The 72089-nt window shown below is 41.4% G+C and overlaps 1 protein-coding gene across 1 annotated transcript; it reads right to left on the reverse strand.

Annotated features, from left to right (window-relative positions):
- Positions 1-11410: 11410 nt before the first annotated feature.
- On the reverse strand, positions 11411-52098 carry pard6ga (par-6 family cell polarity regulator gamma a). The gene is made up of 3 exons (XM_063069368.1): positions 51826-52098; positions 36021-36243; positions 11411-14656 (listed from the first exon to the last, which is right to left on the reverse strand). Exons 1-3 carry the CDS (start codon positions 51895-51897, stop codon positions 13806-13808), a joined length of 1146 nt encoding a protein of 381 aa, XP_062925438.1. The 5' UTR covers positions 51898-52098; the 3' UTR covers positions 11411-13805.
- Positions 52099-72089: the final 19991 nt, after the last annotated feature.

Below are 72089 nucleotides of genomic sequence, written 5' to 3' on the forward strand. Positions count from 1 at the left end.
AGTACTTATAATAGCTTAATTGGGTAAATAGTTCACGCTTGATATCCAGAACTTTTGATATTTTATGTTGGATGGTTTGATATTTCATGCATAAAATTAGTCATTAACACAGTCCGTTTTTCTTTGTCTTTGAATATCCAAATATGACAATATAAATGGACCATACCTTCACTTCATGCATTTCAAGTGTCCTTGATGGTACATTCAAAGATGGGAACTGTTTTTCAGAGAACAGAGTACAAATTTATGTTGAGATAGTACAGCATGTTTATTTTGGCATGAATTTGAAGGAAGTCAGTGGGAGTCTGTGGTATTTTGATAAGGATTCTCTTCAGGATAATGGCATTCCTTTCACCAAGCGGCAGACTGCTAACAAACAGTGTTGTCGAAGGACTGAAAAGCTACTTTAGAAAGCAGAAGTATGCAATAAACCACCTGGGCAATGGTAGGAAGAGAAATCCATGTTATACAATTACAGTGATTCTTTAACTTCCTCCTTTTAGGTAGATGATAAATACCAACATACCTGCAGTTTAAGGAAACGGCATTGCCCACAGTAAACATTGCAGAGAAAGCATTTCTTCTGTAAACAGACTATTTGGCAGGTCAGAGAACTTCAGTGGGGGAGCAAATAGTGTAAATGTTTCAGGACGATGACCCGTCATCAGTCAGGAAAGTTTAGAAATAAAATGAGCTTTAAGTTGTAAAGGAAGAGGGAGGGGGTAAAAAGAACAAAAAGAAAGATCTGTGATGGAATGGAAACCAGGAGAATGGAATAACACACGCGATAATGGTGAAAGCTAATGGAATATCAAGTGGGGTGCCTGGTGCATCAATACAGGCGGCAGGAGCAAATAAAATTTTAAATTACTAGATGAGAAAAAAAATTTCAAGTGTCCTTGATGGTCTGTAACTCTTTTGGTAGTGAGTCCAGAAAACTGATGTAGGTAGTCAGATGTGGTGCTGAAACTTGGGCTTAGGCTAAGCTATGTTGCAAGAGTGCACAGGGCCAAAAACACAGAGGGTGTGGATAAAAGGAACATAAGTGAGAGGGAACTACTTTACAGAAGTTAGATGTGTGTAGAAGACCTTGAGGGTTCGAAGGTGCAGCCTCAGAATAGAAGGACATCCTTTTAGAAGAGGTGGTGAACCTGTGGAACTCATTACTGTTAAAGCTGAGTCATTGGGTATACTTAAAGTGGAGTTTGATAGGTTATTGATAGTAAGGGTGTCAAAGGCTATGGGAATAAGGCAGAGCAGGAGCAGAATTATGGTATTCAGGCAATGTCTTATGGTCCAAGGGTCACTTTCAACAGTATACTCAGGCTGATTTTCTGTTGTAATCACAGTATTTATGTGGCCAGTCTAGCTGAGTTTTTAAGTCAATGGTAAACTCTAAGATGCTGACAGTGAGGGAGTTAGCAAAGGTAATGACAATAATTTCCAGACCTAGCAATTGAACACTATTGTGGGAGATAGTAATTGCCTTGTGCTTCTGTGGTATGAATGTCATCTGCACTTGTAAGCTTATGCCTGAATATTGTCGAGCTCTTTCTGTCTGTAATTACTGAAGAACGTCATATAGAATTGAACATTATCGGTGAACATCTGACTTCTGATCATCCGTGTATGGTTAATGGAGAAACAATTGAAGATGGTCAGTCAGGCCTAGGAACTGATTGATCTCCTTCAACTGGATGCTTTACCTTTGATGACCATTGTGTCTACTTTTACCAGAGCTGCTTGATACCAGAATCTTTTTTTTTGTTTTCTAGTATGTTCCCTCTAGCATTTAGCTTTTTGGTTCATGAAGAAAGGTCTGGAGCTAGAGGGCTCCAGCAAAATCCAAACTGGCACCTGCAAAGTTTATTGGTGTGTGTTGATGGTGCTTTCCAACACTTTGTTGATAACTGAGAAATGGCTGATCAGGACTGATTTAACTTGTCATGCTTTTCCAGCTCAGAATGTCCTTAGACAATTTTCCACACTAACTATCAGTCAGACTGATGCAAGTCTTATGACTGATTGAAGTGATACAGCTAGTGGTACGTCTAGAGATACAGCTAGTTTATTTAGAGGTACAGCAGGGTATTAGGTCCTTTTGGCCTGAGCCCAGACCACTCATTAATACCCATGTGAACAATTAACCTACCAATCTGTGTTTTCGGAATGTGGGAGGAGACTGGATCACCCACAGGAAACCCACGTGGTCATGGGGAAAACATAGTGACTTTTTACAGGGGGCGGCAGGAATTGAATATCACAGATAGGATAAAATCTGGTCCCACTGCCTTTGCTGTATCCAGTGCTAATCATTTCTTGATATCACAAGATTGTAGGGCTATTAGGAGGAAGCCAGAATCAATCATCCATTGGCACTTCTGTCTGAATGTAGTTGCACAGTGGGCCCTGCCCCACTGTAGGTTGAGATAGGTTGAACTTCATGCTGAGTTACCAGTTAATTGTTCTCCACCATTCATGATCAGGTATGACAGGATTGATAGCTATATGACACAACCTCAGTTGTGGGATCACTTAGCCTCATTATTCTCAGTTGTTTTTGTTGCTTAGCATCCAGATTGTGTTATTGTCTTGCAGGCTGGGACCGTACACATAACTCATTGGACATGTATTGACACTCTGACAAGATTAAAATGAAAGAGCATAATATGCCAGATCATGAGTGTACTGGTCATAGAAAGGGATATTTCTGCAGCTTCCAGTGGTCATGGATGCTCAAGTTTGAGTTTCCAGCTGTACTCCTTTCCATCCAGGATAATAATCCCACAAAATACAAGGCAGGGAGCATTCATGAATGACTACTACCGAAGGAATTAAAGTATATTTCATAACGGCTGAAATTAGGAATCCAAAGCTACAAATGGGTTTAAACATGTAGAAACATCAAAGACAAGTGGATACTCAGCCCCACAAAGTTGCTCTGTTATTGAATTAATTCATGGGGAAAGTTGCTGCTTAACTTTAATTGTTATTGTTCTACAACCTTAGCAATAAGTCTTGGAATCATAGCTGAAAGAAGATTATATCTGGGAGCTTAATGTCCAAGGATCCACATTGTATTGACAGGAGAGGCAGGAAAAGCAGTAGTCTGACTCCGTTGGTAAAAAAATGGAAATCAAATCATTAGAAGGAGGTGACATAGGATCGGAAGGTGTTGAATTGTTGTTGGTAGAGCTAAGGAATTGCAAGAGTAAGACGACGCTGATGGGGGGTTACCAGAGTTGATTGATAAGTTTGCGGCCTAAGGCAGGCGGAGTCAATTTTAGAAAACCTAGCACATTTATTTTTCCTACATTTACACACTTAGTCCAGCAGTTCTGGAGCATACTGATCCCTTCTTTGTGGAAGTCGGCGTCTTGGACCTTCAGAAATGGTCCACAGCAACGGTGATTGATAAGTTTGTGGCCTAAAATAGCCGATGAGGAGAAACTTCAAACTTTCTGCATTTTCACTCAAAGAGTTGAACTGCACATGCATGTAACGAGAGCTGTATAACTCATCTCCTTCTACCCTAGGCCACGAACTTATTAATCACCCCTGCTGTGAACCACCTGGGGGTCCAAGGCACTCTTGTTACATGCACGTGCAGTTCAACTCTTTGAGTGATAATGCAGTAAGTTTTAAGTTAACAACTCATCAACTTCTACCTTAGGCCATGAACTTATCAATCACCACTGCTGTGGACCACTTCTACAAAGAAGGGATCCGTATGCTCCACGACTGCTGGACTAAGTGTGTACATGTAGGAGGGGACTATGTTGAAAAATAAATGTGCTAGGTTTTCTAGAATTGACGCCTTCTAACTTAAGCTATGAACTTATCAATCACCCTTTGTATATACAGATCCCTAAACAGCAGTAAAAAACATGGTCTACAAATTACAACAGGAGATAGAAAATGCATGTCAAAAGAGAAATGTTACAATATTCATGGGGGAATTTCAAAATGCAGGTAGATTGGGAAAATCAGAAGGTCTAAAAAGATGGCATTTTAGAGCAGCTCATGGTTGAGCCCACAAAGGGATCAGCTATTCTGAATTGGATGTTTGCAATGAACCAGAATTGATTGCAGAGCTTAAGAAAAGGAACCCTTAAAGGCAAGTGATCACAATATAATAGATTTCACCCTACAATTTGAGGAGGAACTAAAGTCAATATATCAGTATGTACCTGCCTCTCGGTTTTTTTGTATTACCTTACTTTCCCCTTTCTATTTTCTATTTATGATTCATAATTTAAATTTTTAATATTTACTATCGATTTGTACCCCAGGGAACGCGAAGCACAGAATCAAATATCGCTGTGATGATTGTACGCTCTAGTATCAATTGTTTGGCAACAATAAAGTATAAAGTGTTACAGTGGAGTAAAGGGAATTACAAAGGCATGAGAGAAGAGCTGGCTGAAATTGATTGGAAAAGGAAACTGGAATGGATGATCATAGAGCAGCAATGGCTCGAATTTATGGGAGCAATTTGGAAGGTGCAGGATATATAGGTTTCAATAGGTACGTTTAATGTCAAGAGAAATGTATACAATATAACCCTGAAGTTCTTTTTTTTCGCAAACATCCACGAAAAGAGGAGTGCCCCAAAGAATGAACGACAGTTAAACATTAGAACCCTAGAGCCCCCCCCAGCTCTCCTCCCACGCACAAGCAGCAGCAACGATCCCCTCCCCACCACCACGAGCAAAAAAGCATCAGTGCCCTCCACTGAGCACTCAAGCATGCAGTAAGCCTCAATAAAGACAGACTTGCAGTACCCCAAATACTACTCGTTCACACTATACATCCCAAAGAGGGAGTAGTATTCTAAAGGCAGGATGACAGACCGTGGCTGCCAAGAGAAATCAAAGCCAACACAAAAGCCAAAGTGAGGGCATATAATAAAGCAAAAATCAGTGGGAAGTTAGAAAATTGGGAAGCTTTTAAAAACCAACAGAAGGCAACTAAAAAGTCATAAAGAATGAAAAGATGGAATATGAAGGTAATCTAGCAACAATATTAGAGAGGATACCAAAAGATTCCTCGCATATATAAAGTGTAAAAGAGGCAAGAGTAGATATCAGACCACTGGAAAATGATGCTGGAGAGGTAGTAATGAGGGAGAAGGAAATGGAGATCAAACTGAATAAGTATTTTGTACCAGTTTTCACGGTGGAAGAGATGAGCAGTATGCCAGAAATCTGAGAATGTCGGGGGGCAGAAGTGTGTAAAGTTGTCTTTAGGTTTTTGGGAATCTGAAAAGTCTGAAGGTAGATAAGTCACCTGGACCAGATGGTATACACCCAAGGGTTCTGAAAGTAGTAGCTGAAGACATTGTGCAGGCATTACTAATGATCTTTCAAGAACCAATTGATTGTGGCATGGTGGAAAATTGCAAATGACCCACCACTCTTCAAGAAGGGAGAGGCAGAAGGAAGGAAATTACAGGCCAGTTACCCTGATCTCAGTGGTTGAGAAGATGTTGGAGTCAATTTTTAAGGATGTGGTTTGGGGGTACATGGAGGCACATGATAAAATAGGCTGTAGCCAGCATAGTTTCCTTAAGGGAAAATCTTGCCTGACAACTGTAGGAATTTTTCAAAGAAATAACAAGCAGGATAGACAGAGGAGGATTGGTGAATCCTTTGGCCCTTGACAAGGTGTCACACGAGGCTGCTTAACATGGTATTACAGGAAAGATACTAGCAAGGAAAGAGCATTGGCCATTTGTCAAGAGCCAAAGAGTGCAAATAAAGGGAGCCATTTCTGGTTGGCCTCTGGTGACTAGAGGGTTGTGTTGGGGCCAATCCTTTTTACGCTATATATAAAATGACTTGGACAACAGAATTAATAGCTTTGTGGCCAAGTTTGCAGACGATATGAAGACGGGTGGAGGGGCAGGTAGTTTTGAGGAAGTAGAGAGGTTACAGAAGGACTCAGACAGGTTACAAGTGTATGGTCATGCACTCTGGCAGAAGAAGAAATAAAAGCTTAGATTATTTTCTAAATGGAGAGAAAATTCAAAAATCTGAGGTGCAAAGGGACTTAGGAGTCCTTGTGGAGGATTCCCTAAAGGTTAATTTGCAAAGGAGAGGAAGGCAAATGTGATGTTATTATTCATTCTGAGAGGATTAGAATATAAAAGCAAGAACATAATGTTATGGCTTATTACAGCACTGAGGCTTCATTTGGAGTATCATGAGCAGTTTCAGGCCCCTTATCTAAGAAAGAATGTGCTCACATTGGAGAGGGTTGAAATGAGATTCATGAAAATGATGCCAGGCTTGTCATTTGAAGAGCATTTGATGGCTCTGGGCCTGTACTGACTGTAATTCTGAAGAATGATGGGTGACCTCACTGAAACCTATTGAATGTTGAAAGGCTTAGAGAGTGTGGATGTGGACAGGATGTTTCCTATGGTGTGGGAATCTAAGACCAGAGGACACAGTTCAGAGGGCATCCTCTCAGAATGGAGATGAAGAGGAATTTCTTTAACCAGAGAGTGGTGAATCTGTGGAATTCATTGCCACAGGCAGCTGTGGAGGTTGAGTATTTTTAAAGCAGAAGTTGATAGGCCTGTGGAAAGCCGCCAGTGAGTGAGTGGGCCAGTGAAGGAGTGGAGCTTTGAGGCTTTGACTCGAGAGATTCTGGCAGTTTTGGCAGCTGGTCTGTGCAATCAAGTCAATCAAGATTTGAATAGATCAGCAGAAAGCCATTAATTAGACAATCAAGATTTGAATAGCTCAGACTCAGCAGAAAATGGCTGATTGGGCAATTGAGGTCAGGTGACCAAGCATTTTGAAAAGCTCAAACAGATAATAGAGGGGTAGCTCAAGCAAAGCAGCCTGTGGAAAGTGGCCAGTGAAGGAGTGGAACTTTGAGGCTTTGACTCAATAGGCGGAGGACAAGCTAGCTCGCAGTTAGTTTTTACAATGTCTCCTGAGACGGTGATGTGCCTCTCATATGAGATGTGGCAGTCTTGGGGGAATGCCCCTCTCCCGCAGAGTCACAGCTGCCAGAAGTGCATATGGCTGGGCTATCTGGAAGACTGTGTAAGGAATATGGAGCAGGAGCTGGATGACCTTCGACTCATAAGGGAGAATGAGGGAGACATAGATGAGAGCTACAGGGAGGTAGTCACACCTAGGCTGTTGGAAGCAGGTTGTTGGGTGACAGTCAGAAGGGGGGAAAGTGAAGGTGAGCAGACAGGTAGTGCAGAGCACCCCTGTAGCCATTCCCCTGAATAATAAGTTTACCGTCCTGGATACTGTTGGCGGGGATGACCGACCAGGTGTGAGTCACGGTGGCAGGGCCTCCGGCACTGAGGCTGACCCGGTGGTGCAGGAGGGTGGGACGGAGAAGAGGAGAGCTGTCGTCATTGGAGACTATAGTCAGGGGAGCAGACAGGAGTTTGTGAGGATGTGAGAAGGACACCCCCATGGTTTGTTGCCTCCTGGATGCCAGGGTCTGGGATGTCTCTGACCGGGAGCACGACATCCTGGTACAAGAGGGAAAGCAACCAGAAGTCGTGATACATATAGGGACCAACGACACAGGCAGGAAAAGGGATGAGGTCCTGAAGTGTGAGTTTCGGGAACTAGGCAGAAGGCTGAAGAACAGGACCTCAAGGGTGGCTTTCAAGGATTGCTGCCAGTGCTACGTGACAGTGATGGTAAGAATTGGAGGAGATGGCAGTTGAATGTGTGGCAGGGTTTTAGATTTTTGGATCATTGGGATCTCTTCTGGGGAAGGTGGGACCTGTACAGATTGGATGGGTTGCACCTGAACTCGAGGGGGAGCAATATCTTTGCAGGTAGGTTTGCTAGCATGGTTCGGGAGGGTTTAAACTAATTTGCAAGGGGGATGGGACCCAGAGCGATACAGCAGTGAAAGAAATGCATGGAGTAAAGCCAGATCTAACATATAGAGAGGCTTTGAGGAAAGAGAAGTAGAATAAACTGTGTAAAGACGGTAAGGTAGAAGGGCTGAAGTGTGTGTACCTCAATGCAAGAAGCATCAGAAACAAAGGTGATGAACTGAGATCTTGGATACATACATGGAATTATGATGTAGTGGCCATTACAGAGACTTGGCTGGCACCAGGGCAGGAATGGATTCTCAATATTCCTGGATTTCAGTGCTTTAAGAAGGATAGAGAGGGCGGAAAACGGGGAGGAGGGGTGGCATTACTGGTCAGGGATACTATTACAGCTACAGAAAGGGTGGGTAATGTAGCAGGATCCTCTTTTGAGTCAGTATGGGTGGAAGTCAGGAACAGGAAGGGAGCAGTTACTCTATTGGGGGTATTCTATAGGCCCCCTGGTAGCAGCAGAGATACAGAGGAGCAGATTGGGAGGCAGATTTTGGAAGGGTGCAAAAATAACAGGGTTGTTATCCTGGGTGACTTTAACTTCCCTAATATTGATTGGCACCTGATTAGTTCCAAGGGTTTAGATGGGGCAGAGTTTGTTAAGTGTGTCCAGGATGGATTCCTGTCACAGTATGTGGACAGGCTGACCAGGGGGAATGCCAGACTAGATCTAGTACTAGGTAATGAACTGGGTCAGGTCACAGATCTCTCAGTGGGTGAGCATCTGGGGTCAGTGACCACCACTCCCTGGCCTTTAGCATTATCATGGAAAAGGATAGAATCAGAGAGGACAGGAAAATTTTTAATTGGGGAAGGGCAAATTATGAGGCTATAGGCTAGAAATTGTGGGTGTGAATTGGGATGATGTTTTTGCAGGGAAATGTACTATGGACATGTGGTCGATGTTTAGAGATCTCTTGCAGGATGTTAGGGATAAATTTGTCCCGGTGAGGAAGATAAAGAATGGTAGGGTGAAGGAACCATGGGTGACAAGTGAGGTGGAAAATCTAGTCAGGTGGAAGAAGGCAGCATACATGAGGTTTAGGAAGCGAGGATCAGATGGGTCCTATTGAGGAATATAGGGAAGCAAGAAAGCTTAAGAAGGGGCTGAGAAGCAAGAAGGGGGCATGAGAAGGCCTTGGCAAGTAGGGTGAAGGAAAACGCCAAGGCATTCTTCAATTATGTGAAGAAAAAAAGGATGACAGGAGTGAAGGTAGGACCGATTAGAGATAAAGGTGGGAAGATGTGCCTGGAGGCTGTGGAAGTGAGCGAGGTCCTCAATGAATACTTCTCTTCGGTATTCACCAATGAGAGGGAACTTCATGATGGTGAGGACAATATGAGTGAGGTTGATGTTCTGGAGCATGTTGATATTAAGGGAGAGAAGGTGTTGGAGTTGTTAAAATACATTAGGACAGATAAGTCCCCGGGACCTGACGGAATATTCCCCAGGCTGCTCCACAAGGCGAGGGAAGAGATTGCTGAGCCTCTGGCTAGGATCTTTATGTCCTTGTTGTCCACTGGAATGGTACCGGAGGACTGGAGGGAGGTGAATGTTGTCCCCTTATTCAAAAAAGGTAGTAGGGCTAGTCCGGGTAATTATAGACCAGTGAGCCTTACAACTGTGGTGGGAAAGCTGTTGGAAAAGTTTCTTAAAGATAGGATCTATGGGCATTTAGAGAATCATGGTCTGATCAGGGACAGTCGGCATGGCTTTGTGAAGGGCAGATCGTGTCGAACAAGCCTGATAGCATTCTTTAAGGAGGTGATCAGGCATATAGATGAGGGTAGTGCAGTGGATGTGATCTATATGGATTTTAGTAAGGCATTTGACAAGGTTCCACATGGTAGGCTTATTCAGAAAGTCAGAAGGCATGGGATCCAGGGAAGTTTGGCCAGGTGGATTCAGAATTGGCTTGCCTGCAGAAGGCAGAGGGTCGTGGTGGAGGGAGTACATTCAGATTGGAGGATTGTGACTAGTGGTGTCCCACAAGGATCTGTTCTGGGACCTCTAATTTTCGTGATTTTTATTAACGACCTGGATGTGGGGGTAGAAGGGTGCGTTGGCAAGTTTGCAGATGACACAAAGGTTGGTGGTGTTGTAGATAGTGTAGAGGATTGTCAAAGATTGCAGAGAGACATTGATAGGATGCAGAAGTGGGCTGAGAAGTGGCAGATGGAGTTCAACCGGAGAAGTGTGAGGTGGTACACTTTGGAAGGACAAACTCCAAGGCAAAGTACAAAGTAAATGGCAGGATACTTGGTAGTGTGGAGGAGCAGAGGGATCTGGGGGTACATGTCCACAGATCCCTGATAGTTGCCTCACAGGTGGATAGGGTAGCTAAGAAAGCTTATGGGGTGTTAGCTTTCATAAGTTGAGGGGTAGAGTTTAAGATTTGCGATGTAATAATGCAGCTCTATGAAACTCTGGTTAGGCCACACTTGGAGTACTGTGTCCAGTTCTGGTCGCCTCACTATAGGAAGGATGTGGAAGTATTGGAAAGGGTACAGAGGAGATTTACCAGAATGCTGCCTGGTTTAGAGAGTATGCATTATGATCAGAGATTAAGGGAGCTAGGGCTGTACTCTTTGGAGAGAAGGAGGGTGAGAGGAGATGTGATAGAGGTGTACAAGATAATAAGAGGAATAGATAGAGTGGATAGCCAGCACCTCTTCCCCGGGGCACCACTGCTCAATACAAGAGGACATGACTTTAAGGTAAGGGGTGGGAAGTTCAAGGGGGATGTTAGAGGAAGGTTTTTTTTACTCAGAGAGTGGTTGGTGCGTGGAATGCACTGCCTGAGTCAGTGGTGGAGGCAGACACACTAGTGAAGTTTAAGAGACTACTAGACAGGTATATGGAGGAATTTAAGGTGGGGGCGTATATGGGAGGCAGGGTTTGAGGGTTGGCACAACATTGTGGACCAAAGGGCCTGTACTATTCTATGCTCTATAGATTCTTAATTAGTTAGGGCATTAAGTACTACGGGGAGAAGGCATGAAATTGGGGCTGAGAGGGAAATGGATCAGACATGATGAAATGGTGGAGCAGACTTGATGGGCCAAGTGGCCTAATTCTGCCCCTATATCTTATTTGAAAGTTATGGTTTTCTGAGCATTTTTTATGGACAAAGAGCCTTTTATGGAAAGCTGTAGATTTCAAGAAATCGGTCTCCATTTCATTACTGAATTTGTTCTAATATTGTAATGTTGGTCTTTGGGTTTTTATTGCCCATGAGAAATAATTACTCTGTATAAAAGCTATCAAATCCTTTCACTATTTGAAATAATTTGAACAAATAATTTTCAGTTGCTGCATATAATGTCATTAATGCCATGTTGTATCAATTTAGTTCTTAAAATCACTGGAGTTTTTTGAAGAGTCAGATCATGCATTACAAAACCAACGGATGCATCTTTTATTGCAGTTTTCTGGAATAAAGGCTGATACTTTATTAGCTTTCAACTTCTGGCCATTAATTTTGAATGAGTGGAGCACTTAGAATTTCAAGTTCCTAGTTCCTCTTCATTTTAAAAGTACTATAATTCATCTTCCTTGGGTCCAAAGTGGATCAGATTCATTTGCCATTATTTTCCCACATTTAATTTACTTCCCTTTAAAAATTCCTCCACCTGCTCTTTGCTGTCTTATTAATATGGCACCTGAAAACTTGTATTGACAACTCTCCAGTCATTAATAATTTAAATGAACAAAATGGTGAAAGTTGATACTCCAAACCACAGTAGTGTCACATATCCACCAGGGGTTTAAGATTTATTCTCAACATCTCCAAATTCTAACTGGTTTCCAGAAATTGAAGATATCTCAGATTCTGTTACAAGAAGTACTTAAACAGGAATGGGGGATAGGTGATAACGAAGATCAATATAAATAGCTTCACTGCACAACCCGGTGGTGTATCACACAGATCCTGCTTGGCCAGGACCCAGAAAGACAAGGGAATCCATGCAATACGGGCACATGTATATCAGTCCAGTTTTAAATATACCTTCCAACATACATCTACAAATACTCAAACATTTGGAACTCAAAAATAAAGACATTTCTCCTCATTTTATACCAAGGGCCAATCCTTTATCCTAGAACTGTGCTGTCTTGACTTATAAATGTTCCAACCAGAATAAACAATCTCTTTAGATCCATGCTGCCATTTCTCAGAATTCTAAGAAGTTCACCTTCCGCGTTCTAAATTTCATGCTGGGCTCCACATACTCATGTTACAAGATTGTCAATCAGGGAAACAGGAGAAATTAACAAAAGAAACAACTGGGAATTTGATGATGCAAATCAACAGGAAAAGACAAATAAGAAAGGATAATATTAGATATATTTGTAAGTACATAAACAGCAGCAACATGAAAGCAGTCAGAAGGAAAGTAAAATGACAAGCTATTCTGGAAGTACTTAAGAATCTATATAGATGAACAATGGTGATTCACAGTCGGACATCAGAAGATAGCAAAAGAATGGACAAATGCATTTGCTGAATGGATCCATACAGGTATCTTTGAAAAATAAATACATGCACGGGTAGAAACATGAATGTCATGCATAGTCATGGAATAAAGACCAAAAAAAAATTGGGTTTCACTGTAGAAGTCATTGCAAATTGTTAACCAGTGGTGCAAAAAGGTTCCTGAGAACACAGGAGGCTGATCTAGCCCATCAAGTCTTAGGCAATTCATAGTCCCAACTTAAGTGCTTCAAACTACAGATCACTTTCATTTAAAAGGTCAGCCTAAAGCTGATGAAATCATTGGGAATTATCCACAGTTATCCCGTATATTATTGCAAGCTAATTTTTTGTCTTTTTTTGCAGAATATAATGGTACTTCAGTGAACTATTTATTAATCCACCATTCACTGTATCTCTGTACTATCACCAAAGGACCAATTAGAACTTGCAATGAAGGTAAGGTACTGAAAACTATCCTTAAAGAATGAAAAGAAATTAAATATAATGTTAAATATAAAAGAATTAATCAATGACAATAATTTTCCAGTATAAAGTACAACACAGGTTTCCACATATTGTATTAGATGCATTGACAACCACTGCAGATACAAAAATAGATACCCCAAATAAGAGTACATTTTACCTATAAAAATTGAAATGCATACACTATAAGATACTATAAAATAATGTAGTCAAATTTAAGAAACTCAGATGACAACTGCACTTTGGTCAAGCCTTGTTTATATCACCTTAAGCTCCAGATCATTCTTTGGTGTCCATTATTTTCTAAAGACTACTAACTGTCACTATCTCCCATTTGCTGATAGAGAAGTTATTATTTTCAGCTCTAAAAAGTTTTGGTAAAGACACATTGCAGAGGTACTTAACATTTACTGTAATTAATCTCCAAACATATTCAACATTAAAACTTAGAAATGAAAATACAGAACGTGAATGCTGAACAGGGCATTTTATGCTGATATATACTTAACTACAGTGGGCAATTCCAAATGTTATGACTGACCACTGCTTCAAATTATTTTAAGGGCTTCTAGATTAATAGGTGTAATGCCCAGAATCACGTTTGAGGAATCTAAGGTGATGTAAAATTATTGCTACAAACCTCTGCTCATACCCAGCAAGTGGTGCTATACAACAATCACTTCTGCTCAAAGGACAGCTCAATTATTTATTTAGTTTAAAATCATTTGGTAATGTGCTTTTCAAGTATATTGACTAAAAACCTCAAATTTAAAATAATTTATGACTCTGTGACCTATTTATCACCAGGATTTTCTTTCAAACATTGAAGGAATTCATGAAAAAACTTGACATACCAAATTCCAATAAAAATAGAAAATATTCCAAAAAATTCCAGAAATTAAAAACAATGAACTGTAACTAAACTCATTATTCTCTGCTGGTACTCCACATCAATCTGAATCAAACTTTCAAAGTGTTATGACCGTTCCATCCTCTTCAATGCCTCCTCTGCTGAGAGCTAGACTATGCCTTGCCTCAGCTTTGATTGCAGTTAGTGTTTTAAGTATATTTCCTTTGTTGTCTTTAATGGAATCATTGAAAGCCAGTTCCTTCTGCAGTCTCTGACTAAGATTACCAATGTTTGTTTGAGAAGTGAAGGATGAAGGCAGTAACTTAAACGGAATGTTCTGGGAGTCACCAGCTCCCTCAATAATGATGTCAGCTTCTTCATCACTTTCATCTTCAGGATTGTAATTCTGCATAATATGAGCAGAGGATAGACTATGGTGACTGGTTGCACTGTCATTTGAATGGCCAGAGCTACCAGACATACGACTGCTGCGAATGACATTGTTCCTCTGGTTCACTGGTTTTACTGTGATGATTAGGTTGTGACTGTTGGCAATCATCATGTCTGTAACTTGATCAAGAGTTTTTCCCATCACCTCAATCCCATTTACCTCTAGGACTTCATCATTAACAGCAAGGAGCCCCGTACTTTCAGCTAAGCCACCAGGTACAAGCCTTGAGATGAAGATACCTGGAACTTTTTCTAGCCCATGTGCAGTTACTCTCACACTAGTGCCATCACGAATATAGAATCCCAAGGGTTTTTCACATCCATGTTTGTACAATCGGACTCTTCTATGAGTTTCAGGCAGAATATCCACATCAATAATAGAAGAAACAGGTCTGAAGTCTTGAGGTATACTAATATTGAGGTGAACACGCTTTCGAAGTGTATCAGTTCGGAGACCTCCCAAAGGTTTCTTCTTTCTTGTCAATGAATCAGTGCCAAAGAGATCATAATCTACCTCATCTGAAAAAGTCAAAAGCAGTTTTTCTGAAAAGGTTCTTTCTTAAAATTTAAAAAAATATCAACTTTATAGGTACTAAATACACAAACCTGATATTCCAGATACTCTAAATATATTTCAAGTCAAACTAGTTGTGATGTAGACATTTCAAAAATGGAAAATGATTAAACATCACTTAGAATTTACAATAATATAAAGTAGATAAGGAAAGCATTAATAAAAATGTTTAATTCCTAATGTCATAACTAATTGATGCTTTATAGTCAAAATGTCATAATGTAATTTAAAAATATTGAACTCACTCAAGGTCCACCTTTTTTAGTTTTAACTTTTTACATTAACAAATAAAGATCCAAAACTTCTTTGGTAGAGGAACTATCACAGACAGATAGGGCCCATAAGAGAGCTTTCAGTGCATTAGCCTTCATAAATCAGAGCACTGAGTACAGGATTTGGGAGGTTATGTTGAAGTTGTACATTGGTGAGGCCAAATTTTGAAGTATCGTGTGCAGTTTTTGTCACCTACTTAGAGGGAAAGAAATCAATAACCCTGGAAGAGTGCAGAGGAAATTTACAAGGATGTCACCTGGACCTGAGTTATAGGGAAAGGATGAATAGGTTAGGACTTCTTTCCCTGGAGGGTGGGAGAAAGAGGGGAGATCTTACAGAGGTATCCAAAATTATTAGGGGTTTAGGTACAGTAAATACATAAAGGCTTCCACCCAATATTTAAGCGGAACCTGAGGGAGAACTTCTTCACTCAGATGTTTTGAGTGTGGAACAAGCTGCCAGTGGAAGTGATGGATGCAGGTTCAATTGCAGCATTTAAGAGTACATGGCCAAGAGAGTTGTGGAGGGCTATGGTCTGGGTGTGGGTAGATAGGACTAGACAGAAAAACAGGTCAGGCACAGACTAGATGGCCAAAATGCTGTAGTGCTCTATGACTCTATGTGTTCAGAAAGGAAAAAAAATCAAGTACGGTTTCAGCAATCTTTGCTGAAGAAATTACATCATACTTAAACGATATCCCTCACAATAATTAAAACTATTAATTCAGTTTCAGTTCTGTTATCAGTGATGAAGTTTACACAGCAGGAATGTTATTCTTTAATCACAATTGTGACCAGCTTGGAAATAGAGTAAGTTCTACTATGACAAAATGGTAATGACAGGTTAACAATTAAAAATAAATTAATAAAGATAAAAATCAAAACGTTAAACCTGAACACTTGGAACAATATTTCTTTAATAGATACAAGTTAATGATTTACTCAGTTCAATACTTTTAATTACTTGGAAGTCATCATTTAATCATATGCAGATACAGAATTAGACATTCACTTCTCTCTGGCAGGTAATGAAAGACGGGGAAGGTGAGTGGAGGTGGGGGAATGAAGTAAGAAGCTGCGAGGTGATAAAATGGAAGAAATAAAGGGCTGACTGTAGAATCTAACAGAAGACAGCTTACCATTGAAGAAAGGAAGGAGGGGGACTGGGTGAGGAGACGTGATGAGAGGGTAGTCAGAATGGAGAAGGGAAAGATATAAAGGGGCAATAATTAATGGAAGTTAGAGAAATTGATTGATGCTCATGCCATCAAGTTGGAGGCTACCCAGACATAATAGAAAGTGTTGCACCTCTAACGTGAGTACAGCCTCGTTATGGCAGTAGAGGAGACCATGGAGAGACATGTCTGAATGGAAATGAGAAGCCAAACTGAAGTCAGTAGATATCAGGAGATCCTGTCTTTTGCAGCGCACACAGAGCAAAGCTGCTCACGAAACAGTCCTCCAATCTACTTTGGGTCTCACCGATTTAGAGGAAACTGCATTAGATACAACAATGACTCTGACAGACTAAGAGTTTAAGTGTTGCTTCTCTTGGAAGGACTGTTTGAGACCCTGAATGATGCTGAGTGAGGTGGCTTTGGAGCAGGTGTAGCACTTGTCACACTTGCAGGGATAGGTGAAATCTCAAGGTAGAATAAAGCAAAATATACATACTATGATAATAAACTTGCTTTGATCTTGTCATAAAGAATGACACGCGAGAAGTGGAGACTCGTGGTGTGGTAGGCAAGGACAAGGGGAATCCTATCCCTGTTATGGCTGCTGGAGGATTCGGTGATGGAAGAAGTGTTGGAAATGAAGGAGATATGGGTGAGGGCAGTTGAACGTCCTATTGAAGATGGCACTGCTGAGGACAGGTGACAACTTTCTGGCGGTTCATAAATAAGAAATATAATTAAGTGCTTTATTATTAACACTTTCTTAAAAATTATGGTAAATGATCACAGTAAACAATGAAGAGGCAAGCGAAGGCAGGGCATGCTCAAGGAGAAATTGAGGCAATTTTGGAACCTGCCCACCTAAACTGAGAACAAGGTTTGATCAATCAAGGAGTAGGGCCAATTTGGAAAAGTTGAGTACAGGCCAAAAGGTGCTGGAGGGGTCCAGGCCCAGAGTATATCAAGGAGACAGGGCCTGGGTCCTAGTAGGAGGAATGATCCAATGTTTGGATGATTTAAATGCTGGGAAAAGGCAGGGTGTCGGGACCAGAAGTGAGGATAGGGGCAGTTCTGCTCACTGCTCCATGACATTTACTCCACTCTTTGCTGCACTAAGGATGAGCTGTGGGCCTGCTTCAGGCTTTGTGTCTGAGGACTCACTCACTTTTGTCCTAAATACTATTTGCTTGCATGATTTGTTACCCCCACCCCCCACACATTAGATGCTTGTCAGTCTTTTTTTTTTAATGGGTTCTTTCAGGGTTTCCTGTTTTGTGGCTGCCTGTAAAGAGATGAATCTCAAGGTTGTATAATGTATACATACTTCGATAATAAATGTACTCTGAACTTTGACGGTGGTGGTAAATTCCTGTTCTTTGAAAAACGAGAACATCTCAGTTGTTCAAGAATGGAAAGCCACATTCAAGAACAGATGCGACGGAGACAGCAGAAATGGGAGAAGAGTACAGCAATTTTACAAGTGAGAGTGGGAAGAGGTATAATCAAGATAACTATGAGAGTCCATAGGTTTGTAAAAGATGTTAGTAGGTAGTTTGTCTCTGAATTTAAGGGCCGGGTAGAAGTTGGAGACAAAGCTGAAGTTGATGAGCTCCACACAGGTACACAAAACATCACCAATGCAGTCATCAATGCGTCTGTGAGCAAGTTGGAAAGGCTTGGAATATGGACTGTTCCAGGTAGCTGATGAGACAGCAGGTATAAGTGGGGCCTGACTTGCAGAGTTTCTCTAGCGTGTTGGTTTAAGATTTCCAGCATCTACAGAATCTCTTGTTTCTCTCATTTCAGTTATAGCTTTTTTGCCAACCAGTTTTAGCCTGTCTTCTCTGGTTCTCAATCCTCTCATCAATGGAAACTATCCTTCATCAAGACCCATTGTTTTAAGCAATAAACACTGATGCCCTTGCTATTTATTCAAAAAGTGAAACATCACAATAAAATACTTTGGATGGAATTGTGTACGTAAATACTGCAATCACAACATCTGCTATAGAAGGAATTTGAAAATGTACAAACCCCATTTCCAGAAAAGTTGGGATATTTTCCAAAATGCAATAAAAACAAAAATCTGTGATATGATAATTCATGTGAACCTTTATTTAACTGACAAAAGTACAAAGAAAAGATTTTCAATAGTTTTACTGACCAACCTAATTGTATTTTGTAAATATACACAAATTTAGAATTTGATGGCTACAACACACTCAACAAAAGTTGGGACAGAGTTAAAATAAGATTAAAAAGTGCACAGAATATTCAAGTAACACCGGTTTGGAAGACTCCACATTAAGCAGGCTAATTGGCAGCAGGTGAGGTATCACGACTGGGTATAAAAGTAGAATCCATCAAAGGCTCAGTCTTTGCAAGCAAGGATGGGTCGTGGCTCACCCCTCTGTGCCAAAATTCGTGAGAGAATTGTTAGTCAGTTCAAAAGGAACATTTCTCAACGCAAGATTGCAGAAAATTTAGGTCTTTCAACATCTACAGTACATAATATTGTGAAAAGATTCTGAGAATTCAGAGACATCTCAGTGTGTAAAGGGCAAGGTCGGAAACCACTGTTGAATGCGCGTGATCTTCGAGACCTCAGGCGACACTGCCTAAGAAACTGTCATGCGACTGTGACAATTATAGCTACCTGGGCTCGGGAGTACTTCAGAAAATCATTGTCACTCAACACAGTCTGTCGCTGCATCCAGAAATGCAACTTGAAACTGGATTACGCAAGGAGGAAGCCATACATCAACTCTATGCAGAAACGCCAGCGAGTTCTCTGGGCCCGAGCTCATCTCAGATGGACCGAAAGACTGTGGAACCGTGCGCTGTGGTCAGATGAGTCCACATTTCATCTAGTTTTCGGAAAAAACAGCCATCGAGTTCTCCGTGCCAAAGATGAAAACGACCATCCAGATTGTTATCAGTGAAAGGTGCAAAAGCCAGCATCTGTGATGGTATGGGGGTACATCAGTGCCCACGGCATGGGTGAGTTGCATGTATGTGAAGGTACCATTGACTCTGAGGCGTATATTAGGATTTTAGAGAGACATATGTTGCCATCAAGGCGACGTCTCTTCCCGGGACGTCCATGCTTATTTCAGCAGGACAATGCCAGACCACATTCTGCACGGGCTACAACAGCGTGGCTTTGTAGACACAGAGTGTGTGTGCTTGACTGGCCTGCTGCCAGTCCAGATCTATCTCCTATTGAAAATGTATGGCGCATCATGAAGAGGAGAATCAGACAACGGAGACCACGGACTGTTGAGCAGCTAAGTCTTATATCAAGCAAGAATGGACAAAATTTTCAATTGCAAATCTACTGCAATTAGTATCCTCAGTTCCAAGATGATTAAAAAGTGTTATTAAAAGGAAAGCTGATGTAACACAATGGTAAACATGCCCCTGTCCCAACTTTTGTTGAGTGTGTTGCAGCCATCAAATTCTAAATTTGTGTATATTTACAAAATACAATTAAGTTGATCAGTAAAACTATTGAAAATCTTTTCTTTGTACATTTGTCAGTTAAATAAAGGTTCACGTGAATTAACATATCACAGATTTTTATTTTTATTGCATTTTGTAAAATATCCCAACTTTTCTGGAAATGGTGTTTGTAGTTATGGCTGTGACAAAGCTCAATTTTGTGAGAATAATTATTGTACTTAACTCCTGTATATGATTTTGACTTATATTTTCTGGAGCTCTAATAAACCAATACCAGAGAAAGTTGCAGTTTCACTCTAGTCAAAAGGTCTGTGGACTTAAGTTCATAATTTAGGCTGATACTATTCTGAGGGAGAATTTATTTCCTGAGGTGGCATTTGTTAAACATTGGCTAACTCAGAATTTCAACATACAAGTTGCCATGGGCATCTTGAGCTCTTTAGCACCATCTGTCTTCACTGGTGTTTCAATGTGGTTTATATTAAAGATCCTTTGAGGAAAAGAAAAGCATTCTCTTGGTATGCTGGCTAACTTCACATGCTAACAGTTATCAAAACATAGAAGCCAGCATTAAAAGTGAAAATTAATAATGGATTGAAGTTAAGTGATAAAAATGCAAGTTGTCCTTTTAAAATTAGCTATGTGTTCTCGAGTTGAATATGTATTATGTGTCATAGAAAGATGCATATCACTTGGACATTGGGATACCAGGAAATAAGGAAGAGGATTAGGACAAATGGAATTTCTCCAGAGAAGATGAAACACCTGATGGGCTGAATGGCCTTTTATTGCATTGTTATAAGTACTAGAAAATATAGCAATGAACACGAGTTTTGCCTATTATGGTTAATTGAAATTCCAAGAATTTAGTTCTGCACTTCAAATAATTAAATGATACAATGGGAGATAATTTGATATGATAAACATAGAAACATAGAAAATAGGTACAGGAGTAGGCCATTCGGTCCTTCGAGCCTGCATCGCCATTCAGTATGATCATGGCTGATCATCCAACTCAGAAACCTGTACCAGCCTTCCCTCCATACCCCCTGATCCCTTTAGCCACAAGGGCCGTATCTAACTCCCTCTTAAATATAGCCGATGAACTGGCCTCAACTGTTTCCTGTGGCAGAGAATTCCACAGATTCATCACTCTCAGTGTGAAGAAGTTTTTCCTAATCTCGGTCCTAAAAGGCTTCCCCTTTATCCTCAAACTGTGACCCCTTGTTCTGGAACCATTAACTGAATACTCCTAATACACACATAAGGCTGCATGAAACATTTATAGTTCAAGAAAAAAATAGCGTATCAGAAAAAAAACAACTGCAGCGTTTCAAGTTCAAATCCAAACAGGTCAAAACTATATTTTCCAGCACACTCTTCTCCAAAACACTTCATAATTCAAATCTAAACTTGTAAGCATATTTTAATCCAGGAACCACAACCAAGATAAATTCTGTCCCAACTTCAAGCAGGATCAGATATCTGGTTGAAGTTGCCTCAGCTTGGGACTCTGAAGTAAATTATGGAGAGGCTTATAAATGTCCCAGCTAAACTCATAAAGGACATAATAGGGGTGGTGGTAGGATCTTGGGATCTGTAACACATACCTTTCTGATTCACATGGCTTAATTCCATCCGAGACAGAGAACTTGCATAATAAATGGGATTTATCAAAGCAAAAATTAAGTTTAAATAGGACATTACAAGAATTTCACACAATCTAGACACATATGTGGGCAACTCTACTGAAATATTAATAAACACTTCCGTTACCAAATGCTAGAGTCGAGAGTGAACTGCTACCAGTTGAATCCCACCCGAGTTCAGGATTCGTTCAGAAATCATTAACAGTTTACAAGTGTTCAATTGGAGTACCATATTAAAACAATGGGGAACGATACATATCCTTCACAACTTGAAGGCAGAGTACAAGTTTAATGGCAGGATTCTTAGCAGAGTGGAGGAACAGAGGGATCTTGGGGTTCATATTAACAGATACCGCAAATTTGCCTTGCAAGTTCTGTTCTAGTTGTCTCATTATTGGAGGGACATGAAAGCTTTAATTAGTGGGAAGACTGAGGATTGGGGAGCTTTTAAAACCCTATAGAGAGCAACGAATAGAATCATTAGCAGGGAAAAGATGAAATATGAAAGCTAACTAGCAAACAATATCAAAATGGATATAGGACCGCTAGAAAATGAGGCCAGATAAATAATGACGAGGGCCAAGGAGATGACAGATGAACTAAATGAGTATTTTGCATCAGTCTTCACTGTGGAAGACACTAACAGTGTGTCAGATGTTGAAGGGTGTAAGGGAAGAGAAGTGAAAGCAATTACTATTACAAGGGAAAGGGTGCTCAAAAAGCTGAAAGACTAAGGGGTACATAAATCACCCGGACCAGATGAATTGCACCCTAGGGTTCTGAAAGAGGTAGCAGTAGAGATTGTGAAGGCTTTAGTAATGATCTTTCAAAAATCATTGGACTCTGTAATGGTGCCAGAGGACTTGAAAATTTCAGATGTCACTTCACTCTTCAACAGAAGAGGAAGGCAGCAGGAAGTAAATTATAGACCAGTTAGCCTGACTTCAGCGGTTGGGAAGATGCTAGAGTCAATTGTTAAGGGTGAGCTTATGGAGTACTTGGTGACATAGAACAAGATAGGACAAAGTCAACATGGTTTCCTTATGGGAAAATTTTGCCTGACAAACCTGTTGAAATTCTTTGAGGAGATTACACATAGGATAAAGGGGATGCAGTGTATGTTGTATATTTAGGCTTTCAGAAGGCCTTTGACAAGGTGTCACACATGAGGCTGCTTACCAAGTTAAGAGCCCATGGTATTACAGGAAAGTTACTAACATGGTTAGAGCATTGGCTGATTGGTAGACGGCAGTATGTGGGAATAAAAGGATCCTTTTCTGGTTGGCTGCCAGTGAGTAGTGGTGTTCCGCAGGGGTCAGTGCTGGGACCGCTTCTTTTTATGCGTATATAAATGATTTAGATGATAGAATAGGTGACTTTGTTGTCTAGTTTGCAGATGATATGAAGATTGGTGGAGGGGCAGGTAGTGTTGAGGAAACAGGTAGGCTGCAGGACAAGATATATTAGGAGAATGGGAAAAAGAGTGGCAAATGAAATATAACACTGAAAAATGCATGGTCATCCACTTTGGTAATAGAAATAAATGTGCAGAACATTTCCTAAACAGGGAGAAAATCCAAAAATCTGAGATGCAAAGGGACTTGGAGGTTCTTGTACAGAACAATCTAAAGGTTAACTTGCAAGTAGAGTCAGTGGTGAGGAAGGCAAATGCGATGTTAGCATTCATTTCAAGAGCTCAATAAAACAAGAGCAGGGATGTGATGCTGAGGCTTTATAAGACACTGGTGAAAACCTCACCTTGAACAGTTTTAGGCTTCTCATCTAAGAAAAGATGTGCTGGTATTGGAGAGAGTTCAGAGGAGGTTCGCAAGGATGATTCTGGGAATGAAAGGGTTATCATATGAGGAACGTTTGGTAGCTCTGGGTCTGTACTCGCTGGAATTTAGAAGGATGAGGGAGGATCTCATTGAAACCTTTTGAATGTTAAAAGGCCTAGACAGAAAGGACAGTTCCCTTGGTTGCGTGTGGGTGTAGGTGTGTTTCTAGGACAACAGGGCACAATCTCAGGCCAGGGGGTGTCCATTTAAAAGAGATGTGGAGAGATTTCTTTCGCCAGAGGGTGCTGAATTTGTGGAGTAGATTAATGAGGGTTGGTACAACATCATGGGCTGAAAGGCCCATTCGATGCTGTATTGTCTTGATCTTTCCCAGCATTTCAAGCTGCTAATCGGCACTCGAAGGTTTATTGACAACAAGATTCACATTACAAAATGGCTTGTTTTAGAGCTATATAAGCATTTAGGGGAATTGCACTCGTGCTCTCTAAACACTTAAAAAAAACAGTACAACATGCTCAATCCATTGCCAAGGATGCAGTCACTTTTTCATTATTTAACCCCTAATGGACAATGGCATTACATAACTTTCTGAACTTTAGTCAGTGCACCTTTAACCAAGTGGTTTGAAGTTTCTCTTGGCAAAAAACTTTCAAGGGTTAAAATAAAAAGATTCAACCATGAACTTATTTTAAAATGCAATACTTACCTAGTAGTTTCTTCACTCCAAAGTTCGCTTATTACAAGTCATTAAGCATATTGGGTGGACTTCAAAGTTTACATCACAGATTTTGAATTAATACAAAAATATAGGTGATAAATTTCAGTTTAAAGAACCAGCTGAGTATAAATGAACAAAATGCTATCACTAAAGCAAACCATCTCCTTAGTGTTTCATCTTCAGACAACCTGCATGTTCTCCCACAAAACAACATGCTTCTACTTCTGTTCCAATGTTTCAATGTCCACCCACAACTGGAGAAAAAGTGCAGTATGCAAGTTTATACAGACCACATGCATTTAAATATGTTATCCTTTATTTTTACAAACAATACCTTTTTGTCCTGCAATGTCACATGGTCTCTCATATTCAAATGCTCTGTTTTCTAGATCTTGATCTTGCTCTTCTGCATAATTTCAATGCTTCTGGTACCTAACCTTTTACTCACTTACTCATCTTTTATTTTTCTTTTGAATAAAGCAGGACGCAGATAAAAGATAGTGGGTGAAGTGTACCAAGGTGTAGAATGATAAGGACTGGGTATGGAGAGGCCTCTTCTAGGGTGAACATGGTCTATATCAGCAGCAGTAGTGGGGTTAATACAGCTCCCTCAATTCCATTCATTCTGCTATAACCCCAACCTTGTAGAATTTGCACGATTCCCTAGGAGTCTGTGGGTTTCACCTGGGTGTCGTGGTTTCCCCAGATGTCCCAAAGATGTGTGGGTTGGCATGTGATATGGCACTGTAAGTTGTCCCTAGTTCATAGCCAAGTGGCAGAACCTGGGTATCGCTGATGATTAGTGTAGAAGGATGCTGGTTGGTGTGGATTTTTTTTTATATGACAAAGGATATATTTTTGTGGTATGACACAACCCCACAACTCAAAAGATGTCTACACTGAGGTTCTTCTGATTTAGTTCTGATATAGTGAAGTTTAAATCAATATGGCACTTTGTAATGTTGGGAATTAGAGAGATGAAACCATGGATGGGTTGAAATTCATGGCTGTAAAATTATTCTCTTTGGTATGATTTCTTTAAATAAAATATTTCCATTTGATTGTAAAAATAGCTTAAGAAACTTAATAAATTGTTAGGTGTTATACAAATACAAATGTATTATAAATATATTAGTATATAATAACTATATTAGAATACCTTATACAACTTTGGAAATAACTATGCTCCCACTTCTCCATTTCCCCTTGGGTGTCTGTAGCCATCTTTAGCCAGAACTGTTAAATGGATGATTTATCCGAAACTTGTCCTGAGACCCCGTGACCAGGGAAGACAACTTCTACCAACTTAATTCAATCCATGTAATATGAGCTCCCTATTAACATAAGCAAAGCTTTAAACTATGGCAATAACCTGCTTGTGATGCTGAAGTCTCTGCCAAGCATTAACATCTACATGGCAAAGTAGAAAAATGCCTTGATAGGTCAATCACAAAAAGCTTGTAACTCAGTTATTTTTCCCACTCACCTTTTTTAAATCATCAAAAACATAGAAAGTGTTGTGGCAATACTATCAAGTGCCACTTCATTATAAACTGCTTAATGATGCTTGGCTTGGGTTTCATAAAGATCATCTGGCTCCTGGTCTCATTACAACCACTATTCAGAACCAGATGTATTCCAGATACAAAATGAGATCAGTGCAGCATTTGATTGTATTCTCAGGGAGTACAACTGAAAGTCAATGGGAAAACAGGGCAGAGGGATTCTTTTCTCCAACTCGCATCATATCCAACACAAAAATAAATGGCTGCAGTTTCCAAGAACTCTTTGGTCTATCACCTTCAATCATTTAGAGATGGGAATATTAAATTAATATTTTACCTAGAACTCCTCATATAATGGGAGTCCACTCCTACATGCAATAAGATTTAGCCAACATTCAAGAGTGGACTGATGCATGACTTGACAGTGAATGGATGCTGTTCTCAAGACTTCACCATCAAATTCAGCACCATTAACATCACTGAGCTTCACTGACCAGAGTCTTAACTAGATTAGGCACATAAAAACAATGACAACAAAAAAATTATTTTGTGTAGTATATTCATCTCCCATCTACTCAAAGATTTTCATCATTAACAAAGTACAAATCATGAAATGAAAGTGACTCCAACAAAAGTAGTTCAACAACATGCAGAACAAAGCACCCCACTTGATCACAACCCTATCAGCTAACTTAAACACTCACTCCTTCTACTATACGCACTGTATATGGAGCAGGTACTATTTATAAAATTACTTCAACTGTACTTCCTAAGCCCAGCTAATTGTACTTCCTAACAGTACTGCCTAAGGCAAACTTCAAGGTAGGACAAGAGTAGTAGGCTTAAAGGTACACATCATGTCACAATAGAATAACCTGGAAATGTATCACAGTTCTATTGTTACTGTATCAAAGTCCTTTCACCACATAGGCTTCAGGGGTTTAAGATGGCTCACCACCTAAAAATCTACAGTTTAAATCACAAAAAGAGAAAATCTGTAGATGCTGGAAATCCAAGCAACACACACAAAATCCTGGAGAAACTCAACAGGCCAGGACCTACGGAAAAAAGTACAGCTGATATTACAGGCCGAAACCCTTCAGTAGGACTGGAGGAAAAAAAAATCTATAGTTTAATTCTGCTTTAATTGCTGCAAGTTGATTTTATTCTGGACAAAGTTTTAATAGTGAGACATTCTTCCATTGTCATTCTCCAAACTCATCCTGATTCTTGTGGAGAAGCCAGCAGTCTCTTTGCAGGCCCCAAAAGCAGAGGACTTCATTAATGTCTGTATTATATATACAAACCTCATTTCCAGAAAAGTTGGGATATTTTCCAAAATGCAATAAAAACAAAAATCTGCGATATGTTAATTCACGTGAACCTTTATTTAACTGACAAAAGTACAAAGAAAAGATTTTCAATAGTTTTACTGACCAACTTAATTGTATTTTGTAAATATACACAAATTTAGAATTTGATAGCTGCAACACACTCAACAAAAGTTGGGACAGAGTTAAAATAAGATTGAAAAGTGCACAGAATATTCAAGTAACACCGGTTTGGAAGACTCCACATTAAGCAGGCTAATTGGTAGCAGGTGAGGTATCATGACTGGGTATAAAAGTAGCATCCATCAAAGGCTCAGTCTTTGCAAGCAAGGATGGGTTGTGGCTCACCCCTTTGTGCCAAAATTCATGAGAGAATTATTAGTCAGTTCAAAAGGAACATTTCTCAACGCAAGATTGCAGAGAATTTAGGTCTTTCAACATCTAAAGTACATAATATCGTGAAAAGATTCTGAGAATTCAGAGACATCTCAGTGCATAAACAGCAAGGTCGGAAACCACTGTTGATCTTCGAGCCCTCAGGCAGCACTGCCTAAGAAACCGTCATGCTACTGTGACAATTATAGCCACCTGGGCTCGGGAGTGCTTCGGAAAACCATTGTCACTCAACACAGTCCGTTGCTGCATCCAGAAATGCAACTTGAAACTGTATTACGCAAGGAGGAAGCCATACATCAACTCTATGCAAAAACGCCGGCGGGTTCTCTGGGCCCGAGCTCATCTCAGATGGACCGAAAGACTGTGGAACCGTGCGCTGTGGTCAGGTGAGTCCACATTTCATCTAGTTTTCGGAAAAAATGGGCATCAAGTTCTCCATGCCAAAGATGAAAACGACCATCCAGATTGTTATCAGCGAAAGGTGCAAAGGCCAGCATCTGTGATGGTATGGGGGTACATCAGTGCCCACGGCATGGGTGAGTTGCATGTATGTGAAGGTACCATTGACTCTGAGGCATATATTAGGATTTTAGAGAGACATATGTTGCCATCAAGGCGACGTCTCTTCCCAGGGCGTCCATGCTTATTTCAGCAGGACAATGCCAGACCACATTCTACACGGGCTACAACAGCGTGGCTTTGTAGACACAGAGTGCGTGTGCTTGACTGGTCTGCTGCCAGTCCAGATCTATCTCCTATTGAAAATGGTTGGCACATCATGAAGAGGAGAATCAGACAGCGGAGACCACGGACTGTTGAGCAGCTGAAGTCTTATATCAAGCAAGAATGGACAAAATTTCCAATTGCAAATTTACTACAATTAGTATCCTCAGTTCCAAAATGATTAAAAAGTGTTATTAAAAGGAAAGGTGATGTAACACAATGGTAAACATGCCTCTGTCCCAACTTTTGTTGAGTGTGTTGCAGCCATCAAATTCTAAATTTGTGTATGTTTACAAAATACAATTAAGTTGATCAGTAAAACTATTGAAAATCTTTTCTTTGTACTTTTGTCAGTTAAATAAAGGTTCACGTGAATTAACATACCTGAACATGCATTTTGGGAAAATATCCCAACTTCTATGGAAATGGAGTTTGTGTGTGTGTGTGTGTGTGTGTGTGTGTGTGTGTGATACACACACACACACACACTTACTGCAATTCACAGCTTTTCTCTTCTATTATGTACTGCATTGTACTGCTACCACAAAGACAACAAATTTCACAACATATGCTTGTGATATAAACACTGATCTTGTGGCAATGCTTTGGGGCCAGGATGATAGAAATTACAGAGCAGATTAAGCACTGGCCAGCACAAAAGAAGTCACTACCAATCTTGATGAAGGTTATGCAAGTATCTTTTGTGGTCCCTCACCCGGATGATGATATGATCTAACAGATGCCAACACTTGGAAAGGGGAAGGGGACAAGTCCTGGACTTACCCTCATGAAACAGGATGATCATAATGACCAGGCCATGATTCAAATATTTTCTCAAGAGAAGGATTCTCATTGATATTATCTTCCCTATGCTTTCTAGCTAGAAGGTTGCATATTTTCATATTCTGATACTGAAGTATCTGTTCAACTGCCTTTGGGATGCAGACCAACTTTTTAAGGTTGGAGTCATCCTTGATCTCATGTGAAGCTTCCAAGGTTGGGGCATATGCTCCATTACAGTAGCAAGTGACAAAGAGCCAACAGGAATTTGCTAATTCCACAAAGTAAGCTGTAGTGTTGGCATGTGGCCAAGTGGTTAAGGCATTGGTCTAGTGATCTGAAGGTTGCTAGTTCGAGCCTCAACTGAGGCAGCATGTTGTGTTCTTGAGCAAGGCACTTAACCACACATTGCTCTGCGACGACACCGGTGCCAAGCTGTATCAGCCCTAGCGTCCTTCCCTTGGACAACATCGGTGGCGTGGAGAGGGGAGACTTGCAGCATGGGCAACTGCCGGTCTTCAATACAACCTTGCCCAGGCCTGCGCCCTGGAAACCTTCCAAGGCACAAATCCATGGTCTCACGAGACTAACGGATGCCTATTATATTAAGCTGTTGTACTAAACAAGAGAAAATCTGCAGATGCTGGAAATCCAAGCCACACACACAAAATGCTGGAGGAATTCAGCAGGCCAAGTAGCATCTATGGAAAAGAGTAGTCCATGTTTTCCACCGAGACCCTTCAGGAGGTCTGGAGAAAAAAAGATGACGAGTAGACTCCCTTCTCCAGCCCTGTATCTCTTTCACCAATCAACTCTTTTCTCCTCCTATCCCCCTGCCAGTTTCACCTATCACCTTGTGTTTCTCCCTCCCCTCCCCCTACCTTGCAAATCTACTCATCTGTTTTCCTCCAGCATTTTGTGTGTGAAGCTGCTGTACCAGCTCATTTTTGTTAGTGAAGCTCACTCTTAGAAGATTCCATTTCTCTTCCCACTTGTTCCTCTGGAAAATATACTAACCACTCATTATTTAAATTGGCCACCACTTGCCTGTTGTGTTTCATTCAGCACAATTACACTGCTGAGTTCCTGAGCTAAGATAACAGAGCTGTGTTCTGGTGAATTGCTTTTGGTTTTATCCACTTGAATCCTGAACTTGCAAGTGCCACCGAACATGCACACTTGCTTTCAGACATATGCATGTACACTTGAGGGCTCACGCAAAGGTGCCCTTGCCCACTGGTAAAACGTGAGGAATTCCTTGATTCGAAACACAAGAGAATCAGATGTTGGAAATCCTGAGGAACACACATAAAATGCTGGAGGAAGTCAACAGGTCAGGCAGCATCTATGGCGGGGAATAAATTGTCGACGTTGTGGGCCAAGACCCTTCACTTGGATTAGAAACTCCAGTTTGTTCAAGGGAAAACAACAGCATTAACAGGTGCCTGAAGACAAAAGTTTGGTAGAAATACAGTGATGTAAAGAACTGAAGGTAAGAGTGAAGACAACCATGAATGTACAACCTCTTTGGCCGACTGTCCAACACACCATCCCAAGGAATCAAGAATACAGGCAAACATTAGGAACAGGAAGACAGTCAATGGCTGCTGAAGGGAAACATCTCTTCTGTGACTTTACCCTTGACTCGAATTCCACAGCATTTACCTGGGCTAGCCAAGGTGAGCAGGCCACATCTTAACTCACAAACAAGGCCTAATGAGCCCATTGAGGAAGCAAAATTTAGCAGTAGAGTTAGAACATAGAACACAGCACAGGAATAGACCCCCCGGCCTACAATTTTGTGCCGAACCAGCTAAAACTTATAAAAACCCCCCCAAAATAATAATAATCCCTCCTACCTACACAATGTCCGTAACCCTCCATCTTCCTTACATCCATGTGCCTATCCAAACATTTCTTAAAAGCCATTAATGATTTGCCTCTTTCACTATACAAGGAAGCACTTTCCAGGCATCCTTGACTCTCAAGTTTAAAAAAAAATCACCCTTCACACCCCCCTTGAACTTACCTCCGTGACCTTCAATGCATATCCTCTGGTATTAGACACTTCTACTGGAAAAAGATACTCTCTGTTTACTCTATCTATGCTTCTCAATCTTATAAACCTCTATCAGGTCTCCCCTCAGTCTCCAGAACTCCAAAGAAAACAACCCATGTTTGTCCAAGCTCTCATGATAGCACATCGCCTCTAAACCAGCAGTATCCTGGTAAACCTCTTCTGCACCCTCTCCAAAGCCTTAATATCCTTTCTGTAGTGGGGCGACCAGAACTATATGCAATACTCCAGATGTGGCCTAACCAGAGTTTTATAAAATTGCAAGGTAAACCTCTTGGCTTTTGAACTTAATACCTTGACTAATAAAAGCAAGCATTCCACAAGCCATCTTAACCACCCTACCACTTTCATGGACTTATGAACGTGGACCCCAAGATCTCTCTGCTCAGCTACACTATTAGGGGTCTTGTCCTTAACAGTATGCTGTCTCCTTGCATTTGGTCAGAAATCTACAATCTCAATGCTCTCATCTGGGGAGAAGCCCCTCGATGCAGCAAATCATGACCATTCCAAAAGGGAAGACAAGTCTAACTGTGGTAATTATACATTATCTCCCTGCTGTTTGCCAAAGGGAAAGTGTCCTCAAAAACAGGTTCTCCTAGTTGTCAAAGGCCTGCATTCTTAATCAGTGTGGATTTTGATCACAAGACACAATGGACATAATCTTCAAAGTACAATTACCAACAACATTCAAGTTCAGTTTATTGTCATTCAGCCATACACCAAATGAAACAATGTTCCTCCAGACAAAAGTGCACAACACAAATAAATTAACAAGTAATAAGGTGCATTTATGACAAGTTAAAAAGTAAACAGTATAATGTTACTCATGCTTCAGACATGATGACAGCTTGGTTGGTGGCAGGGAGTTCAGTAGTGTCACAGACAGGGGGAAGAAGCTGTTTCCCATCCTAACAGTTCCTCTCCTAATGTTAGGGTACCTCCTGCCTGATGGTAGGGGGTCAAAGAGATTGCTGGATAGATAGAAATGATCACTGCTGATGCTAAGGGCCCTGCGTATGCAGTGCTCCTGATGAATATTTCTGACGGGTGAAAGACCCCAATGATCCTCTCAGCACTCCTTGCAATCCTCTGTAGGAACTCGTAGTCAGATAGCTTGCCATTCCCGTACCAGACAATGATGCAGCTGGTCAGGATACTCCCAATAGTGCTCTAAGGAGCAACACCTTTTATAGCCTTTTTTGACCTCCCTAAAGCTTTTGACTTCATCAAAGGCTTTTGTGAAGTTGACAAAGGCCACGTATGGTGTGGATCACCTTCAAGTTGAGCTGCACACAGAAAATCCTCATCTTACACTTTACTCTATGCTACATGCCAATCACACATCTATTGCAGAATTTGTTTCAGTGTAGTTAATCAACATACCAAAGTCTCTGCTGAATCCTTCAAATCCAATTGGTGGATAAGTGAACTCACATCACTGTCCTCTTCCAATTTAACATCTCAAGCTATGAGCACTTGGTTATCTCAGTCAGTTACTTTAAGCAGGCCACATAGTTTGCATGTTTGACACTAAATTCACGCAACAGACTTTATTTTGGACTCGGTCATGGGAGGACGTTATCAAACAGAGAGGAAATGATTCAATGAAAATCTCCACTGCCTCCTGGGAATCTTTGACCTATGATTGCTTTTGATGGAGGAGATGCATTTAGGAGGGTATTGAGTACGTGAAGCTCCCATCTAGTATTTTTATATTGGCCCTATTCCATTTTAAGAATTTTAGAGTCCATGAAATAGTGGTGCATAATCACATAGAGTGGTGCACCACCTCACAAATTATCTGCCTCAAAAGGCATCACCTACCCAATTTGAGAAAGAGTCTGTCGTCCCTGCACTTCCCCGATTAGCTACCAACAGAACTCAATATATAATTGGAAGTAATATCCTCTTGATCTCAAGAGAATACCTATAATGGAGTACCAAAGCACATAGGGTGAATATATTAGAAATGGTTTATGCAATTGATGTTAAAATGTTGCAAAGGTTCAATTAGTCTAAATGATTAACTCCACAAAAACTTTTATATGTCACTTTACCCCCATATAGATATTCATCATGAGATTCATGGAGGAAAACAAAATACTGAAGCAAGAATTGATGTTGTGCAGCATCACGTACTTCTGCATGTGAAGCTGCTTAAAGAACTTGCTGAGTTTAAGCAGCTACATTTCATTTAATGTCATCACTGTCACCAAGTCTCACCAATCTTTTAGTGGGGGGGGGGAATGAAATCAATATTGATCAGAAATCAGGGAAGGGAGGAGAAGATGGCGGCGTGATGTAGCGCGCGCGGCCACTCCAGAAATGATTTGTTAAGTAGGGTACTGTGCACAATTCTGATCTGATGGAGACAGACGTGAGAGCACGGAGGAACACCTGGAGAAACTTCTGAAAAGTCCGCTTCGCTGCCGCTGCTACTGTGGGGTCCGGAATCTCTGGAGAAGGCCTCTGAATCCTTGGCTTTGCTTGTTTCGGCAGCCACGACGAGGTCAAAGGCACTCGGCAGAGGATGGCGCTCGGGAGGCTGTATTGGAGGGGCTGGTCAGAGGCTCAAAGTTTTCGGATGGACTCGGTGTCGGCTGTGGTCAGCTGCTTCCAATGCATCGGCAGTTGTCAGTGCCTGGAGGTTTATGGCAGGGGAGTTTCTCCCTTTTTGCCGCCTGTTATCGGGACTATCGGAGTTGATCGGGACTTGAGATTTTTTTTAACCAAGCCATGGTCTGCTCTTTATCAAATGATGGTATTGTTTAGCACTGCTGTAACTATATGTTATAAATATGTGGTTTTGTCAGTGTTTATCTTTGGTTTGTCCTTTTTTTTGTGATATCACTGGAGGAACATTGTATCATTTCTTAATGCATGCACTTCTAAATGACAATAAACGAGGACTAGGTGTCCTCATAATCTAATCTAAATTCAACAGGGCCACCCACATAAATTCTGTGGCTACAAGTGCAGGTCAATGGCTGGATATCCTGCAGTAGGTGACACACCTCCTGATATCCAAGACATTTATCAGGAGTACATTGGAACACTCACCACTTTACTGGATGCATGCAATATCAACTCTCAAGAAGCTCACTGCCATTCAGGATAAAGCAGCCTGCTTGACTAGCACTCAGTTCAGAGTCCACTACCACAGGGATCCCCAACCTTTTTTGCACTGTGGACCAGTTTAATATTGACAATATTCTTGCGGACCGGCTGACCGGGGGGAGGGGGGGGTGCTGGTAGGTAGGGTTGCCAACTTTCTCACTGTGTTTACCCCAAGTAAGACTACCATGACCACGAAGCCTTGCGCAGGCACCTGTGTGCACATGCGTGATCTGCACATACATGCCTTACACATGCGTGTATGTGCCGATTTTTTTCTACAAATTGGTTTTGGCCATTCTGTTCAGTGAAAATACACCGTACATACATTATTGCTACTTTATATAAGCTGCATATTTATCATATCATTCCTGCTTTTACTACATGTTACTGCTATTTTAGGTTTTATGTGCTATTTGATAGGTTAATTTTTGGGTCTGGGTACACTCCAAAATTTTTCCCATATAAATTAATGGTAATTGCTTCTTCGCTTTCTGCCATTTCAGCACGGAAGGTTTCATAGGAACACTCTACCTTAGCGGGGGAAATACGGGACAAGGGCAGTCCTGTATGGGACAAACCAATTTAGCCCAATATATGGGATGTCCCGGCTAATACGGGACAGTTGGCAACCCCAGTGTGTGTGGGGGGGGGGGGTTTAATCACGACCGGAATATAGGTGATAAATCAACTATAAGTCACTTATAAGTGGCTAATATACTCAATTTCATTTCTAAAAGGGTTTATCTAACAAATTTAATATTAAACACAGCGGAATAGTTTCCTTGCATGAATATAGTGATAAGTCACTTATAAGTCAATAGCATCAAAACATTTGAAGTAATCTTTGGATATTAAACACACAGCACATATTTTCCTCTTATGAACATATAAAATCATTGCAACACACCAATATCACTGAATCAGTGGGAGCCCTGGGCTTGTTTCCTTGCAACATCGAGGGGTGATGGGAGACAGTGATGCTTGAAGGGGGTTCCTTATGTCCAGTCTATTCCACAATTTAGTTTTCATTGCAGAAAACCCCGCTTCGCAGAGATATGTTGGAAATGGAAGAAATGTTTTCAGTGTTTTCGTGGCAATCTCAGGATATTTAGCCTTGGCTGTGATCCAGAATGCCGGCACAGATGTGGTGTCAAACATACTTTTCAGCCGGCCGTCATTTGCAAGCTCAAGGAGTTGATATTTTTCCCGCGCTGACATGAATGACGCGTGGCTAAAGGCCTCGCGTGCGTTAAAGTTCAACAGTGGGTGTAACAGGGAATGAGGAAAGGTGCAGCTGACTCATATCGCCAAATAATATCGTTTCCTTGTGGCCCGGTAGCACATGATTTGTGGCCTAGTGGTTGGGGACCACTGCACTACCAGTTCAGAGTACATCACCAATAAAATGCACTGCAGTTATATGCTAAAGCTACTTTGATAGCACCTCCCAAATTTGCAATTGTACCACAGGTGCCCAAGGTGCACCTGAACAGAACATGCAGGCCTCCCTTCAAGTAATACTTCAGACTTGGAAATATTGTCAGTACGTGCTGGAAATTGTCAATAGGTCAGACAGCGCCCGTGGAAAGAGGCCTAACGTACTGAGGGTTCCAGCCTCTAAAAAGTTTTTTATTCTCATTTTGAACTACTTCTACCTCTTCACCATCAAAATTCTGGATTTCCCTCTCTGGCAGTATTGTGGGAACACTCTCACCAAAAGACATCAGCAGTTTAAGATGGTGACTCATTATCACTTTCTCAAGAACAATTATGGATGGGCGTAAATGCTGAACTACCCCAATCCGACATGAATACTTAGACCTGACAAAAAACCATGGCCTAAAATAACAGTTACATGGATATTTGAGATGACTGTATTTGTAAAGCGGCTGCAAGTGTTTATTACACCATCATGCTCTTAAATCCTAAAAATATAACTCAGTTGTACAAATAATCATTCTACTGGACTTTCTAATTTAATGCAGGACTTATGAGATCTACCTTACCTTATAAACTAAAACACAATTATGCATATCCCTTACGTTTCTAATTATCACACTATCAACAATAGAATTTCTATGAAACTACTCATAACAAATGTTTTAGTTCTAAATATTTAGCGATTAATCAAACAAAATAAAAGAATAAAGAATAGAGTCAAGAAGACATAAAAAGAAAATTGAGATTAAATATCTCAGAATTGGTCTGGGGTAGGAGCGGGTACAAACAGAGAGAACCTTAAGAATACCATGCAACACAAACATCTTTATTTAATTCAATTCACTTTCAAAATCATACCTTTCCGTTGCACAAAAATTCTGAGCAATGGGTTAGCCATGGAAATGGCTTTGCAGAAATTGTCATTGTTGTTGATTGGAAGCAAGTCACCATGAACATCAGCGTATCCAATTAATACATCCATATTGGGAATATTATGTGTGTGAAGGATTAAGTTGTAGAATTCATCAAACTTTCCAGGTTTGTACCGGCATAATGAAAATCTTCGGAATTCTGCTCCAAACTGATTAAAAATAGAAAAAAAGATATTGCTTCAGAACATACTGAATATTACATAATAGGAAAATACTCACAACATCCACATAAAACAACTTCAGTTTACAATATAGTTACAGAGAAAATATCAACAGTTACCAAAGGACTGTTCACACAAAGAATCAAGTGAATTGCCTTTTCCTAGTCCACTTCTAATCAAAGAGTCAGAAGGAGATGGGTCAGTATGAAAGCAAAACTGAATATTATTTGGGAAGGCAGAGAAAGGTACGAATTAAATGAGACAACAGATAAGAATTCCAACTACTAAATTTTATAACCATAGATTCCAAGATGACAGAAACCTGCAAAGTGAGTATTACAACTTCCAAGAGTTTATTATTCATATTTATTATCCAATTCAAATTAGACAACTGCTTTGATTTACAGATATTACAATGCATTGCAATATTTGACACATAGCAAAAATTAAACGAACTTTGCAAAGTCAATTTGAAAATAATATTCCATAGATGTTGAGCAAAGCATGTGAAGGATATTTTAAAGGTATTTTATACTATATAAAATCGGGCATTTTACTTTTTCTCCCATTATTTCCTAGTCTTCTTCATACTCTTCCCTATTACATAATAAAACTGATTGAGGCCCAAAAGATATGTTTTAATTAAAATAATCCAGACATAACGCACTTAACCTGTTTCAAATACTTTGTCGCCAAACAATTGATACTAAAACGTACAATCATCATAGTGATATTTGATTCTGCGCTTCCTGCTCCCTGGATTACAAATTGATAGTAAATATTAAAAATTTAAATAATAAATCATAAATAGAAAATAGAAAAATGGAAAGTAAGGTCGTACAAAAAAACCGAGAGGCAGGTCTGGATATTTGGAGGGTACGGCCCAGATCTGGGTCAGGATCCATTCAGCAGTCTTATCACAGTTGGAAAGAAGTTGTTCCCAAATCTGGCTGTACAAGTCTTCAAGCTCCTGAGCCTTCTCCTGGAGGGAAGAGGGACAAAAAGTGTGTTGGCTGGGTGGGTCGTGTCCTTGATTATCCTGGCAGCACTGCTCCAACAGTGTGCGGTGTAAAGTGAGTCCAAGGACGGAAGATTGGTTTGTGTGATGTGCTGCGCCGTGTTCACGATCTTCTGCAGCTTCTTCCGGTCTCGGACAGGACAACTTCCATACCAGGTTGTGATGCACCCTAGAAGAATGCTTTCTACAGTACATCTATAAAAATTAGTGCGGGTTTTAGGGGACAGGCCAAATTTCTTTAGTTTTCTCAAGAAGTAAAGGTGCTGGTGGGCCTTCTTTGCAGTGGACTCTGCTTGGTTGGACCAAGTCAGGTAATTTGTGATATCGACCCCAAGGAACTTAAAGCTTTTGACCTGTTCCACTTGCGCACCACTGATGTAAATTGGGTCGTGCGGTCCGTTACTCCTTCTGAAGTCAACAACCAATTCCTTCGTCTTGCTGACGTTGAGGGATAGGTTGTTGTCTTTGCACCATGCCACCAGGTTCTCAATTTCCTCTCTGTACTTAAACTCATCATTACCTGAGATACGGCCTACAATTGTGGTGTCATCAGCAAACTTATATATTGAGTTTGATGGAAACTTGGCTACACGATCATGGGTGTACAGTGAGTACAGCAGGGGGCTGAGTACACAGCCTTGTGGGGCACCGGGGCGCAAAGTGATTGTCAAGGAGAGCTTGTCCCCTATTTTTACAGCCTGGGTCCTGTCTGTGAGGAAGTTGAAGATCCAGCTGCAGATCTGAGTGCTAAGGCCCAGGTTCCGGAGCTTAGGAATCAGTTTATTTGGAATGATGGTATTAAAGGCAGAGCTGTAGCCAATGAAAAGGAGCCTTACGTATGCGTCTTTATTCTCCAGGTGTTCTAAGGAGGAATGTAGGGCCAGAGAGATGGCATCTGCTGTTGACCTGTTGCTCCGGTAGGCGAATTGCAAAGCGTCGAGGTTGACCGGTAGGCTGTGGTTGATGTGTGCCATAACCAATCGCTCGAGGTACTTCATAGCAATTGATATCAGAGCCACAGGTTGACAATCATTCAGGCATGCCACCTTGCTCTTCGTCGGCACTGGGATTATCTCTGCCTTCTTAAAACACGAGGGGATCTTAGACTGAAGCAAGGAGCAGTTGAAGATGTCAGCAAGCACTCCAGCTAGCTTGCTTGCACAGGCCCGGAGAACCCGTCCCGGGACACCATCTGGGCCCATCGCCTTCCTTGGATTTATCTTCAGGAAGGCCCTTCTAACGTCCTCCTCGGTGACGATGAATCTCGATTCCACTAGGTCCGGTTCATCCGGAAGGAGCAGGACGCTCCTCTTCTGTTTGAATCTTGCGTAGCATACATTAAGTTCATCAGGAAGAGAAGCGCCAAAGTTATTGATATTCCCAGCCTTTTCTTTGCGCCCAGTGATCTCATTTAGACCCTGCCATAGTCTACTGGTATCCCTCTGGTTAGCCTGGGCTTCCAACTTGGCTCGATATTGCCTCTTGGCACCCTTAATGGCTTTCCGGAGTTCATGCCTGGATTCCGTGTAGCAACTGGTATCCCCGGACCTAAAAGCCGCAGGTCTAGCCTTCAAAAGGGACTTGACCTCATTATTCATCCAAGGTTTCCAGTTAGGGAATACCCGGATCATCTTGCGAGACACACAGTCCTCCATGCATTTCCAAATAAGGTCTGTGTCAGCTGAGGCATACTCATCGAGGTTAGCTGCCGAGTCCTTGAATACTAGCCAGTCCACCGATTCAAAGCAGTCACGGAGGACCTCATCTGTTTCCTCCGCCCAACGCAACACTACTTTTGTCACCGTGATCTCCCGCTTCAGTTTCTGTTTGTAAGCCGGGAGGAGGAGTACAGCCTGATGGTCCGAATTTCTGAAGTGATGTCGTGGGATGGAACGGCAGGCATCCTTGACTGCTGTGTAGCAGTGGTCAGGTATATTCAGGCCTCTAGTGGGGCAGGAGACATGTTGGTATAACTTTGGCAGCGCCTTTCTGAGGTTGGCCTGGTTAAAGTCCCTGGCTGTAATGAGCAAAGCCTCCGGATACCTGGTCTCAAGTTCACTGATGTTGGCATATAGTATGTTCAAAGCACACTCCCGGGGGGGGGGGGGGAATGTAGACTGCTGTCAGTATGACTGAGGTGAATTCCCGTGGTAGATAGTAGGGACGACACTTCGACACTTCACCACTTCACCGACAGGGGTTCCAGGTCCGGGCTGCAGCAGCTTGTCAGTGCCAGTGTGTCTGAGCACCACGCAGTGTTGATCAGTAGGCAGACACCACGTCCCCTCATCTTGCCCGAAGACGCCGTGCGGTCCATCCGATGGATCAAAAATCCCTCTGGTCAGATGGCACAGTCGGGGGTGGCAGGGGAGAGCCAGGTCTCAGTGACACAGAATACACAGCAGTTCTGCATCTCCCTGCGGTAGGTGAGTCTCCCTTTAAGATCATCCACCTTGTTCTCTATGGCTTGCACATTAGCTAGTAGGATGGTGGGCATAGGGACCCTGAAGCCCCTCAGCTTCAATTTGACCAGCAGCCCAGCTCTTTTCCCACGCTTCCTCGGTAAATAGTGCACCTTTCCAGGTTTCCATCAATGCAGTGCATTGGTGGCAGCTCTTCGAGGTTGGTGGGCGCGTCCTGCGGGGATCGATCGGTGGGTTGCATCGTTGGGCGTTCCGGGTCGCTCCGAGTGACGGGGAGGCTTCACTGCCACTTCCAACTGCCGGGGGCCCAGGCTGTCGATTGGGTCGGGCCCCGAAGCCGACACTTAATCCCGGATGGCTGGGCTCCTTGCTGAAACAATTCCATAAACTGAGTCATGGTTGCAGAGGCCTCCACTCCAGCCGAGCCTCGGGCTCGATTTCCGAGGTCGGCGGCGGAGGCCTCACTTCCGGCAGCTGTGGATGTCCACCAACGGGGCTTTACGGTGGTCGCTCCAGGGAAGCGTCTGGGGCACCTTGAGGTCTCCACCGTCACTTCGGTGTGGTCGTCTGCTCCGGAGATGCTCTCGGAATGGGCCGTGTCTCAAAAGCGCTCCGGCACAGTAGCAGACCGCGGGTCAATACATGAATCATATCTTTTTTTACAAATTATCTTTGCAACATCTCATTATTCTGATAATTTTTATAATATTTTGTTCTTCATTTTTCATTATACCAACTTATTTATCAAATATTTGTCCATAATCCCAAAGTTTAAAACTCTAGTGGAATAAAATTCCAACATAGTACTGAATGGAAATCTCAATTATTATAAATGGCATCATTTGTAAACAGAAAAAAAGTATTCAATTGGACTTATTAAAAAATGTTTTTGATATTAGTTGAATTAATGCAAGACTAAAATCGTAGTTTTACTAACACACAATTTGTATCTTTTACAATCTCGTATATTTTCACAATTTATAGTGTTTGTTCCTGCCTGCTGGCGGAAAAGCAGTATAGCAATTACATTAACAGTTAATCTCTTTTATCATTGGCTAAGTGTTAGCACACGACACGTGCTCTCTTAATTGGCCATTCCTTATCTCAGAAATGTGGTTTTATCTTCAGTATAGCTTTTGCAAAGATGCCATCTTGTTTCTTTGTCTCTGTCTCTTTAGTTCATATGCTCTGTACCTGATCCTTTGTTTAAACTTAAAAATAAACAATCATGAAGCAACAAATTTTCACTTATTCTTGGACTCCTAAAAGAACCTGGGGATTAGAAAGATCACTGAGATCCTATCGTGGTGATTAATTATTAATAGACTGCATGTAGATAACTAACAATTGTTGAAAATTAATCTGCAGGCAATTGCTGGAACATTTAAAATTCTTCAGCCAAATATTGATCTTGGGAGAAAAAGTTAAAACGTGCCTAATTAAAATATAGTGGGTTCCAGTTAATATGGCCATCAATTAATTGGGGCAGCCGCTTATTTGGGACAACTCAAAGAACAAAAACTAATTCAGAAAATAGCTGCAATTCTCTTCATTTATTGGGATTTAGGCCATTTAATTGGGACAGGAGACAATTGCCAAACAGTTTCTAACCAATGTCAGTCACTTACCCTTGTGGCTGATAAGACACTACACTATACTTAAAGTGAACCGTTTTTAAATAGCTTGCATGCCTGTGTTCAAAAAGCAGTGATTTTTGATAGTTGGCAAGAAATAAACAGTAAGACAATTTAAAACTGATTTGCTCACTGCAGTTTCAAGTAACCAGGCTTGCAGATGCCAAAAACGGCTAGGAGTGAAAATTGAACAAGTTCACTACTTCAACAAGTTACGAACAATGAAGATTTTGGAGATATTGACAATCAACTTGAATGTTACAATGAAAGTTGTCAAAAGAATTTTATGAAGGCAGTCCATTATCTGCACTAGGTGTCTGTGCTGATTTTGTTCAGTATCAAATCAAAAGAACACAGCAGCATAGACTGGATGAATTCCCCTGTCAGTAACTACTAGGAACTAATAAACTTTTTTTAGTACTATAGCATTGGTAGTGGAAACATAGAAAATAGGTGCAGGAGCAGGCCACTCGGCCCTTCGAGCCTGCACCACCATTCAGTATGATCATGGCTGATCATCCAACTCAGAACCCTGTACCTGCCTTCTCTCCATACTCCCGATCCCTTTAGCCACAAGGGCCATATCTAACTCCCTCTTAAATATAGCCAATGAACTGGCCTCAACTGTTTCCTGTGGCAGAGAATTCCACAGATTCACCACTCTCTGTGTGAAGAAGTTTTTCCTAATCTTACTCCTAAAAGACTTCCCCTTTATCCTTAAGCTGTGACCCCTCGTTCTGGACTTCCCCAACATCGGGAACAATCTTCCTGGATCTAGCCTGTCCAATCCCTTTAGAATTTTATACGTTTCAATAAGATTCCCCCTCAATCTTCTAAATTCCAGCAAGTATAAGCCTAGTCGATCCAGTCTTTCATCATATGAAAGTCCTGCCATCCCAGAAGTCAATCTGGTGAACCTTCTTTGTACTCCCTCTATGGCAAGAATGTCTTTCCTCAGATTAGGGGACCAAAACTGCACACAATACTCCAGGTGTGGTCTCAGCAAGGCCCTGTACCTCCATGCTCCTGTACTCGAATCCTCTTGCTATGAATGCCAGCATACCATTTGCCTTTTTCACCGCCTGCTGTACCTGCATGCCACTTTCAATGACTGGTGTACAATGACACCCAGGTCTCATTGCACCTCCCCTTTTCCTAATCGGCCACCATTCAGATAATAATCTGTTTTCCTGTTCTTGCCACCAAAGTGGATAACCTCACATTTATCCACATTAAATTGCATCTGCCATGAATTTGCCCACTCACCTAACCTATCCAAGTTACCCTGCATCCTCTTAGCATCCTCCTCACAGCTAACACTGCCGCCCAGCTTTGTGTCATCCACAAACTTGGAGATGCTGCATTTAATTCTCGTGTCTAAGTCATTAATTTATATTGTAAACAACTGGGGTACCAGTACTGAGCCTTGCGGTACCCCACTCGTCACTGCCTGCCATTCTGAAAAGATCCTGTTTATTCCCACTCTTTGCTTCCTGTCTGCCAACCAATTCTAACCACATCAATACCATACCCCCAATACCGTGTGCTTTAAGTTTGCACACTAATCTCCTGTGTGGGACCTTGTCAAAAGCCCTTTGAAAACCCAAATATACCACATCCACTGGTTCTCCCCTATCCACTCTACTAGTTACATCCTCAAAAAATTCTATGAGATTCGTGAGGCATGATTTTCCTTTCACAAATCCATGCTGATTTTGTCCGATGATTTTACCGCTTTCCAAATATGCTGTCATCACATCTTAGTGTTCTAAGTTGTTCTGTATTTCATTTAAACACATAATTTTTTTTTTCAGTTAAATGGTAGTTTGTCTTTTTTATAGCATTTTATCTATTTCTGTGAAACTTCAGCTAACTGGGACAGCAACTTAATTGGGCCAAAAGGTACTGGTCCCACCCGATATATCCCTATGAACTGGAATCCACTGTACTAGTCCTCCAAGAGGACCACAACCTTGTCATGGTTTGGAAGCTTGCATGCCCCAATGACTTGGAGAACTATGCTGGCTGGAGTCAGGGCTTGATGCTTTGACTCTTGGTAGGGTCACCCATGCCAAACAAGTGGAGACCAGACCAAAAGTGGTCCACCAATCTTTTACTACCACCTGAAACAATCACAAAGGCAATATACAAATTGGCAAATTCCCATGTCATATTTGGAATACAAATGGAACCTGAAGCCAAAAGGGTTTGCTGGAAAAATTCAACCAGTCAAACAGCATCTGTGGGAAGAGAACACAGTTAAAATTATTGGTGAGGGACTGTGCCTTAAAAGCAAATGCTCCTGGTACCTTCTGCTTTAGTTTCTCCTGCCATGCTTGTACACCATGAAGAATGAAATTATTTTTCAGTTGGTTATTGTTCCTCAGACTGTAAATAGATGACAGGATAGCTGGCCAGCAAGTTTTGGAAATTCAGTATACAGTCTCCTATAAAACCAATATTTAAGTTGCAAACATAATTCAGCTGATTTCAGCTTAAATTGTACACTGTTAGCATCCATGGGAGTAAACTGAAAGCAGGCAGCTTTGAACAGCTTCAATCAGTTGTTTGCAGTTTTGATGCACAGGTTGAGATTCTGTAGTTATCAACAAAAAAGAGAGCAACCACTGTGGATAGCATTCCTGAGACATGGCTTCACTATTCTTGCCTTTGGTTGCTGCCAGATCTGGCATTCAGCAACACAGAGGTTATCAAGTATGTCAAGCAGCAAGGAAAATATAAAAAGATTAGATACTGAAAACCTGAAACACACCCAGAAAATTTTGGAAATATTCAGCAGGTCACACCACATCTGTGGAAAAAGAAACAGGGTCACTGTTTTGGCTCAGAGACCTTTCATCAGATTCGAACAGCCCTGAGAAAAGTCTTTGACCTGAAACGTTGACAACCATACCACTGCCAAAGAAGAGCAGGATGAGCTGCCTCTATCGCCCAGTGGCACTCACATCCATTGTGGTGAAATGCTTTGAGAGACTGGACACGACGAGAATCAACTCCTGCTTAGGCAAGTGGATGCGATCTCACTGGCTCTCCACTTGGCTTTGGATCACCTGGACAATAGCAATATCTAGTGTTTACTGATTACAGCTCAGCATTCAACACAATCATAGCCTCAAGTCTAATCAACAAGCTTCAAAAGCTGGGCCTCAGTACCCTCCTCTGCAACTGGATCCTTAACTTCCTCATTGGAATTAGCATCTCTCCTCCCCCCACCCCGCCACTGACGATCAACACTAGCACACCTAAAGGATACATACTTAGCCCACTGCTCTACTGTCTCTACACTCACAACTGTGTGACTATGCAAAGCTCAAACTGAACCAATTTGTCAATGACACAAATTTTAGATGATGATGAGAAGTGAGATAGATCAGCTAGTTGAGTGGTGAGCAACAACAACCCTGCACTCAACGTCAGTAGGATCAAGGAATTTATCGTGGACTTCAGGAAGGGGAAGTCGAGGGAACACAAACCAGTCCTTATCAAGGGATCAGCAGTGGAACGGGTGAGCAGTTTCAAGTTCCTGGGCATCAACATCACTGAAAGATCTAACCTGGGCCTAACATACTGTTGCAATTACAAAGAAGGCATAATAGCAGCTTTTTCATTAGAAGTTTGGGGAGATTTAGTATGTCACTAAACATTCCAACATATTTCTACAGAGGTACCTTGAAGAGCATTCTAAATGGTTGCATTACCTTCTGGTAAGGAGGGTGATGCAGGAGCCACTGCATAGGATCAGAAGCAGCTCAGAAAGCTGTAAGCTCACGGGTACTAGCCTCCCAAGTATCAAGAATTCCCTCAAAAAGCGATTCCTCAAAATAGGCTGAATCCATCATTAAGGACCCCCATCAGCCCATGCCCTCTCCTCATTTCTACCATCAAGGTGGTGGTACAGGAGCTGGAAGACAGATACTCAATGTTTCAGGAAATTTCTTCCCTTCGGCCATTAGATTTCTAAGTGGACAATGAACCCATGCACACTACCTCACTATTCTTTCTCTATTTTTGCACTAGTTATTTAATTCTTATTATAATTTATGGTTTTTTATCATTATGTACTGCTGTCACTATACAATTAATTTCATGGCATATGCCAGTGATATTAAATCTGATTGATTTCCCACAAATGCTCCTGAGATGTTGAGTATTTCCAACGATATTTTTGTTTGAGCAATAATTCTCCTTATAGATAAATGAACATGAAATAAACAGCAATTGTAAACATTTTTATACAGAATTCAAACATTTGGATATACACAAGATTAGAAACTGAAATGCCAAAATTAAACTAATAAATGAATTTGTGTTTCCATCCAATGAATTTTGAAACAGTGATATAAACAGAATTGTAGGCAAGCAATGTTTTTAAGAGATTATAACTTAAACCACCAACATAAAGTCACATAACTCATGCAGCCATTTATGATATTTTCAGTATTTTTAAAGAACAAGAATGGTTCACAAAAACTGAGAACTCCTCCTCAAGTCACTAATTTTTGAAGACTAGAAAAGCCAAGATTAATCAAGAGTAATTCTGTTTATAACTGTGATGATAAACTCCATTTATAATGGTGAGTAGTGACAGCTTCATGTAATTTACACTGTAAATTCCATCACTGTAGCAATGTTAAGCTAGGAGCAAGGGCAAAATAGATCAATGCAAATGCATCCACTTCAGGACTGTCCTTAGAAATAAAGGCAATATATTTAAACAGCTTTGACACAAATATATAGATTTAAATTTGAAGTGGTATACAATAATCAGAAAATTACATGAATTTCTTTTACATTGTTAAAGTACAGAAAAACTTCTTTAGCAGAATTTTGGAACATTAGAGTTCATGTAAAACAAATGCAAGTCATCAAACAACTTTTTTCCAAACTGAAGGAAAGCACTGAACCAATGTCTTAATTCTTTAAAATTGCTCTTTATATACGAAAACTGATTAAACAGCTTCAAAGTTTAAATATGCTCATTTAACATGTATAATTTTGTATGTGTATTACCTTGCTGTCATAATTATTTTTCCAAAAGTTAATACAATAATTCCACTTCACTGCTCACATTCCCAAATTCTCTGAGATTTCAAAACATCCCATAAAATCTAAGGTACATAGCTTCCAGTCAAGTTCAGGCTGTAGATCCCTATAATGGCAATACTATAATCTATTTAGGATAAACTTTATGCTTTCAACTTAAATATGTTATGTGCAGACTTAACACTAATTCTCTTCTATTCTTCGAAATCATGCTGTTGCTTTTTCCTTAGTGACAAGGGAAAAATTCAAACTATCAAGATTAAATCTTTCCTTAGCCTACTGAACCTTTCCTGAAAGCCCACAAGTGATCCCTTTTTCCTCCCCACATATCACTACCATCTGAAAGATTACTCATTCAACAAGCAAAGCATCAATCACACACCCATATACACTCCCTACCATCTTTTGATGGCTGCCAAGTAGTCATTGCTTCCTTTTCTATTCTTGCAGCCCATGGTTTGTCCACTTTCATTAGGTTTTGTAAAATCTACAGAGCCACCTGTAAAATTGCTGTTCGATTCCCACCACTATCTGTAAGCAGTTTATACGTTCATCCTCTGGGTCTCCACTTTCCTCCCACACTCCAAAGATGTACAGTTAGGGTTAGCGAGTTATGGGCATGCTATGTTGCACAGGAAGAGTGGTGACACTTGTGAGTGCCCAGCACAATCCTTGCTGATTTGATTTGATGCATTTCACTGCATGCTTTGATGCTAATCTTTAGAAAATGTTGCTGAGCATTTCTGCTTGAGTCACTCAATACACTTTATAAATCTGTATGAACCTAAACGATATTCAAGTCCAGTCTTGCCACAATTGTCATCTGCAGATCATTCCTACACAAATGCTGAACCTTATACTTAATTCAAAATGTAAATACTGTAAACATTGGATAGATGAAATATATGACCAGATCTTTTTTTCTGAACCATTTCCAATAAATTGTTTTAGCTTGACTGAGCAGATTTTGACACTATAATTTTCCTTTACCTGGGGCAGTATTTCAAATATTACAAACTGCAGATGAAAATTTTTAAATTTTGTTTTGGCAGAAAACAAATGATATCCTAATGTTCTCCATTGGACTATTTTGTTAGTAAAAATTTTGTATCAACCTACACTGATTCAAATGTTTAAAAGAATCTGGCTGCAGTTTACACAACCTTTACTTCCCTGACTGAAAAACAATGTTGAGATCAAACTTCATTCTGTATTTGTTCCAATTTTCTAAAAGTATTAAAAATAATAACAAATAACTAATTTCCATATATAGATTGCAAAATATCTGATGCAAACTTGCCACAATGGAGTTAATGACAACCTCCTGTGCTGTTAAATTGCATCCTGTGCAGCAACAAATTCATTTCTACCCTCAAAAATTTTAACAATTCAAATTTAGTATGTAACAGTTATTTGAAGACATGCTTCTGGAAATGATTTCAGAAGATGTTTATTGGTTAAATCCAAAGCCATAAAATGCAAATATTACAAATGAAACAGCTACAATTTCATAAACTGACCTCGTACTAGTGACTATAATTCTCATCCAGCAAGTCAATTATTAATTAACTCCTTCAAATACTGTACACCCCTATCAAGTCTTGTATCTGTTCCAATTATTTTAATCATAAGACATTACGACAACAGCAGAAACTTAATTTCTATTTAAAAAATAACTAGAGATATTCTATGTACATGATTGGCCTAAGCAGGCTGAGACAAGCACAAGGTGTACTTTGAAATCTAAAGGCTAAAACCAGTTTTGCAGGAACTCTCCATTCTAAGCAGTTCACTAAGAAAAAGAATTTTACTATGTTTTAAAAAATTGAATGCGAGGCTCTTTATGCTATTTGGAGCTATTGTTTATTAAAGCATTTTTACTGCCAGTGAATTCTGTTTTCAGATTTGCCACTGTTGTACTGTAAAGCAGGATAACCAGTAGGGCAGGTAGCAAACTCCCATAAATGTCACTGTGAGAGCAACCAGATAATGTTTATTTTGTGATGTTGATAATGATAATACTTCCCTCACTCCTTAAGGTACATTTTAAAGCCAATTCAACATTCCTTTTGCTCAACACATCCCTCCCCCACCTTCTCTCCTTCTCTAACCTGCATTTCTCTTTCCACAAATGGTGCCTCATCTTAGTTCAGCCTTCAACCAGCCTCAACATTTTCTGTTCTTGTTTAGAAAGCAGTGTTTCTTCCAAAGAGGAAAAATAACACTAAGCATTCATTCCAGAACTCTGAACCATCTAAAGTTTTGAATTATATGCACTTGTCAAGGCGGGATGTAACAAATCGAGCCTCCACTCCTGTTAAGAATACAACTCCATTAACCCAGAAATTAATTCAAGACCACAAGCTGCTCAAAACTTTGTTTATTTTTTAAATTATGGCTTCTATTGCTTCCAACAAATGGACATCCATAATGAGATCTCTGCAGGAAGAAAGTCAAAAGGTGACATCTAAAGAGAATTAGTATAAAATCAGAATCTTGGTAACTCTGCAACATTTATCACATAGAGCACACCAAATACTGAATTATGTAAGCAGTAAGATTAATTAACTCCATTAAATGTCAGTCAACCTTGCAGCCGAAAACTAATATTTAATCCTAGCAAACACTTTGAATACAGTACTGTAAAATGTTATATTACTCATGACTGGACATAAAGTGGCTCAAAGAATGTACAGAATAAAAGTAGGAATGGGCCGATAAAATTATTTAACAGATAATGAAGATGGTTAATCCTAAGTCATTATGTGGATCGGAAACATACCTGATGAATATGGCTTAAATTTCTCATGAAAGTGTCAGTTATAATTGATATTTGTACCTGGCTGGAAGCCTGAGAAGAGTTTATTCGTCATTAAGATGTGTTGTTTACCCACAAGATGTCTGTTGCTGACAAAATTAATGTAGAAAATCAGTACACCAAAACATAAGAACAGGGAAAACGTTCAGGTAAATTTTTTTCCTAAGCATCCCAGCAAAATCAAATGTGAATGAGGCCAGCCATCAATTTTGACAACATAAGAACATGTACTTCTTCTAAATCAGTGATTGATACTGATTATTCTGAGAATTGTCATCAGAGCTACCGGTGTAGTGGAATTCTCCATGCAGTTAAAACAGAATAGGCTCCACAGGCAAATTAGCCCCAAGCTGATTCAACAGATCAGTGTCCATCTGGCTATCCATTGATGGAACAGGCGGACCGTCAGTGAAAGGTATGCACTGTTGTTGAGATGCCAAATTTGTGCTTTCTTTCAATGGGTAAACTTGCCACACCAGCACAGTAAGGACGTCTGTGTAGGACCAGCCTAATGAGTATTTACAACTTGTGTCCAACATTCTACAGCATCACCTGTAAGACTGGGGTTCGATTCTCACCGCTACCTGTAAGCAGTGTGCACATTCATCCTCCGGTTCTCCACTTTCCTCCCACATTCCAAAGATATACGGTTAGGGTTAGCGTGTTGCACAGGAAGCGTGGTGATACTTGTGAGTGCCCAGCACAATCCTTGTTGATTTGATTTGATGCATTTCACTGCATGTTTTGATAGATGTGTAAGAAAAAAAAGCTAATCTCCAGGAAATGTTGCTGAGCATTTCTGCTTGAGTCACTCAATGCACTTTATATATCTGTATGAATCTAAATGATATTCAAGTCCAGTCTTGCCACAATTGTCATCTGCAGATCATTTCTACACAAATGCTTAACCTTATGACTACTTTATTCAAAATTTAAATACTGTAAACTTGGCTAGATGAAATATATGACCAAAGCTTTCTTTCTGAACCATTTCCAATAATTGCCCTTCACAATGGTTTTATCAAACAATGTTTAACAATGGGATGTTAGGACGTGGTTAAGAACTTCTCAAAGGGAAGACCTTCAGGATGGTCTTGAAGTCTGGCACAAAGAGATTGAGCAGGTTGCAGGCTCCAGAAATTATGCCCCAAGCCATAGAGGGACAACTGATATTTAGGAAAACATGTACACAGCTTGAATTGGATAAGTTCACTGACATGGGAAGGATGTGGGGGGGGGGGAGTTGTAGAAATAAGGCAGGTTTGGGCTATGGAGATTTGAGAACAAGATGTAGAATATTAGAATCTAAGAAAATTAAAACTACAATTAATATCAGCCAATACATATCAATGAACACAGGGCTACAGAACATAGAACAGTACAATATAGGCTCTTTGGACCATTTAACCTACTCCACTATGAGTCTAACCCTTCCCTCCCATATAACCCTCCATTTTTCTTTCATCCATAATTATGATGAAATAAATTATTGATGAATAGAACTCAGCACAAGAGACAGCAGAGTTACGTTTGAGAGGTTTGAAGCAGGTGAAAGGTGGAAGCCATACAAGAATAAAGTAACAAGGATGAGGCAACAGCTGAGGTGGGCAGACACAGTCCGTGTTATGAAAGTGAGGGTATGACATTATGAGGCCTGAAACACTTCCTAGGACCAAATAAGACACCAAGCCTGAAAGGGTTTAGCCTCAAAACATGGCTAGGGAGAAGAGGCAATAGGGTCTCCCTTCCCCACTAATCAACTATTGGAAATTTCTACTCATCTAGTGATCAAAAGCCTTCAGAGCAAGCAGCAACATGCCAATTTTTTTTAAACTTCGAGTACAATTAAATAGATGCCAATATTACACAAAATTACATCTAACAAAAACCCACCTGGAAAGCCAACATCAATCATTCACGTACAAACATACTGCAGTCTTGGCATCCAGGTAAACAGAAAATCTCTTTCCCCAATTCTCTCTGTGGCTGATCAGGCATCAAAAGGTTCACTAGGGCTGGGAGAAGAAACGACAGGCAGAAGGACAACAACTCTCCAACTTTGGAAGCCTGAGCTTTGCCCATATTTTCTGTCTTTGCTTTAGACACCCAGCGTCAGATTTTCAACAGGTTCCAGATGTTGTTCTGTAACTTTACACGCACGATACAGAGACGGTCTCAAGCTAACAAGAATCAAACTGCGAGAGGAACTCAGCGGGCCAGGCAACATCCGAGGATGGAAATTAACCCCGCGTCTGCAATTTTCACTATCGCTTCCCTCACCCCAAAACCCGCGGAGTCCCACAACAGCTGATCTGTTGCTCAGATTCCATCATCCACACTCTCTTGCATCTCCAGTTTTGTCTCAAAATCTCCCTCGACTGGTGAAATCCCAATTACCGAAGTGTTGAGGCTGCGTTTTTCTTCCTCCAGGAATCGCTCTCTCTCTCTCTCTTCACCAACACCACCCCTCCACCCACCCACGGCCGCGATTGAAACATAAAAGGTGCATTCTGGATTTAAACATTAAAGGTTTAAACAGAGGCGGCAACGGTGCATGCAACAAGTGACATCCTCCTTGCAGCCCACCGGCCGAGGGGAGGCCCTCTCACTCACCTTACTCTTAACTTCCACCGCCACCCTCTCCAAGCCCCTCAGCGAGCCTGATTTACTGTAACTTTTACTCATTTTTCAAAAAAAGTTTACTTTTGTTGCCTGCCTTCCCGGGCAGGCGCCGCCAAATCCCGCTTAAAGAGAGGGGGGGAGGTGGAGGGGTAGTTGGGGGGGTCTCCGGCTCTTCCCGACCGAACGGACCGTTAGCACCGAGCAGCTTCACCGCCGCCGCCAGCCCAGTCCTCCGGCTCTCCCGCGACGTGCCCGCCGCGCGCCGATGACGTCACGCCGAGGGCTGGACTCCGGCCAGGCAGCAGCGGGGATGTCCGCCGCGCATGTGCTTCCTCCTATGCTGCGGATGGCGCTAGACCAAGGAGGACCACCTGCACACCTGGCGTTAAAACCCCGCCCCGTCACCCAACTTTTAGAGTTGATTATTCTTTTGACCCTTCAGAGGAAGGAGCTGTGGCTTTAGTACAAAGATACGACAATGGGAAATCTTTGAGTAAGCTCTTAAGCAATGGTTCACAGTCAACGCTATCCCCTTCTCGCAATTCCTCCGTCTCCGCCGCATCTGCTCTCAGGATGAGGCTTTTCATTCTAGGACGAGGGAGATGTCTCCACTTTTTAAAGAAAGGGGCTTCCCTTCCTCCACTATCAACTCTGCTCTTAAACGCATCTCTCCCATTTCACGTACATCTGCTCTCACTCCATCCTCCCACCACCCCACTAGGAATAGGGTTCCCCTGGTCCTCACCTACCACCCCACCAGCCTCCGGGTCCAACATATCATTCTCCGTAACTTCCGCCACCTCCAACGGGATCCCACCACTAAGCACATCCTTCCCTCCCCCCCTCTCTGCTTTCCGCAGGGATCGCTCCCTACACAACTCCCTCGTCCATTCGTCCCCCCCATCCCTCCCCACTGATCTCCCTCCTGGCACTTATCTGTGTAAGCGGAACAAGTGCTACACATGCCCTTACACTTCCTCCCTTACCACCATTCAGGGCCCCAAACAGTCCTTCCAGGTGAGGCAACACTTCACCTGTGAGTCGGCTGGGGTGATATACTGCGTCCGGTGCTCCCGATGTGGCCTTTTATATATATTGGCGAGACCCGACGCAGACTGGGAGACCGCTTTGCTGAACATCTACGCTCTGTCCGCCAGAGAAAGCAGGATCTCCCAGTGGCCACACATTTTAATTCCACATCCCATTCCCATTCTGACATGTCTATCCACAGCCTCCTCTACTGTAAAAATGAAGCCACATTCAGGTTGGAGGAACAACACCTTATATTCTGTCTGGGTAGCCTCCAACCTGATGGCATGAACATTGACTTCTCTAACTTCCGCTAATGTCTCACCTCCCCCTCGTACCCCATCTGTTACTTATCTGTATACACACATTCTTTCTCTCACTCTCCTTTTTCTCCCTCTGTCCCTTTGAATATACCCCTTGCCCATCCACTTGGTCCCCCCCCCTTGTCTTTCTTCCCGGACCTCCTGTCCCATGATCCTCTCGTATCCCTTTTGCCTATCACCTGTCCAGCTCTTGGCTCCATCCCTCCCCCTCCTGTCTTCTCCTATCATTTTGGATCTCCCCATCCCCCTCCAACTTTCAAATCCCTTACTCACTCTTCCTTCAGTTAGTCCTGACGAAGGGTCTCAGCCTGAAACGTCGACTGCAACTCTTCCTAGAGATGCTGCCTGGCCTGCTGCGTTCACCAGCAACTTTGATGTGTGTTGCTTGAATTTCCAGCATCTACAGAATTCCTGTTGTTTGGGTTCACAGTCAAAGTTGAGTTTATCGTCATGTGCACAAGCACATGTATTGAATTGACTTTATTTCTTTCATCCTTCACGTACATGAGAAGTGAAAATCTTTACGTTGCATCTCCGTCTAAATGGGCAATGTGCAATTTATAGTAATTTGTAATAAATAGTATGTACAGCTTCTTCTTCATGTGCCTTGCACGTTACACGCTTGGGCAATCATAGCTCTCCACATCGAACGGTCCCATGCAGCGTCAATGATATCTCGCACTCTTAGATCTGTTAGTTCTTTCACAGTGTCCATATATTTTCTTCATTGCCTTCCTCTTCCACGTGTCCCAGGCATACGGCCTTGTATTGTAAGGCATTCTATTTCTCCCTTTCTGATGACATGGCTCAGGAATTTAAGTTTCCTCTTACTTAATGTTCTCATTAAAGATCTTCTTGTATGCGCACGTTGGAGTACTGTCTCGTTAGTTACCTATCTCTATATGATATTTTCAGCATTCTTCTAAGAAACCACATGTCTGTTGCTTCTAAGTTTCTTTGGAGTTCTGGTATTATAGTCTATGTTTCGGAAGCATACAGCAAGATTGACCAGATGTACAAGAGGACAGTCGATATAGCATAGAAATACAAATTGTATCAGTGTGAATTAATCAGACTGATGGCCTGGTGGGAGAAGCTGCCCTGGAGCCTGTTGGTCCTGGATTTAATGCTACGGTACCATTTCCCAGATGGTAGTAGCTGGAACAGTTTGTGGTTGGGGTGACTCAGGTCCCCAATGAACCTTTTTACACACCTGTTTCTGTAAATATCCTGAATAGTGGGAAGTTCAGATCTACAGATGTGCTGGACTTTTTGTGATGTTGAGGGAGAGGTTGTTCTCTTGGCACCACTCTCTGCAGAGTCCTCTGATTGAAGGAAGTACAGTTCCCATACTAGGCAGTGATGCAGCCAGTCAGGATGCTCTCAATTGTGCCCTTGTAGAAAGTCCTTAGGATCTGGGGACTCATGCCAAACTTCTTCAACCGTCTGTGGTGAAAGAGACACTGCTGTGCTTTATTTCACTGCACAGCCGGTAGGTGCGAACCATGTGAGATCATCAGTTATGTGTATGCCGAGGAACTTAAAGCTGTTCACCCTCTCAACTCCAAATTCATTGATGTCAATAGAGGTCAGCCTGTCTCCATTCCTTCTGTAGTCCACAACCAGCTCCTTTGTTCTTGCAACACTGAGGGAGAGGTTGTTCTCTTGACACTGCTATGTCAGGATGATGACTTCATCTCTGTAGGCTCCCTCATTATTATTTGAAATAAGGCCAATCAATGTCGTATCATCAGCAAATTTGATTAACAGATTGGAACTGTGGGTGGTGACACAGTCGTGGGTATACAGTGAGTAAAGGAGGGAGCCCACCCTTATCACTTGCCGGTGATCTGACAGGAAGTTCAGGATCTAGCTGCACAAGGCAGGGTAAAGGCCAAGGTCTCTGAGCTTGTTGTCAAACCTGGATAGAATTATGGTGTTGAATGCTGAACTGCAGTCCAAGAACAACATTCTCACATAAGTATCCCTCTTTTCTCCAGATGTGTAATGATGGTGTGTAGAGCTGTGGCTATTGTGTTATCTGTCGATCAGTTGTTGTCAGTAGGTGAACTGTAAGGGGTCCAGTGCGTGTGGTAGAACGCTGCAGATGTAGTCTTTGACCAGCTTCTCAAAGCATTTGCTTATTATTGAGGTGAGTGTGACAGGATGCCGGTAGTTCAGACATCACTGCGCTTAGCTTTGAAGTCTGCGATGGTGGGCAGACCTTGCCACAAGCTGCATGTGTTGTTGGTGGAGAGTTATGTCTGGATTTTGTCCCTCTATTGTTGTTTTGCTGCCTTGATGACGTTGTGTAGATCGTAGCTGCATTTCTTGAGTCCCTGTTGGTTACCGGCAACGTAAGCTCTGTGTTGTGTGGTTAGTGCTGCTCGCATGGAACTGTTGATCCAGGATTTCTGATTTGGATAGACCCTGACCGATTTTTGGGGGACAACATCCTCTATGCATTTCCAGATGAAACTCATGACCCCATCCATGAACCGAAAGACATTCCAGTTGATGTTATCAAAGCAGTCCAGTAGCATGGAGACCAGCAGTGAATGGTTTTAACTATAGCCGCCTCTTGTTTCAGCTTCTGCCTGTACATCGGCAGTAGCAAGATGGAGGAGTGATCTGACTTCCCAAACGGTGGACGGAGGAGCGCTTTGTAAGTGTCGCAGAAGGGATAGTAGCAGTGGTCGAGTATGCTATCTCCCCGTGTGTTCACCTGGATGTGTTGACAAAACTTTGGAGAGACCTTGGACAACGACACTCTATTAAAGTTTCTGGCGACGATGAAGGTAGCCTCTGGGGGTACAGTCTCCAGGGTGCTGATGGTCTTGTACAGTCTGTCGAGAGCCATTTCAGTGTCAGTCTGCGGCAGAATTATACACAGCTATGATAATAACAGTCATGAACTCCTCAGGCAGCCAGAAAGGTCAACACAGCAGCACTCCAGATCCAGGGAACAAAAAGATTTGAAGGCATGCACATTCCGGGGGTCGCACCAAGCATTGTTGACCATGAAGCATACCCCTCCTCCTTCACTCTTCCCAGAGAGGTTTTCGGACCTGTCCATGTGGAACAGGGAGAACCCAGAGGGCTCGATGGCGTGATCCGGTATTTCATTGGTCAGCCAGGTCTCCACGAAGCACAAAACGATACATTCCTTTGTTTCCTGCTGATAGGGGATCCTGGCTCTCAGTTCCCAAAGCTTGTTATCCAGGGACTGAACGTTAACTAGGAGTATACCAGGGAGCGACGGCTGATTAGCACGCCATCTCAACCTCACCAGGACGCCAGTGCTTCTCCCTTGCCTCCAGCGCCGTTTCCGAGGTAGCGACAGTGTAATAAGTGAGCCCGCCATGGATCATGTAAGCAGGGGTTCCCAGTATAGAAAAGGTGACACATTGTGGGTAAATGCCATCTTCCCAATGTTCAGGAGAGTCAAGTCGATCATATCTGATACCTGATTTTTTTTACGTGCCCATCTTCATCAAGTTACGGTATTGCTTTGCACTATTGTAACTGTATGTTATAGTTATGTGGTTTTTGTCAGTTTTTCAGTCTTGGTTTGTCTTGTGTTTCTGTGATATCATTCTGGAGGAACAAATTGTATCATTTCTTAATGCATGAATTACTAAATGACACTAAAAGAGGACTGCGTGTCCTCATAATCTAATCTAATCTAATCTAAACTAATCTAATGTGACTTGTCAGCTTCTTGAACAAGAAATGCGAAGGAAATTACGGAAATTAGCTGTACACAGTAAAGTAGGTACAGAGCTCGCAACACAGCTACCATACATGGTGTCATCTTGGAAAACTTGCCTGAGTGCAATGAAAAAACTTAGTTGCAGAAGCATCACAGGGAAGTAGCACCAGGTAAGTAGATAAACAAGAAAATTTAAACATAAATTATACAATTTTTTACAAGAGAGAACAATCAGAACAAAATAAAACAAAGTCGATTTTAGTGTAAGGTCATCATACTGTTGCTAACTGTTGTGATTAGGGCTGAGCTGATTGGTTCAATAACCAAATTGCTGATGGGAAGTTGCTATTTTTGAACTTGGTGGTTTGGGACTTCAGGCTTTAGCACCTTCCGCTTGATGGTAATGGAGAAGATGGCAGAGCCCGGATGGTGGGGTATCTCAGATGGCAGGTGTTGCCATCTTGACCCAGCACTCTCTATGAATACTACCAGTTGCGGGAGTGGATATGCCTGTAATGTTTTGGGCCGACTTCACTACTCTCTCTGCTCTTTTATGTTCCTGCGCATCTAGATTGCCATATCAGGCCATGATGCAATCAATCACAAACACTCCCTCTGCACCAATCCTAACCTCACCATCAAACCTGTAGATGAGGGAGGTGCTGTAGTAGTCTGGCGGACTGACCTCTACCTTATCGACGGCCAGCGCCAACTCTCATACACCTCTTCTTACTTACCCCTCAAACAGGACCCCACTAAGGAACACCAGGCCATTGTCTCCCACACCATCACCAACCTTATAGACTCTGGGGATCTCACATCCACCACCACCATCCTCATAGTTCTGCACCCCGTACGTCCTACCCATGATCCACAAACCCGCTTGTCCAGATAGACCCATTATTTCAGCTTGTTACTGCCCCACTGATCTTGTATCATATCTGTATACCTTGACTCTGTTTTATCCCCCTAGTTCAGTCCCTTCCTATCTACATCTGTGACCCTTCACATACTCTGGATCTTTTCAATGGTTTCAGGTTCCCTGGCTCCCATCATCTTATTTTCACTATGGATGTCCAGTCCCTATACACCTCCATCCCCCACCAGGAAGGTCTCAAAGCGATCCATTTCTTTCTGGACACCAGAACTAAACAGTTTGCCTCCACGACCACTCTCCTCCACCTAGCGGAACATGTCCTCACTCTAAATAATTTCTCCTTTGGGTCCTCCCACTTCCTTCAAACAAAAGGGGTAGCCATGGGCACTCATATGGGTCCCAGCTATGCCTGCCTGTTTGTCAGCTATGTGGAACAGTCTATGTTCCAAGCCTACGCTGGTGACCGTCCCGCACTTTTCTGCACCCATGCTGAACTCATCCACTTCATCCACTTTGTCTCCAACTTCCACCCTGTCCTTAAATTTACCTGGTCCATTTCCAACACCTCCCTCCCCTTTCTCGATCTCACTGTCTCTATCTCTGGAGACAGTTTATCCACTGATGTCTGTTAAAAACCCATGGACTCTCACAGCCAACTGGGCTATACCTCTTCCCACCCTACTACCTGTAAAAATGCCACCCCCTTTTCTCATTTCTATCACCTCCGCCACATCTGCTCTCAGGATGAAGCTTTTCATTCTAGAATGAAGGAGCTATCCTCCTTTCCCAAGAAAGGGGCTTCCCTTCCTTCACCATCAACGCTGCCCTCAAGTGCATCTCTTCCATTTCACGCATATCTGTTCTTATTCCATCTTCCCTCCACCTTACCAGGGATAGGGTTCCTCTTGCCTTCACCTACCACCCCACCAGCCTCTGCATCCAGCACATAACTCTCCGAAATTTCTGCCATCTCCAATGGGATCCCACCACCAAGCACATTACAGGTGAGGCGACACTTCACCTGTGAGTCTGTTGGGGTCATATACTGTGTCCTGTGCTCCTGGTGTAGCCTCCTGTAAATCAGTGAGACCTGACGTAGATTGGGAGAACACTTCGCCTACACCTATGCTCCACCCGCCAGAAAAAGTGGGATCTCCCAGTGACCACCCACTTCAATTCCACTTCTCATTCCCATTCTGATATGTCTATCCTCTACTGATGCGATGAAGTTCCTACACACTTAGGTTGGAGGAAAAACACCTTATGTTCCATTTGGGTAGCTTCCAACCTGATGGTATGAACATCGATTTCTCGAACTTTCGGCAATGCCCTCCCCCTCCTTCACCATTTCCCATACTCTTTTCCCTCTCTCACTTTATCTCCTTGCCTCCCTCTGGTGATCCTCCCCCCTTTTCTTTCTTCCATGGCCTTCTAAACTTTTACCAATTTACTTCCCAGCTCTTTACTTCATCCCCTCCCCGTTCAGGTTTCACCAATCACTTTTTGTTTCTCTCTCACCCTCCCTCCACCTTTTAAATCTATTCCTCAGCTTGTCGACTGAACTCTTTTCCTAGATGCTCTTTCCCTGGCCTGCAGAGTTCCGCCAGCATGTTGTGTGTGTTGCCATGATGCAACCAGTTAGGATACATTTTACAGTATATCTGTAGAAGTTAATTTGCATGCTTAGTGACAAACTGAACCTCTATGACCTTCTAAAAAAATTGAAGCCGCTGGTATGCCTTCCTTTTGCTTGTAGAAGAGGAAATCATTGCATAGGTTTTTATGCAAAGGAAACCATTGGTTTCATATTATTTCATCCAGTTAGGACCTTCTGCATTGTTTCTATTCATTCATAGTCATCAAGATTTTTAATATTCATCACTTTATCAGGAAATATTGATAAACATTTGCATAACTTTGTATTTTGTTTGAATCTTTACCTACTTGAACAACTAATTGTATTTTTCAGTGCCTCCAACGTAAAAAAAAACTTTCCAAAGCAACTTACAGCAGGATTTTCTTTGTTCCCAATTAATATTCTAGATTTACTCAGTTATAATGTTCATTGTTTTATGTACTTCCTCAAATTACCTTGCATAAACCTCCACTCCCAACCCTGTACTGTATCAGGGAACATCAGCAATTCCTTTGCTTTCGTGAATGCTGTTCAACACATTGAGTTCTTCCAGTAAATGGTTGCTCTTGTCACTTGGTAATTTATAATTTGATTATTTGTTACATGGTGAAATACAGTGAAAGCTTTATTTCCACGTCATTCAAAGCTAATATCATTATATCAAGGTAGTATAAAAGAAAAAAAAGACAATAACAGAATGCAGAATTTACTATTACTGATAAAGTGCAATGCAGACGGTCAATAATGTACAAGAACTTTGATGAAGTAGATTGAGAGATCAGAAGCTCTTAATCTGTTCAAGTCTTATAACAGGTCTTATATCTTTTGTGCTGGATATTCATCCCTGGCTTATGTTTGCTAAGCTTGATTTCTAAATAACATCTGCCAGTTGTAAGATCACAAACAGATGTGAGTAAACATCCAACTAACAGTTTGATAAGTTTCTAGTTGTGAATGGAAGTTAGTATTCAGTTGTTAAAATGTAAATGGAAAACAGTAATCAGCTTGAAATTAAAACACAGCTTTACAAACAAGCTCTGTGTTTTGCTGATGCTAGCTCACAGCATTCTGTTTTACTGCTGAAGAACAGAGTATAAGACAACAGGTTGTTTAATTCAGTTTGTTTCAAAAAGACAAGCTGACTTTAAGTTGCCTAGTTCTAGGAAGTTTGCAGAACAGATGGATAATATTATTCAGCATATAAAATAAGTAATGCGTTTATAGTTGGAAGCTTTATGTGCTCACCAGAGTTATCCCCTCAGCATTTATTGTGAACAATGAACATTAATCTGAGGTCTATGTCTACAAAATTAGACGGGTTGTGTTAAAAGGATATCTGAGGAAATAGCATATGTCTGTGAAGTCATCTAAATTGGAGAAATAAGTATAAATATAGAGAGTAGTTCAGGCTTATTAGGAATGGGGTAAAGAATATCAAGAAGCAATGAAAACAACAAGAGGTGAATAAGAATCCTTTCCTCCAGCTTCGGTTTCTGCAAGAGACAATGCATTGTCTGCATCATTGGTGTATCTTTTTAGTTTATAGGAGTTATATCTATGCTTCGGAAATCCTTAATGCTTGATCCTTTATGCTTAAGAAATTTTTTATCCTTTTTGTTGAAGATATGCTTTATGCTTAACAACTGTTTTTGTATTAGAAATGCTTAATGCTTAATTTTTAAAAAATGCTTTGTGTTTTAGAAATGGTTTGTGATTTGGAAATGTTTAAGATAGAAATCCTCTGTGAATTTTAAATGAGTTTTTAGATTGTCTAGATTTGAATGTACGTGTGTGTGTGTGTGTGTGTGTGTGTGTGTGCGCCCTTAACTCCTGGTGGGGTCGTCGGGGTGCCATCATGACAAGCTTTTTTTTGGTATGCTCATCGTATGGCATGTCTTGGGCATCTGACACCTGGTGAAGCCCATCCCTCTCCAGGTTTTTTTCACGAGGTGGAGTTGTTAGCTCGACACTCAACACAAGCACAGATGGAGCTGGCCATATATGAACGTGTATCACTACAAATAAATGAACTATGTTGTAAACTACTTTAAGCAACACACACAAAAAATGCTGGTGAACGCAGTAGGCCAGGCAATATCTATAGGAAGAGCTACAGTCGAAGTTTCGGGCCGGGACCCTTCGTCAGGATTAACTGAAACAAGAGATAGTAAGAGATTTGAAAGTGGGAGGGGGAGGGGGAGATCTGAAATGATAGGAGAAGACAGGAGGGGAAGGGTGGATCTAAGAGCTGGAAAGTTGATTGGCAAAAGGGATACCAGGCTGGGAAGGGAGAGGATCATGGGATGGGAAGCCTGGGGAGAAAGAAAAGGGGGGAGGGGAGCCCAGAGGGTGGAGAGCAGGCAAGGAGTTATAGTGAGAGGGACAGAGGGAGAAAAAAGAGAGAGAGAAAAAAAAGGGGGAAAATGTATATTAAAAAAATTAAATAAACAAATAAGGGATGGGGTGTGAAGGGGAGGAGGGGATTTAAAGGAAGTTACAGAAGTCAATATTCATGCCATCAGGTTGGAGGCTGCCCAGACGGAATACAAAGTGTTGTTCCTCCAACCTGAGCGTGGCTTCATCTTGACAGTAGAGGAGGCTGTGGATAGACATATCAAAATGGGAATGGGATGTGGAATTAAAATGTGTGGCCACAGGGAGATCTTGCTTTCTCTGGTGGACAGAGCGTAGGTGCTCAGCGAAACAGTCTCCCAGCCTGTGTCGGGTCTCATCAATATATAGAGGGCCACACCGAGAGCGCCGGACGCAGTATATCACCCCAGCTGACTCACCTGGAAGGACTTTCTGGGGCCCTGAATGGTGGTGTGGGAGGAAGTGAAAGGGCGTGTGTAGCACTTGTTCCGCTTACAAGGATAAGTGCTGTGGTGGGGGGGGGGGGAGATCCCTGGGAAGGGATGGGGGGGACGAATGGACAAGGGAGTCGCATAGGGAGCGATCCCTATGGAAAATGGAAAGGGAAGGGAGGGAAGGATGTGCTTGGTGGTGGGATCCCGTTGGAGGTGGCGGAAGTTACAGAGAACTATATGTTGGACCCGGAAGCTGGTGGGGTGGTAGGTGAGGAGAAGGGGAACCCTATTCCTAGTGGGGTGGCAGGAGGATGGGGTGAGAGCAGATGTGCTTGAAATGAGAGAGATGCATTTGAAAGCAGAGTTTGCCAATCAACTTTCCAGCTCTTAGATCCACCCCTCCCCTCCTGTCTTCTCCTATCCTTTCAGATCTCCCCCTCCCCCTCCCACTTTCAAATCTCTTACTAGCTCTTCTTTCAGTTAGTTCTGATGAAGGGTCCCGGCCCGAAACGTCAACTGCACCTCTTCCTATAGATGCCGCCTGGCCTGCTGCGTTCACCAGCATTTTTTGTGTTGCTTGAATTTCCAGCATCTGAAGATTTCCTCGTGTCTGTAAGCTACTTTGTTAGCTGGAGGTATCTTCTACTTGATAGGGAAGGGAGATCCACCACTCAAAAAGTGGGTATTGCCAGCTAAACTTACTGTGGAGAGTAAACAGGGAAGTAAACTAGCATTTGAAGTTAAAGGGATAATAATCTCCATTTAGTGAGAGTACTCATGGCTATTTATATCTGATAGGGCTCATGTTCTGTGTTTGAGTTTATAACTTTGCAGTCAGCAAACCTAATACCATCAGACCTTGAGCTTGGTGAGGAGGCTGGTTTTCATAATAGACAGGGCTGTATTCACAATTCTCAGCAATTTCTTGCTGGCCTGGGCCATGCCGAGCTGTGTTGCATTTGGATAGGATGCTTTCTATGGTGCAGCTGTAGACATAGGTAATTTCCTAAGCCTTCTGAGGATGTATAGGTGCTGGTGAACTTTCATGGTCATAGCATCTACAGGTGCATATTCCTTTATCCGAAATTCTGAAATCCAAAAAGCTCCAAAAACCGAAGTTTTTTTCGCCAATGGCTGATGCCACTCAGGTGTGACGTGGCAGCACTAGCAGAGGCTGCCAGACGTCAGTTGCGGCTCAGCGCTCGTACTGGTTACACGTGCATTTGCTGTTCACTGATATTTTGTGTTCACTGTTGACTTTGTGTTTAATTTCACTGTGAAAATGTCAAAAAGAGCTGCAGATACCCCTATGGGTAACAATGAGAAAAAGAGAAGGAAGCATCTATCATCAATAACGCAGAAAGTGGAATTACTGCAGAAGCTTGATCGTGGTGTGTCTGTGCGGCGTCTTACTGAAGAAAATAGTGTCGGAACTACAGCTTTACATGATTTAAATAAACAGAAAGACAAGTTACTGAAGTTTTATAGTGACTGTGACGTTCTACATTTATTCCAATAAGTCATTTACCATGTGTTTGATTCGGGTTGTTTGAAACTGTATATTTTTATATTTTATTGAATGTTTTTGTTGGAAATAAAATTTTTTCTTGTTATTATTCCCTAAACAATACAGTATAACAACTATTTACATAGCATTTACATTGTATTAGGTATTATAAGTAATCTAGAGATGATTTAAAGTATATGGGAGGATGTGTGTAGGTTTGGTGTGCCGCCAGGTCCTAAAGTCCACTGCACTGAAACAGGTTAAATAAGGGACTTGAGCATACGTGTTTTTTGGTAACGGGGGGGGGGGGGGTCTGAAATCCGAAAAATTCTGAATTCCGAAATGCAACTGGCCCCAAGGATTTCGGATAAGGGGTTATGGACCCTACATAGCTGGACCAGGAAAAGTTATCGATGATGCTTACACCTAGAAACATGAAGCTGTCAACCATCTTCACCTTAGCATCATTGCTCATGTGTGTATCATGTACTGTCCCTTGCTTCCTGAGGCCAGTGACCAGCTCTTTTGCTGACAATGACGGAATGGTTGACGTCTTGATACCATGCCACTGGGTTCTCTATTTCCTTCCTGTGCTCCACCTTGTCTTTGTTTGAGATCTGGCCCAGTAGATTGGTGTCATTTTCAAACTTGTAAAAAGAGTTAGAGCAGGATCTGGCCACATTGTCATGAGTATAAAATAAGGGCTGAGGATGCAGCTTTGAGGATAATAGAGGTGGAAATGTTGCTTGGTTTCCTCATGATTTCCAGACATGCTCTGGAACCCAGTTCTGATTATCACTGAGTTTTTGTCAATTATGTGTATGAGAAACATAAATGGTTTTGTCACAGTGACCTGGAACTCTCAGTCTGACCCAACTCCTGTATTCTTCTTTACCTACCCATTCTCAGTTAAACCTAAACCCTACTGGTCTGAGATTGCTCCACGACCATTCATAAGGAACTTTCTCAAAGGTGTTTGAAGTTCCTGTTCTCAGGCACTTCAGTACCTCTGTGCACAGAAAAATACCTAGTTTACTCAATTTTAAAGAAGTTCTTTTCTTTACAAAGAAACATAACTTCATTTGGCTTTCAAACAATTGGAGACCGGAAACGGGAAGATTATTCCTGTCTTAAATATAAATAAGATAATGTTAGAAGCATTTGGTAGGTTAGGCAACACCTTTAAAAAGACAGGATTTAGTTTCAGATCAAATATTATTTGTCATATTTGCAACCTAAAACATTACCTCAGTCTCCTTTTCTGTACGTCTGCCTTATCTGCTTAGTTATCCAGGTGCTTCCTTTATCTATTTCAAATTTCCATTTTGTGCAGATTTTTGATTTTTATTTCCTGTCTTAGTTCATTCTTTCATCTTATCAGATAAAGTTGCACATACCCTTGTAATCAGTGAGATAATGTGATGATTTTTTTTCTCTGCTAAGTGATTGGAATGTATAATTGCATTCCAAGATACAAGTTATAAACCTGGAATGGCTTTTAAGCCTTGTATTTCCCTGCCAGATTCAGATTCAGGTTTATTTATCACACAATAATTGAAACATACAGTGGGATATGTTGTTTGCGTTAACAACCAAGGATGTGTTGGGGGCAGCCCGCAAGTGTCACCATGCATTCCGGCCCCAACATCACATGCCCACAATGTTCTGCAGAACAACACAGAATGTAACAAAACAGAAACTATGTACCAAGTGACAAAGCGACAACAGCAAAATAATCCCTGTTTCCTCCCACCCACCCACCCCAGTCCTCTAACCCCAGGGCAGGCAGTATTCTTTTGCCTCCAGCAGATTCATGGATTTCCAGACATTACGCTTTCAATTTCCCCAGTGGAGTCGCAGAGGTTCGCAGACACAGGGCTCCGGCCATTGGGCCTTGACTTCTCAACTTTCAATCAACCTTCGGGCTTCAATCTGGAGTTCTGATTGACTTTTGGGCTTCCATCTTCAGTATTGACCCAGAATTTACAGATGAGGTCTTGAAATCCAGGCCTCACGCTGCAGGCTTGCCAATGAGTTTAGTAAGAACTCATTGATCTTTTTCAAGTGGGGCTATAGTAAGAAAGGCAGATGGAATCTGAGAATGTTTCATCCTTGAACAATGCTTGCAGCACTGTGACATCATGCCAGTACTGTACTCCATTACTGTGACATCATGCCAGTACTGTACTCCATTACTGTGACATCATGCCAGTACTGTACTCCATTACTGTGACATCATGCCAGTACTGTACTCCATTGAAATGTCAGTCTAGACTATTGCTCCTGTATTAGGGTGAACTTGCCAGTACGTTTATTAAGTCATGATATTCTTATAAAATGAATGCTTAACCAAAAAAAAATTTGTATTCACATTGTTTTGTGCCTTTTCATTAACTCATCATCTTATTTTTCATATTTTGGCATCTACTGTGACTAAGCTAAATTTATGTTTTCTTAATACAAAATTTATGTTTTAGACTTGCTTTAATTTTAGCATTATTTTGACTGGTAAATTGGTTTCATTTTTATGTAATTCCCACTGCTATTTTATAAGATAGCGCTTGCATCTTTAAATCAACCAACAGAGCCATAATCTATCAATTCCTGAACCAATCAAGAGTCAGAACATTTAAGACTGATTTGTGGCATCATTGAAATAACTGGTCAGTCTTAGGACACTTATTATGGAATAACATCAGCCATTCCAATCACGAAAGAGTTAAGTTAGTTTTAAATAGTTGTGAAAAGTAGGCTATTATAAGAATGTACAACTTTTAAATAGTAAGACATTATCTTAACTGTAGGGCAAATGAAGTATTCATGGAATAAATTAGTGCTTTTGTGGGACTAGATTTGAAATATGTACATACTTTTGGTTTAATACTTTTGACGATCTAACTTAAATGTATATGATTTCTGAAATGTTTATCAGAATAAATAATGAGGGGCTTATGTCCTGGAGGTTGAGTCTAGAACTGGAAACTATTGTCTCGGGTTAGGTGATCTTATCATTTACTCCTGAAATGTGCAGGAATTTAGAAAATTGGCTATCATAGACAGTTGTCAATCAATGCTTAATCAATGAGTGTATTTACCATTAATAATAGCGAGTTATTAAATATTGCAAAATATCTCAACATGCTTCACACTGGCGATATCATACTAAAGTTATGTATGAGCCATATTTTGAGAAATTAAGGAGGGTGCCTGAGAGGTTAGGTCATGTTTTGGTATTGAGGCTGAAAGAGATATTGTATGGCAGAAAGATTTAGGGACGAAATTCCAAAACTTAGGATTTTGGTAGCTGAAAATGAACAGTGGTGGAGTGATAACTTTCAGAGATGATCATAATGTTAGAGAACACTGGGATTTCACAGTCTTTAAAATTAAAATTTTGCATTCCACTTCCACTCTGATCTATCTGTCTGTGGCCTCCTCCTCTGTTATAACAAGGCCTGATGGAAGAAAATGCTCGACACACTCCATAGATCAGGCACAAAGTGCAGGGAGAGAAACAGTTAATGTTTCAAGTTGAAGACCCTTTATCATAACTGGGAGAGAGACACAACATCTTGTTAAGTTGCTGGTAGAGTGGGAATGAGGGGTAGGTCTAATATGGTAAAATTGGGGTGACCATAGAGATAAGCAAGGTTATCTGGTCAGAGGGTGAATGGGAACAGCTGGAGGGTAAGAACATAGACAAAAGAATATAGGAGTTGTGAAATGCAGAGCAGGAAGGTACAAATTTGGAATAACATTTTACAATTATACAAGATATTAGTAAGATAGTACTAGGGATATTGTGTGCAGCTCTGGTTGCCGTTCTGTGGGAAGGATTAATTTAGAATGGGTGCAAGAGGGTTCACAAGGATTTTGCCACAGCTGGAATGCTTGAGTTGTGAGGAGGGATTTGATAGTCTGGGACTGTGCTCCTTAAAGCAAAGGAGGTTGAGAGGGACTGTGTAAAAGTTTACATGTTGGGGATGGATAAGGTGGATGGCCAAAGTTGTCTTCCCAGGGTAGGAGAGTCTAAATGTAGAGGGCATAGTTTTCGGGTGTGCAGAGGAAGATGTAAAGAGGACTCAAGGGGCAGCGTTTTCATACGGAGGGTAGTGGGTAAGTGGAATGAGCTTTTAGAGAAAGTAGTAAAGATGAGTACAATTACAATATTTATGATATTTGGACAGGAAGGGTTTATAGGAATTTGAGTTAAATGCAAGCATTTGGGACTAGCTCAGAAAGCCACCTTGGCTGGCATGGATAAATTAGATGGAAGGGCCATTCTCTGGTGTATAACTCTTTAATCTAGACTTGAGGAACAATATTTAATCTTCTACATGGGCATATTTAAACCTACTGCATTCAAAATTAAATTCTCCAGTTTTAGGTAACCCATTCTTCCTTTCTGTGTACATCAAAAAAGATAGCTTCAGCCTACCACCCTCTGTGATTTTGATGCAGTTTTTCTCTCTCTGCATAGTCTGGCTTGCCGGGCATGGCTCACACGCATGCAAACAGCAGCAAATAACATAGACAAAGAAGGATATTCTGTTTGTAGTTGTAACATTAGCTCATTTGATCTCACCTTATCAGAGATAGAGACCATTTGTTGTACCCAACCCTGGCCCGCCTTTCCTCCTGAAAAATACTCCCTTCTCTCTCTTTACCAGGTAAAGGGTCTTGGACCCAAAAGAAGAGGAATTAAGGTGTGTGGGGAAAAACTATTGTGTGAAGAATGTTTTTTTTTGGAATTTGGATGAATATTTATTGAGGAAAAAGATCCATTGGCTGGAATAATAAATTGTTTGATTAGAGTGTCAGCCTGGATATGATAGACTAAATGATCTCTTATTGTGCTGTTTCCATTCTGGAGTTAGATGGTGTTGAGCAGGAATGAGCCTCCTCACAGCTCACAGTTAGTTTTCATCATACATGTGAATGTCAAATTGTAATAAACTCTCAAGTTCATGTCCATGTTCATTTTCATTTGACTCTACACATGTATACTGCCAAGCGAAACAATGTTCCATTTCACAACACTACATAAAACCAAGGCGCACAACACAGTATACATAACTCACACACAACACGTGAAGTAATATTAGCACAAATACATTAACGAATAATAAGTTGCATTTACAACAAGTTAAAAACTGAACAGTTTAACGCTACTGGTGCTTCATACGTGATGAGACCTGCGTGGTGGCAGGAAGTTCAGTAGTCTTATGGCCGGGGAGAAAGAAGCTATTTTCCGTCCTAACTGTCCTTTTATTAATGCCATGGTACCACCTGCCTGATGGTAGGAGGTCAAGGATGGATAGGAGGGATCATTGACAATGTATATTCTCTACTCCTGATAAGTATCTTGGATGTGTGGAAGAGAGACCACGCTCGATTTAGAGTAGGATTTACAATGCAGATAAATGACCCTACACCTTTCAGGCTGCTTTAATCTGGGTTGTGCATTGAATATTACTGACTAGCTGCTTCTTAATTCAGTCACCCCTTTCAGTCAAAAATGCAATACAGAGCAAACCTACATCTTTCGTATCTACATGCGGAACAGGCATCAAGGAAATGGCACTCAACTGTTATGTAACTCTACCCTCTCACCACCTGAACCGTTTTACAGACACACATGGGGGAAGTTTGAGTAAGCTAGGGTCTTCTCCTTTGGAGAGAAAGAGGAGGAGAAGTGACGATAGAGGTGTATAAGATAATACGAGGCATAAATAGAGTGGGCAGCTGGCACCTTTCCCAAGGTGAAATACAAGAGGGCATAATTTTAAGGTGATTGGAGAGAAGTATAGGGGAGATGTCAGAGGTAGGTTTTTTATACAGAGGGTGGTGCGAGTGGCAGATACACGAGGGAGACTTAAGATACTTTTAGATGGGCACGTAGAGGGCTAAGTGGGAGGGAAGGGTTAGATTGCTCTTTGAGTAGATTTAACGGTTGGCACAATGCCATTTTCTACGTCCTCTTTCAACAGAATGTGCAGACATGCTGAGTGATTACAACAATATCAGTTTTGATTTCAGAGTGACGCAAGGACGGAGATGTGTACAGGGTTAGGCAGATATAAGCCCCGAACTGAATTATGAACATGGACAAAAATTTTAAAGTGAAAGTACTGCTTATCTGGGACGTTATTGTAGTTCAACATTGGCCTTAATGAGTGAAGGAGACCTTGCTATGTCATAGGATGTAGGTAGCAACATTTAGAATGATCTCAAGCAGATGGAAGCTACAATAAAGAGGGTCAGCTTTGAAAAATTCTTCTCCAGTGTTAACAAATGTATGCATTAGTGTTTCAGCAGCAAATACCAAGTGAAGATGGACTTGAGCACTTTACATAGGAGGCACTGGTACTAGGAGTGCTCCTATTAAGATTCTTCTCAAGCCCTTGTCTTATCTACAAAGAAACAAGGTTCATTAGTCCTGAAGAAGGATCTTGGCCCACAACGTCAACTGTTTATTCACTTCCACAGTGCTGTCTGACCCGTTGAATTTCTCCAGTGTTTTGTGTGTGTTGCTTATTATTCTGCACTGTAATTAACCTTCCATGCTCAAAGAGAATATGGTTTGCAGGAGGGTAGATCTGGAGAAATTCATTTACTCTCACATTTACAGTTCATTCTTACTGGTTGATATTTTAACTTTTGAGGTTTTGAGAAATCTTGCTTCCTGCAAGATCATCAAACATTATGGTCTGACTCAAACCTCAGCAAAATTTAAAACCATGATCATGTAATTTCTGTGCTCTATGTCTCTGTGACTAACTCATGTACAGTGCCGTCTGTTCCAGAGAAGCAGCCACACATGAAACTAAGATGTGCTACCTTGAGCTGCACATCCCTGGGAAACCTTTTGCCACTTTCCTGATCAGACCTCTCAAACACTTCTGCTCCATGTTTTCAGCCCTCCATATGTTTCTGACATGAGTAATATTCATCAAATTTCATCATGGAAGTTGCCCAAGGTTGAAAATGATCTCTCCCCACTGTGGCCATCTGAGCCTATTATTTCCCCACCCACCCACCCCCCACCCATCTACTTCTCCAATGGAGCACTCCGATCCCATGCTCAAGTCAAGGGTGAGTTCATTCTAACAAATCAAGACGTTAGAAGTCTACCAACCCCTGTGCCTAACCACACTCTTTTCATTTTCAACACAAATGATTCTCAAAATGTAAGCATTGCGACAATATTTTTCAATTGTAGCTGCCTGACCTGATAAGTTCCTCCAGCAACTTGTGTGCGTTGGTTTGGATTTCCTGCAACGGCAGAATTTCTCATGTTTATGTTTTCTCCACTGATGTTTTTATCCTTTGGCTTCTCTGTCATTCACTTAGATGGGATGTAGCCTCCCTAGCAACTGGTCTAAGTGGTATTTTCATACAATTAGTGGAAAATATTTGTCATTAAATCTAAGTATAAAGTTGCAGACTAACTAAATATCACCATTCTCTATTATTGTCTAATTGTCACTGAATAGAGGTCTAACTGAACAACATTCAAAAAAAAGTTTAAAATGGTATCCAGTTTTTTTCAGCATTTTCCTAAATGCTATCTTGCCTGAATAGGAAATCAGGAATGGCCATAAGTGAACAAATATTCACTTTACTTCCCAAACAATGTAGTAGATTTAACAAATTTACATTTTGGAACAGATGAGAAGTAAAATGAATGAGAAGAGAGATCACTGAAGCTAGTGAGTTGTGTCCATTTGGGATGTATTACAAACACAGAGGTCCCAGCTGAACTGCAAAGGTGCATTTCAATTGCGTAAAGTTTGAAGTGTTACTTCGTAAAATCTACCTTGTATCTTTCTTGTTTCATTTTATTTTGAGATGCAGTGAGGAATAGACCCTTTCAACCCTCCAAACCATACCACCCCTAAAACCACAATTTAACCCTGACTAAATCACATGACAACTTACAATGTCCATTTGGCCTGTGGAGGAAAACAGAGAACCTGGAGAAAACACACACATTCCACAGGGAGTATGCCGAGAGTGAACTCTGAACTCCAATGCCCTGAGTCGTGCTGCTATGCCACTGTGTCTGACATTGAGAGACCTTGGTGATTTGCCAAATTCAGCTAAATGGACACAAGTAAATGTTTGCTTTTGTTTTGCCTGTTGTTGCTGGTGTAGCCAGGCGATGTAAATGGTGTAGGCCCCACAGAACAGAGAAGCCAGCATTTCACTGAACTGCTCGTAGATGAAGTCACTGTTACAAAAGCATGTCAGTTCCATCACATTATCAGGCTCAATGATTCTTCAAGGGTAGTTGCTCCAATAAGGGAACAAGAACTCCAAACATACAATAAAAATAAACCAAAATCCTTTCCATTAATCAAG

This window comes from Mobula hypostoma, chromosome 17 (genome assembly GCF_963921235.1).
Source record: "Mobula hypostoma chromosome 17, sMobHyp1.1, whole genome shotgun sequence".
Taxonomy (NCBI): Eukaryota; Metazoa; Chordata; class Chondrichthyes; order Myliobatiformes; family Myliobatidae; genus Mobula; species Mobula hypostoma.

Coding starts and splice junctions, on each gene's coding strand:
- pard6ga (XM_063069368.1), bottom strand. CDS start 51,897: ATGAGTAAAAGTTACAGTAAATCAGGCTCGCTGAGGGGCTTGGAGAGG. Junction 36,244..51,825: donor CGGTGGAAGTTAAGAGTAAG/GTGAGTGAGAGG, acceptor ATTTTTAATCAG/TTTGGAGCAGAATTCCGAAG. Junction 14,657..36,020: donor AATTTTTGTGCAACGGAAAG/GTATGATTTTGA, acceptor TGACTTTTTCAG/ATGAGGTAGATTATGATCTC.